The following is a 72,089-nucleotide window of genomic DNA, read 5'->3' on the forward strand; positions in this document are numbered from 1 at the left end:
GAAGGTTCAATCCTTTACGACTTGTCAGTTGGACCACCAAAGTTCAACCTTATCAACTTCTAATGGCTTCTTAATAGAAAAATAAAATATTGAATATTTTATTTAACGGATATGTGAGTAAAAATATCATGCACAAGAACTCCTAAAGACTCTTAAAGTCTACTGCTCAATCTAGGAAAATTTTCCAAAGACCTAGGAAAAAGTTCCAAAGACTCTTAAAGTCTACTGCTCAATCTAGGAAAATTTTCCAAAGAGAACTCCTAGCGTCTACTACTCAACATAGGAAAAGCTTCCAAAGAGAACTCCTAAAGTTCGTCGCTCGGTTTAGAGAGGAATGACAACTTAAAGCGCATCGAAAATAGACTCCCTAAAGACAACGTGAGCGACCTCTCTTAAGTTCATAATAATCCATGCGCACCTGTTTGTATAAAGAGCTTGCTTGGGCTTGGGGGACTTACGTACTATATGAATATACCGATCGGAGTTAACGGTCATTTATGGGTAGTTAACAAGTATATTAGCAGATATTAATGGGTCAGATTGCCTTATGCTTTACAAATATACGGTATTAATAATTAAATATTGGGTTTGATTGCCTAAAAATATACTGCGTTAATGGTTAATCAATGTGCTTGGCTGTCACAAGCCCTATAAATATACAATTGATGTTCAGGTAAATTAACATTGATTTATCCTAATAAAATAAAGACCTCTTTGAAAAAGATATCTTTCTTGAGCATTAGAGTGTGAGTAAAAATATCGTGCACAAGAAGGATTAATCCCTTACTGCTTGGTCACTTGGACTACCAACATTCAACCTTGTCAAGTTTTAATGGCTTCTCATTATAAAAATAAAATATTAAATATTTTATTTAACGCATATTTTTGTGAGTAAAAATATCCTGCACAGGAAGGTTCAATCCCTTACCGCTTGGTCAGTTGGACCACCAACGTGCAACCCTGTCAGGTTCTAATGACTTATCATTATAAACATAAAATATTGAATATTGTATTTAACGTATATTTTTGTGAGTAAGAGTATCCTGTATAGGTAGGTTCAATCCGTTATTGCTTGGTTAGTTGGACCAACAAGTTTCAACCTTGTCATATTCTAATGGCTTCTCATTACAAAAATAAATATTGAATATTTTTTTAACACATATTTTTGTGAGTGAAAATATTTTGCACAGGAAAAAAGTCCAAAGAGAACTCCTAGCTTCTACTGCGAAACCTATGAAAAAGTTCCAAAGAGAACTCCTAGCGTTTACCGCTTAACCTAGGAAAAAGTTCCAAAAAGAACTCCTAGTGCAACATCTACCACTCAACCTAGGAAAAAGTCCAAAGAGAACTCCTAACGTCTATTGCTCAATTAGGAAAAAGTTCCAAAGGGAACTCCTAGTGTCTACTACTCAACCAGGGGAAAAGTTCCAAAGAGAACTCCTAGCCTCTACTGCTCAATCTAGGAAAAAGTTCTAAATAGAACTCTTAGTGTCCACTGCCCAACCTAGGAAAAAGTTTCAAAGAGAACTCCTAGCGTCCACTGCTCAACCTAGGAAAAAGTTCCAAAGAGAACTCCTAACGTCCACTACTCAACCTAGGAAAAAGTTCCAAAGCGAACTCCTAACGTCTGCTGCTCAATCTTGGAAAAAGTTCCAAAGAGAACTCCTAGCGTATACTACTCAACCTAGGAAAAAGTTTCAAAGAGAACTCCTAGAGTCTGCCGCTTGGTGCACAGAGGAATGAAAACTTAAAGCACATCGAAACTAGACTCCCTAAATACAACGTAAGCGACCTCTCTAAACTCATAATTAATAATCCATGCGCACCTCTTTCAATAAAGAGCTTGCTTGGGCTTGGGGAACTTATGTACTATATGAAATATACCGATCGGAGTTAATGGTCATTTATGGGCAGTTAGTGGTATACCGATCGATTGCGTTAATGGTTAATCGATGTGCTTGGCTGCCACAAGCCCTATAAATATACTATTGATGTTTAGGTAAATTAAACCCTATCTATCCTAATAAAATAAAGACCTCTTTGAAAAAAATATTTGACTTGAGTGTCAGAGTGTGTTCTGTAGGTCAACAACCCATCGAACTGGATTCCATTCTCGGACCAATTCAACCGAAACAATAATGAAAACAATTTTACAAAAAAATAATTTTTAATTTGTAAAATTGTTTTTAACTTATTTAATATAATAATTAATTATTTTTTGTTTTTAAATTAAATTTTTATTTAATGATTTTCTTCTTGTGTTCACACATTAGAATTATAATTCCACACAACTCATACTTTGAAATAATATGCACTATGTGAACCAAGTGTAGTTTTCATTAAACTCCATAGTTTATACCTTCCAAAGTTAGAAAAATGAGAAAAGAACGACATCCATGTCCACATCAATGGTCCTTTTTGTTTTATATATTTGTTGCTGCGTATCAACATAATATTATGTATAGATGTATGAATATATATATATATATATATATATATATATATATATATATATATTAGACAGAACTATTTTATATAATGAAATGTTCGGAACATACTAAATGTGTTATGTATTTATTCTTATAGGATAAATTAAATTCAACATTTAGAAATTCATTGAGATTGGTCTTATATATTATATAATTTTAATATTTTATCTTTAAGTTGTTTTCTAAGTAAAATATATTTATTCATTTCTGATAATAAAATACTAAATTATATATTATTAGTATTTTTATATTATAATTTAGAGAAGAACCTGGATCACATTCTTTTTATTAAACATTCTTAATATTTTACGCTTCTTCGTTATGCACATAACTTCACACTAGGCAAAGAAATTATTTTTCAAAATTTCAAACTATATTCTTTTTATTATCTTTTTCTTTATTTGGTCTGTTTAATTACCATCTCTCTCAATCTACCTTCTTTAATTTATAATCTTATATTTGAAAAAAAAATGACAACTATTTGAATTAAATCTATATGACTATTTTAGATTGCTTGCTGTAAATCAATACTGATGAAGAATATTTTTCAATTGCAAATTTTTGGTACATAAAAATAAACAGTAATTTTATTAATGCGTATATATAGTTTTAATTTAAAATAAACAAACTATGTAAAGTATTATAAAGTAAGTTGGAAGGAGTCTACATTGTATGCTAAAAAAACAATTAGTTTTCAAATACGTGACTTATATTTCTTTATTATTATTTTTAGTTTTATGAAATCAACTTTTGAGAATATAAATGAAGCCAGGGAGAATTCTAAAATAAACATATAAGGAGAAAGAGAAGAACTGAATCATACTTTCTTTCTTGCAATATAATACCTCTGTTTACGTTCCTCTCTCTTATATTATTTAAAATAAACAAAACTATCATGATTTCTTATTTTCCCAAATCATTTTATGTCCTTCTGCTGCTTTCTTTGCTTGCCTCAGGAATTAGTGTGAAAATGAAGAACTCAAGTGAAAGTGGTGAAGCAAAGTGCATAGAGAGGGAGAGGCAAGCACTCCTTAGCTTCAAACAAGGCGTCATAGATGACTTTGGCATACTCTCCACTTGGACCAACCATCAGAATAATACAGATTGCTGCAAATGGAAACGCATTCAATGCAATAGTCATACTGGTCATGTGTAACTACTTGATCTCCATGGAAACTACCCATATACACCATATTTGAGAGGTGCAATCAATGTCACTTCATTGATTCACTTGCCATACATTCAACATCTTGATCTCAGCCGTAATTATTTTACACTGAGTTACATCCCAGAGTTCACGGACTCATTCACCAACTTAAGATATCTCGATCTCTCCAGTTCTTTATTCTCGGGGAGGATTCCTTCTACACTTGGAAATCTCTTACAACTACGTTATTTAGATCTTGGGGGAAATATTCTTTGGGGAAAAATTCCCATTGAGATAGGGAATCTGAAACACTTACAGTATCTCGATCTTGGACTATTCTATCTTTCCGGAAAAATCCCATCTCAAATTGGGAATCTTAGAAAGCTACAATATCTCAGTATAGGAAGTAATAATCCTGTGTATATAAGGAAAGAGCCAAAGTATATTTCAAAACCTCTTTCTGGAGTAATCCCTTTTCGCATAGGGCATCTTCCATTATTGCATACTCTCCGACTAGTTGGCAATTTTAATATACAAGCTAAAGATGCAAAATGGCTGTCTACTCTCCATTCCTTAACCATTCTTAGGCTGAGTTCATTGCACAGTCTTAAATCCTCTCACCAGTGGCTGCAAACTATCAGTAAAATCATTCCAAACTTAACAGAGTTGAGGCTAGTTGATTGTAATCTTCTGGAAAGTGATATTCAATCTTTGTTCCCTTCTCACTCTTCAAATAATTCCACCTCTCTTACCATACTAGATCTGACTTCTAATATGTTGTCATCATCAATACTTCAATTCTTGTTTAACTTTAGCCTTCATCTTCAAGAGCTTTATCTTTCTCATAATAATATAACTTTGTCACCTTCTCTGTGTTCAAATTTTCCATCTCTTAAGGTCCTCGATCTCTCTTACAATAATCTTGCATCATCAATGTTTCGACCTAATTTTAATATCAGCTCCAAACTAGAAGAGCTTTATCTTGAAAATTGCAGTCTTATGGATGGAAATTTCCTTCTTTCATCTACTTCTACAATGAATTCTTTGTCCTCACTTATGTCACTTGATCTCTCCAATAACTTGCTAAAATATTCTCCAATGTTTTACTGGCTTTTTAACTTCACCACCGATCTGGTTTCCATTGACCTTGATGGTAACTTGTTAGAAGGTCCAATTCCAGATGAATTTGGGAAAGCGATGAACTCTCTTGACTATCTTTCTCTCTCCGATAACAAACTCCAAGGCAAGGTTCCGTCTTTCTTTGGGAGGATGTGCAGATTACAAGTACTGGACCTCTCAAATAACAAGTTAAATGGTGAATTTCCGAGCTTCACAAAAAATTCTTCATGGTGCAGCAGACACATATTTCGGAGATTGAACTTATCTTATAATCAAATTACTGGTAGGATACCCGAGAGCATCAGACAGCTATCTCAGTTGGAAACTTTATCGTTGCGATGGAATTCTTTAGAGGGTGATGTCACTGAATCTCATCTTTCAAACTTTTCCAAATTATATCTCTTAGACTTGTCAAATAACTCATTGTCGGTAAAATTTGGCTCGAGCTGGGTTCCTCCTTTTCAATTAACGTTCTTGTTTCTTGCATCTTGCAAGGTAGGACCCAGTTTTCCTAGTTGGATCCAGACACAAAATTCCTTAATCCAACTAGATATATCTAATAATGGGTTGAATGATTTCGTACCAGAATGGTGTTGGAACAAGTTGCAAATGTTGTACACTGTGAATATGTCTCACAATAATCTCATTGGTTCAATCCCTAATATGCATTTGAAGCTTCTTTACAGGCCATCTATAATTTTAAATTCAAATAAATTTGAGGGAGAAGTTCCATTATTTTTACTAGAAGCTTCCGAGCTCTTACTCTCTGAAAATAAATTTTCAAATTTCTTATGTGGAAACATCACAGCATCAAACTTGGCCACTTTGGATTTATCATACAATCAAATAAAGGGGCAACTTCCAGATTGTTGGAAATCGGTAAACCAATTATTGTTTCTTGATATAAGTAGCAATGAATTGTCAGGGAAACTTCCTATGTCCATGGGAACCCTTGTTAAATTGGAAGCTTTGGTTTTACGAAACAATAGTCTAATGGGTGAATTGCCTTCCTCTTTGAAAAATTGCAATAATTTAATTATGCTGGATGTGAGTGAGAATATGTTGTCGGGTCCAATACCATCCTGGGTTGGAGAAAGTATGCAGCAATTGATAATCTTGATCATGCGAGGGAATCGCTTCTCTGGAAATCTTCCACTACATTTATGTTATTTGAAGCGTATTCAATTGTTGGATCTTTCCAAGAATAATTTATCAGAAGGAATTCCAACTTGCTTAAGCAATTTTACTGCATTGTCTCAAAACACCATAAACAAAATTGAAACTGAAAGTCGTGTTTATTGGTACAATAGCACTTACTCTGAAATTTATAATTTTTTCAGTGAGAGTTATTATTCGTTTCATATAACATGGATGTGGAAAGGTATGGAACACGGCTTCACACATCCGGAATTAACTCTTCAGAGCATTGATCTCTCGTGTAACAATTTAATTGGTGAAATTCCGAAGGAGATTACATACATGCTGGGGTTAGTTTCTTTGAATTTATCAAGAAACAATTTGAGGGGAGAAATTCCTTCCGATATTGGAAATTTAAGTTTACTTGAATCCCTTGACTTGTCAAGAAATAATTTCTATGGGAGAATTCCTTCTTCTCTTTCCCAAATTGATTTTCTCCAAATATTAGACTTGTCACACAATTCTCTTTCTGGAAGAATCCCATTGGGAAGACACATGGATACATTTGATGCCTCTAGTTTTGAAGGAAATGTTGATCTTTGTGGGAAACCACTTGAAGAAAGTTGTCCTGGAGATGAGACAGTGACAAAGTCTAAAGGAGAAGAAGTCGATGATGAAGATGATAATTCAGTTTTCAATGGAGCATTATACATGAGCTTGGGGATAGGATTCTTCACAGGCTTTTGGGGCTTATTAGGTCCATTACTACTTTGGAAACCATGGAGAATGACTTATCTGAGGTTCTTGAACAGACTAATAGACTATCTATTTGTAATGGTTGAAGTGAACTTAGCAAAGCGCCAAAGGTAGATCAAAGACTAACAGAGTGCAAAAGGTCGCTCAAAAACTGGCTGGTACATAACTCTAATAACTTCTTTCTTTGAATTTTATAGTCCTTATTTCTCCTTCAGATAAGTAAATCAGTAAGTAGGTTTTATATTGAAATCGATAATACCTTTCTAAAAAGAAATGTACAAGGATTGCCATGAATGTAAGTGTTAGAATTTGGTTCTTTCTTACAATATTGCACTAAACGTACTTTAATTAATTGTATGTCTCTCTAAGCTACATACTGATTTTCATCAACTTTATTAAACGTTGATTATACCCTACGCTTCTATTCATGGATTCACTATTGGTAGTTCCATTTTTTCTAGAAATAATTGTTTTGTTGGTGTAAAGGAATTATTGATAGTGTGCTCTGTTATGATAAGTTTTCATATTTTTCAAATGAATTCTGCTTAGGCCCTTTTAAAAATGCTTACATGTTATACACTTTTTTGTGTACTCTATTGAGTTTAAAGAATTTAGTTTTCAACTAAAATTTGATCTCCAAATTGTTTTCCATCATTACTGATATTGTTTGTCATCATTTAGTTTATAGCAATTCGCTTCATTTAGTTTATCATTAATATTTGGTTTCCAATTTTTTTTCCTTCATTACTAATTTTTGTCATATAAATTTTAGCACCAAATTTGCAGTTTATAATGATTTGCTTCAAGAGTTCATTATGAGATGAAAGCATTACATATTGTTGGCAGTGTGAGATCTGGAGGTTGAAGTTTCATGCAGCAATGATCTGATAGTGTGTGGCTGTATAATCTATAATGTAAATCTAATTTTAAGCCAAGAATTCGAGATATCCCAATTTGTATATGTAAGAATATGAGATATCTCAAAAATTTGTAATTCAGAATCCATTGAATCTCTTCTTTTAATTACTCTTTCATATATTCATATCCCAATGGCTGTGACATTACATCTAACTTCTTATCATGTGAAAGTATATTAATATTGTTGATGTTATTTTACATTCAAAAATTTTTTTAAAATAAAAAATTCGATAATTGTCGTTCAATTACGGTTATCAGATTCCAAATTTTATTATTGATAACATGCTATTTATGTTATCATTAATAAATTCTTTAAGCTTGGTCATCCAAGAATCTAACAACAATTAATAAATTCCTTAATTGATACCATTTGATTATTGCATAAAGATAAAGCATTCGAAATCTAAAGTCAAGATCATAGATTCCTCTAAACTTTGAAGCAATAAGCATTAAGTAAAAAAAGAGTTGGAAAGAACATATACCTAAAGATGTATGAATCAAGAAATTGTTTATATACTCAAAGCAAGTAACCTACATTTGATTGCTTCCGCTCATTGCTTCAACGATCCGCTCAGAGCGCCTAGAGCTACTTTTTGGGATGCTCTCTCTCCTCAATTTCCTCAGTTCCTAAGCTTAGCACATCTTTCCTGCAATGGTCAAATTTTATTTAGCGGATTGTTAAGTTTGAAATAATGTTCAAGTTTTTCTAGCACATTTACATTTGTTTGGGTTATTTTTAGTGTTTAATTCATAATTACTTTTTCAGTCTTATTCTCTAAGTGATTATTTTTAAATTTAATTTTTTTTAAATTTCTACAAAATAAATAAAAACTATTTACAATAAATTTTTAAAAATTTTTTATATTTAATTTTATAATCATAATAATAATTTTATTAATTTTTAATTAAACTTGCCATATTTGTGTTAGAAGTGGACTTTAAAAGTAACTCAACTCCACAAAATCAACCATGACTCTGATACATATTAGAAGTGGACTTTAAACCTAACTCAACCCCCACAAAACTCGCTTATAGGATGAGGTTTGCACCTACTTATAAACTATGAATTGACCTTACACTAGTAAAAAAAGGGGATTGGAAAGCGCTATATACGCTTCGGTTTAAGCAAACCCGAAGCGTATAAAAGCGTGGTGGCAGAATCGTAAATAAAGCTAACATATATGCCTCGGTTATGTAAGACCCGAGGCAGAATAGTGATATTGCACCGGTTAATCTAAGACCGAGGCCTATATCACTGCTACACCTACTACGTGCCTGTAACTTTACCTGCTACGCCAGACTTAAAGGCATCAGTTCATCAGGAACCGAAATCGTTGATGTTGTCCAGCACTTTATACCTCGGGCTAGCCTTTTAACCAGTGCCAAAGCAAAAGCTTTTACTGCCGCTGCCACTCTGCACTTAACCTATTTGCGTCAAAAAGCTTCTCCTTCCTCCTGCTCTCCATTCTTCCTCTGTGTCGCGGGTTCCTCCACCACTTTCACGGCTCGCTGCGCCACCCTTGTGCTGCCAATGCTCACCTCCGTTACTGCTGCCTCGGTCACTATTGCCTCCGACACTACTGCCTCTGTCGGAAATAGGGTTTCATCCACCGCTCCAGATCTCGAAGCCCTAAATCAAAAAATCCCAATTGGTCGTTGTTCAACCTCGCGAGTTCGTCTCCTCCGCCTCGGCCACCATCGCACGTTTCTCCCCCAACGACGAGTGGGTCGCCTCCGCCTCGGCCACCATCGTGGGTTTCTTCCCTAGCGGCGAGTGGGTCGCCTCCGCCTCAGCCACCATCGTGCGTTTCTCCCCCAACGGTGAGTGGGTCGCCTCCGCCTCGGCCACCATCGTGCGTTTCTCCCCTAACGGCGAGTGGGTTGCCTCTACCTCGGCCACCATCGCGCGTTTCTCCCCAACGACGAGTGGGTCGCCTCTGCCTCGGCTACCATCGCGCGTTTCTCCCCCAACAGCGTGGGTCGCCTCCACCTCGGCCACCATCGCGCGTTTCTCCCCAACGGGGAGTGGGTCGCCGCTGCCGATGCCTCCGGTACCGTCAGGATCTGGGGCACGCGAAGCGACTTCGTTTTGAAGGAGTTCAGAGTCCTCTCCGCGAAACGACCTTCAGTCCCGACGGCCTCCGAAGCTTCTCTTTTGTTGATGATGTCTTTTGTTGATGATGTCTTTTGTTGATGTTGTATACTGTGCAATGAAGGTGCGATGAAGCTTATGTGTGTGTTGTGTATTGCTTTGTTGTGTATGTAGGAATTTCTGATATGTTGTTGTTCTTGCTGTTAACCCCCAAATGGCTAAGGATGGCTGAGGATGGCTGAAAAATTAAAAAAAAAGTACGTTACTGCCTCGGTTACCTAAAAACCGAGACATAATCCTATTCTTTTTGACTCGGTCTGTAACCGAGGCATAAAACCTACCATTTTTTACCTCGTCTGTATATGCTTCGGTTGTAAAACCGGTGCCTATAAGCAAAAGTAACCGGTGTCATTTCCTCTTACTGCACTAATGTTTTCTCTAGTCGATGAGACTTCCAACCATATGAAATATTTTTTTGGGAAAATAAATAACAAAGCAAGACATAAAAAATTTTGTTGATTAGATTATCTTCATTGAAGATAGAAAGGTGGATTTAAACGAGGAAGTGAAGACAATATTGACATACTATAAGACTTTTAGTTAAAAACAGTAAATCAATTTTACCGATTGTGTTTGTTTATCCATTCATATTATATAACGACTATATTCTTATTAGATAACGACCATATACTTGTATATGTATATTTATCTTACCTGTCTTTCTATTGTTTTATTATTAAAGAATTAATTTACAAAATAATAAAAAGATCCTGTAAAAAAAATCTAATGTTAGCAAATACTTAACATAAAAAGACATATCCTTGTTTTTTCAATATCAAATATTTAGAAAAAAATTATATTTCAAATTAAAGTATAAAAAAAAATTTGTGGGAACAATGTTTATTAAATTTGTAAATATTAATAAAATAAAGTTGATAAAATTTAAAATATTTTAAAAAATTAGAAAAGGAAAACAAATATCCAAATCTAGAAATATTTTAATTGTCTTGTTACTCCAATTCTTTAAATTTAAATGAAATATTTTTTATAAAATAATGAAAACTATAATATACGGTTTGAATTAAGTCACAAAAAGATTAAACTAATAATAATTAAAATTTAGTATAAATCTTTCATATTTGGAACTTCAATATATGTTAAGATAGTAACAAAATAAGATTCATAACATTAATATTAAATTATTATATTAGTAAATAATTTTTTTATACAATTAGTGATAGAATTATACTTATATAATGTGTTAAAAAATAATTATACAAAAAATGTCAAAAATATATATATTATATGATGAAAATAGACAACAAATTATTAGTTTGTGTATGTTACATTATCTAATAAATTATTAGTATTTTAATAATTTAAATGAAAACAAAGATAAAAGTGAGAATGGTATCGAGTATTAACTATATCTATATCTAGTCAATAAAGAATTTTTTCTACAAACACTACAAAAATAAAAGATTTTACCAGGGTTTTTTCTTGCATTACCGGCGGTTTTAACCCCTGGTAAATTCATTTCCCGCCGTAATTTGTGGGGGTTTTGACAAAAACCGCCGGTAATTGCTGAGGTTGTAATAAACCGTCGGGATTTACGTGGGTTATCAAAAAACCGCCGATAATGAAAATAGTTTAATTTTTTTATTTTTCAAATGACTTGATTAATATGATTAATATAAAATATGTTTAATATTAAACCAGAATAATATAAAACCAAAAATAATTATTATTATATGAAATAAATTGTAAAATTAGAAATACAATTAACTTGTAAACTTAAGAAATAACAAATGTTTGTCCTAAAAATTAAAAATAAACTTCTACATAACAAATTAAAAAGTGTTCTCCAATAACAATTATCACTCTTGTTCTTCATTCTCTTCATGCTTCTTTATCATATACCTACAAACAAACAAATCTATGAGTGAACTAAGCATAGAATAATAAGCAAACAATAATATATATAACAAATGCCCAGAATTAAAGTTTAGTGAAGATTGATCACCAAAAATTAACATCAATAACCAAAACAGATTATTATATAGACACAAGCAGAATTTCTATATGATTTTTACCTTGAGTGTCTGGGCCAGGTTTAGTTTCTATTAACAAAACAACTATCAACAAACAAGACACTTCAGCCCATAAACATAGTGCATTCATACACTAATCAGATTTCAACCCCTTATCCAAGTCATATATAAATACCATTATTTTTACACATCATCAAACATTTATAAACAATCTCAACCATATATAATCATCACACATTAACCTTATATACTCATCATGCATATTCAGTTATATTCCCCAAACAATCTTAAACCCAAGCTAACCACCAAGAATTATTTCCTGTTAATAAACTCTAATAATCACTATTACATAAAAAAGTGAATCCCTTTACCAACTAGTTCATAAATAAATTATAACTCATCTTTTCAAATTCATTCTAACACATAACTTGATAATATAATACTATACTAATAAAAAACACACTAATATTATTATGACTTTTAGTGTCATAACTTAATAAAAAATTATACTATGGTGTTTTTAATGATTGAAAATGGTATAAAAGTTTATAAAATCTAAACTTTTTTATTTTTCTAATATATACGTGTGTTTTTGTGTAAGAATGAGAATGTGTATTGGAAAATTTGAATTGGATTCCAAAAATATTTTTTGTCCTGTCCAAATGTTCCTATAAATTTTTTCTTAGCCCATTTGAGCCATGAATAAAATACGTTTGAGGCATGAAGGAGATTGACGAGGGAAAAAGGCATAGTATATTTTGTTTTCATTTATATTACTGCTAAAAAAATCAATTAAGGATTTTTATAGAATAAGTTAACAATTTCAAAACTAAAAGGATAAGACATTTGTAGAAGTTGAACTACAACACCTTGACAAACCGGCATCCTCAAATTCCCAAACTTTTACAGTTCCATCCCTACCCTGGCTACACATATACAGAGTAATGAATATTGATAAAGCAAGAATATACTTGGATATTAAAACAGAACTGGAGGAGATCAAGTAGAAAAGGATGCACCTGGCAAATTTATTGGTTCCGAGGGAAGAAGCACAAGCAACAACAACAATACCATGTGCAACACTATGTAACCTGCAGTATAAAATTAATTTGTACAATGGATCATATTTCTGAAAATCAACGATATTCTTCACAAATATGAATGCCAAAAAAATTATAGAACTAAGCACCATGCAGATGACACAGTTCGATGTTGAAGGGTATCTCAAATTCAGACTTCACCATCAGCAGAACTGCAAGCAAGAAGAGGATGATGCAACTAATTATTAAGTGAAACTAATTGTATACGCAACCAACTAAATCAGGGAGTTCTTGTGTCACACCGATGGGTATGGCATCCAAGGCAACTCATCATTTATTGAACACAGATTTTACTTTTAGTGTTAAAAACTATTATAAAAGTAACTAGCAGCCAAAGAAATGCTTGATAGATATTGGATTCCAATGTCCCATACCCAGGGAAAAAATGTGTACCAGAGTAATGCCCATAAAACAAAAAACGACAAACAATTGCAATGAATACCCGGAGAATAATATCGACTTAAAGGGATGAAAAGAAATGTCTGTGACCGAAGCTCGATGACCTCTTAGCACTGTCAGGAGGTGGTCTTCTACTCATTCTTTGTTCTTCTTTATGATCCACTTGAACTGAACTGACAGTAGGCTATCCAGGTCACCTATATTGACTTGTCAAGTAAAAAAATTGAATTTCCTTAGCTGTCATCGAACAGGTTTTACGATGTTCTAATTTGAGATTTCTATCCTGTAAATCACTGAATCATAACCAATGTTTTAAACTCGGCACTTTCACACAAATTCAAAACATTTCACTTTCAAAGTTTTGTTTCTCAAGTTACTAGTAGCCAGCACATTCACAAGAGCAAAATACACATTATGAACGAAAGCTGGATTGATTTTTTCTCCATTGTCACAGCAGAAATCGCAAGGATGTCAAACCAGAGAATAATTTTTAATATAGAGAGTTTAGAGTTGCCACTATTCTAGAAACCTATAAAAAATTGTAAATATAAAACATGATGCAGTAGTACTTACATATTTCTTGTGTCCATAGCCCTCATCATCATCATCATCATCACGCTTCTCATAGCAAGGCTTTCGGTAGCCCTCCTCCTGAGGTGGATGCCCATAACCATTCTCAACACCTCCTTGGCTCCCATAGCTAGGTTTCTCATCATACTCACTCCTCCCTCCATAACCATACCCATTGTCCTGTTGCTGTTCTTCCCCATACCCACTACTCTTCCTTCGACCATACCCAGACCCATATTCACTCCCCTCCGTTTTTTCACTATACCCGAGTCCATATTCAGAACTTTGATAACAACACCTTGACTGCAATATGTACCTAAGGAATATCAAAGAAATGTATAGAGACCTCAGTTACAAGGATTAGAAGAGTATTCTATTTTCAATTCCCCAAACATACAATTATACTGGAATGAACATTAAAATAGGGGAAAAGCATATCGTACCACATACAAGCAATCAATCCCACTAAAATAGGGGAAAACCCCATTCAAATCCCTAAAAATAGAACTCGAATTCAAACCTTAAATAAATCGTGAATTCCATCCAAGTCTCTGTTGTCGCTAAAAAGAGAACGAGATCCTCGCGTCGTGAAAACGCCGCACCTGAGTCACCGGAAACTCGCCGTGAAGACACTGAAACACCATTGTCGCGAAAAAAGTTCCCCTACCACCACACCCACGGACAGAGGCCATCGCACCGCGGATTAGGTATGACTCTATCAACTTCTTCCGCAACGGGCTTCCTTGTTTCTCTTCTCGACAGATTTCTTTGCAAGTTTAATTGCCAAAGTGGAATCAAGCCCAAGAGCTCCGCACCTTGTTTGAAGATGAAGAAACAACTCCACACCTGGTTTGAAGACGAAGAAACGGCACGGGGAACAGATAGATTTTGGAGAAAATAAGACCAAGAGGCAGAAGCGGGAATGAAGGAGTGGAAAGGACACTAGGGTTAGGGAAAAATTATTCTAAAATAATAAATAACTAAATATTAGGGACGGTTTTGTTATAAATCGCCGGAAATTAGTTGAGGTTTTAAAAACCGCAGGAAAACAACCTCGCCTAAAATTAATTACTTTTGTAGTGAAAACAGAGATAGTTTAGATAATATTTATAAAGGAAATTTATTTGTCATTGCTAACCATTACGTCTCAAACTCCACGTATGCAAATGATATCTTTTTACTTTGAAGGTAGCATAACAATTAAGAGATCTATAGAATGACACAACCTTTTTCCCCCTAAGAACACGCATATTTCTTTAAACTGCCAAAAGTTTTTTCATAAACTCAACCGATAAATTCGATGTCCACACTTATATATTGAGATCACTACAAATATTCCTTAATTAATTAAGGAAGATGAAATATAAAACTTCCACATTAAGAGAAAAGATGAAAAAAAAGATAACTGATTGTGAGAGAATAAGAAACTTATAAAAAATTATGATAGACTATCAATCTTTTGTCCTCTCAAACGTGTGACCTGATTGTTAAGAAATGTATACAAGTATAACCTCAAAACTAGAGAGAATATTGAGAGTTTATAATTTTACTAAGATGAAGTGTTGTAAGTAATTAAATGTTTTAAGCCTATTTATAATTCTTTTTAGAAATACATTTTATTCTCTGTTTAATTTAAATGTTTTTTTCTATAAAATAAGTCTTTCATCTTCTATTCATGTTATTTTACATTTAATACATATCTCTACATCATGCAAAAAATTTAAAACATCATAACCAATCAATGAAAAGAAGGCACGAACGCTTTGATGCGCAAAAGGGACTCATTGATAGGATGTTTGCCTTTCTTCAATGAAACCAATGATGTGAGCTGAGAAGGACGCCGATAAGGAGGAATTGAAGCCAGGAAAGGAGAAGTTGATCCTGAGTTTTCATGGTGCTATATTCAGGATTTTCAATCCCTAAATCACGATTCCAAATAGAAAGAAATTTGGATGAATATGAGGGTTAACCAGAAAACGTTGTAGGTAATGGGCTTTGATCATATGTTCTACTTATAGTTGCTGGACAAAAAAACTAGTATCAGTGACTTTTTTTCGAAATGGAATACGAAACTGTCATCATCTTTGCATGAGATTTTTGTCTCGGTTCTAAAAATAACCGAGACCATATATATTGTTTTGGTTCCAAAACAATCGAGACCTGTTGTGAAAATTTCAAAAATATCAACACGTCATTTTATGTTTTAGTTTCTGGTGAATGGAGACCTAAGGGATGGGGGTAATATATCTTTTTTTACTAGTGTCTACTATTCTAAGTAGAGAAAAAAAAAAGTGACTGAAAAATGAAAATATTATTCACCTTAACATTATAACCCTTTAATACATGGTCTTATATAACAATATTTATGAATACTAAAAACCAAAAATGAAAACATAATACTGCTAACAACCAAAACAGAAAACAAAGAAGACAAATAAAATCATCAGATTCTAACATTAATTTCTATGCGTCCTAACACTCATAAATTTTGTATACCTTACAAACCATGACGGTGAAGAACCTCTACACGTAGTTATGGAAAAAAAAAATATTTCAATCTTCGTGTAAGAAAATTGTGTCTAACTCAATTTTATTATAAATGGTTTGACTTTTGTAGTGTAGAGATAAAATGACCGATGATTATTCGTTTCTTAACCTTAATTTGTTTTTATATCTTTATCTTTTGTGTAATCCCTCAATTCAAGTATAAAATGATTCAATTGAAATCTATTACTCAAATTGTTATAAATATAGTATAACGTGATTGTTTATATTTTATTTACTACTTAGTAAAATTTAAATTTAATTTAATTTTACAAAACTTTGTTTGTAACTTTTGAATTTAAGACCTAATTCCATCACTACAAATATATTTTACCACAAGTCAAATTCCTAATAAAAGAAATTAATCATAAAAAAAAGTTAAAAATTTCAAGCATATTTGAAGTCAAAAGATACATCATTATCAAATGAAGAAACGAGTTTCATTTGAAGAACAACCTTTTGCACCACATTATGAAAAAACATTTAAACCACAATTGACAGAAGTTCTAGTAAAGAGTCCCTTGCTTCAAATTTGAAAAAGGAAGAAAAATGTCAACAACTGGCCACCTGCAAAATTTAAATAAAATTGATTCATATAAATTAATAATAAAATACACGAGAGTAATTTATCATGTTTGTTTTAATAAATGATCAATTTGTTATTGCTACATAAATTTAAATTTTATTCTTAAGAGTTAAATATATTTTTAGTTTCTAAATTTTAATACAAAATTGAGATTTGTTTTTATCTGAAATTTAAATAAATTTTGTTTCTCAAATTTTAAAAGTGAATGAATATAGTCATTTTCACTCAATTAGTTAACTTTTTTGTACGTGTTTTCTATCTGACATTGAAACAAAAACATATCAAAAGATGTAAACAACTTAAATGCTGAAACATGTTTGTTACCTAAAAAAAAGTAATTTATTAAGTTAAAATAATTATATTCATTTTTTTTAAGTTTCAAACCAAAATATATCAAAGTTTCAAATAAAAACGAATTTCAATTTCAAATTATTTTGCATAATGTTCATTGCTATAAATGTTTACTGCTATCATCATGGTCAACGATTTAGTTGAGTAGTGTGCATTCAAGTTTGAAATATACATTTATTGATGAATCGAGGATGAATAGGTCAATATCTATCTAGTAAAGCATCCACTCATTCTTTCCTCCCAGATTACATTATAATTATGGCAATAACAATGAGATAGACTAACGCATGTTCACTAAAACATACCTGCTACCCAAGCTTTGAGCCATTGGCAGAAATTTTGCATATTCATCATAGCTGTATCTCAGTTGTCAATCTGTTCAAGAACCTTAGGTAACCAATTCTCCAAGGTTTCCAAATTAGAATTGGTCCTAATAAGCCCCAAAATCCTACAAAGAATCCTATACCCATGCTCATGTATAATGCTTCATAGAAATCAGAATCATCTGCATCCTTTTCTGTTGCTGCTTCTGGCTTTGCTGTTGAATAGTCTCCAGGACAACTTTTGTTGAGTTGTTCACCACAAAGATTGATATTTCCTTCAAAACTAGAGGCTTCAAAGGTCTGCAAATGTCTTCCCAATGGAATTCTTCCAGAAAGAGAGTTGTACGACAAGTACAATTTTCCTAAGAAATCAAGTTGAGAAATAGAAGAAGGAATTCTCCCATGCAAATGATTTCTTGACAAGTCAAGAGACTCAAGTGAACTTAAATTTCCAATCTCAGAAGGAATTTCTCCACTCAAATTATTTGATGATAAATTTAAAGAAACCATCCCAACCAAACACAACCTCTTTCGGTATTTCACCACTTAAATTATTACTTGAGAGATCAATACTCTTAAGATTCATTTGGGGATCTCTGAACACCTGTTCCACACCCACGTTATGTCAAGGCTGTAGCCAAAAGACATGAAGGGACCGTAGATTTCCCTATAAGTAATATTGTACCCATATATAAGGAGTTCAGTTTCAGTTCTGTTGATGCTCTTTTCAGACATGGCTGTAAAATTCCTTATACATGGAATCTTGCCTTGTAGTCTATTTCTGAGGTATAAGGTCTGCAATCTGCACATGTTCCCTAAGAAAGATGGAATCTTGCCTTGTAGTCTATTTCCGGAGCCATAGAAACGTTCAAGAGAGTTCAATACTTTTCCAAATCCATCTGGAATGGGACCTTCTAACAGGTTGTCATCAAGGTAAAGGGTTTGAAGATTCGTGGTACAATTCAGAAGCCAGTAAAACACAGTAGATGATTTCAATAGATTTGAGGAGAGATCAAGCATGACAAGAGAAGATGAAGAATTAATTGTGGAAGCAGAGGAAAGAAGAAAACTTTGATCGGTAAGACTGCAGTTATACAGACGAAGCTCCCGTAGATTGGAGCCAAAATTAAAATTGCCTTGAAATACTGATGATGTTAGATTATTAAAGGAGAGATCAAGTATATTAAGAGATGGAAAATTTAGAAAAAGAAAAGATGACAATCCAATGTCATTTTCCCTAAGATAAAAATCTTGTAGATGAAGGCTAAAATTGAATAACAGTTGAAATGTTGAGGAAGTTAGCACATTAGTAGACAAATCAAGGACAGTAAGAGAAGTTGAAAAGTTGGAATGAGAACGAAACAAAGATTGGATATTAGTATCTGAAAGAGAACAATCAAAAAGCCTCAACTCTACTAAGTTTGGAATGAGCTCACTGATAGCTTGTAGCCACTGGCGCGAGGAGTTGAGATTATGCAATGAGCTCAAGTGAAGACTTGTTAAAGAATGGAGATTAGATAACCACTGTGAATCCTCGGCTTCTATATAAAAATCACCACCTAGCCCAAGAGTTTGTAAGAGAGGAAGATTCCCATTCCGAAAAGGGATAGCTCCAGAAAGAGTGTTACTTGCAAGATTAAGATATTGTAGCCGCTTGAGATTCCTAAGTTGGAATGGGATTTCTCCTGATAAAGAATTCTCTCCAAGATCAAGATATTGCAGCCGGTTGAGATTCCCAAGTTGAAATGGGATTTCTCCTGATAGAAAATTCCCTCCAAGATCAAGATATTGTAACTGTCTAAGATTCCCAATCTGAAAAGGAACTGGTCCCTGAAGATTATTTGTTCGAAGGCCTAGATACCTTAGTAGTGAAAGATTTCCAAGTTGGACAGGAATCCTCCCACTAAATTCAGAAAATGAGAGGTTGAGATATTGTAAGTTGGTGAAAGAGCCAATGGCTTTTGGGATGTTATTAAACAGAAAATTATTATTGCTGAGGTCTAGATGTTGAATGTATTGCAAGTGAATCAATGAAGTGAGATTGGGTGCACCTCTCAAATATTGTGTATCCAGAGAACGAAGATCAAGTAGATGTACGTTACCAGTTTGATGGTTGCATTGAATGCCTTTCCAACTGCAGCAATCTGTATTATTTTGATGATGAGTCCATGTAGACAGTATGCCATAGTCATCTATGAGGCTTTGTTTGAAGTTGAGGAGTGTTTGTCTCTCATTCTCTCTGCAGTTGCTTTCATCACTTTTACGTGATTCCTTGAATCCAACTGAAAATCCAAAAGAATACAATAAAAGCAGATGAAATAGTGTTACAAAGTAAGGAGTCATCATAATTTTGCTGATAATTAGAACTGTCAAGTAAGCCCTTTTAATAAGATTTGGCCTAGTCCATGTGGGTTGGGGCCAAAAAAGCCCACAGGGCCAAAAACAATCATTCATTAAAAAAGTCCACAGGACTAAAAGCTCCTAAAACCCTATGGGTCAGGGCCAGTCCATGGGTTTTCCTTTTTACAAAATTTTATATACAGAAACATAAAATTATTGAAAGATACTGTGAAAGAATCTTCTAAAACAATCTCACCTATTTGAACCTATTTTAACATTAGATACTGTGAAAGAATTCATTGAAAAGTAACTTCCATTTTGAACCTCCTGGACACCATAATTGACAGGGAGAAGAATCACCAACCCAACAAAAGAACCCATTGAAAAAACCTTAATGCTGCAAACACAAAAATAATAGTAAATATAAACATAAGAATAAAATAGTAAAATTAAGCAAAATACAATAATGGCAGCGTTTTTATTACACTCCATCATCATGAATGTTAAACATTGGATAATGTACAAAACTACTTTAAGAAAATTAAGATAGTAATTTGTTATTCTATAAGATAAACCTTTGCCCAAAAGATAAAACCTGTTTTGACCAAAAGATAAAACTTTCACCTTTGCCTGATGTTTGTTCCACTCCATCACAGTTTTGCATGTATAGAAATGAAGCAAATCAAATCTATAATAAAACTTGCATGTAGATTTCGCTACAAGTAATCACAATAACCAAATCATGCAATAACAGATGAATTGTAGTTTATTAAAAATAGCTAATAGAAACTCAATCAATAAAGTACCATTAAGAAGTATGTGTACTGCAACGCCACAATAATATTCACATCCATGCAAGTAAACTTTCAATTTTATTCTTTTGCATTTTCAACTTCTTTAGAGATTTTTATGAGGGCATCATAAAATATAAATATTTGCATTAGCCATAGAATCTGAATAATACACCAAATGCTGGGATATCTTAGAGCCAAAACCCGCCCAAACCATTCTCACTTCGAAAACAATCAAACGCAGTTAATCATAGAGTGACCCATTGATTCTGGAAAGCCCAAAACAGTGACAATATGAAGAAAAGGAAATGAGTGAAAGGGAAGTACCTGAGACAAAGTCAAATGAAACATCCTTTATTCAATGTTGAAGACTTTCAACATCTTCTAAAAGTTTAGACTATCACTTCTCTCATGACCAAAAATATCTTCAACAATTTCATCTATCACAAGCAATTGAAATACAATCAAACAACTAGTCTATAATTAATAATTTAATGTAAAGTAATTTTAAAAATAATAACATATACACTCACCGCTAGGATTTTCAGAAAATCCATATAGCCAATTTTGAGTACAAATCAACATTTGCACGTGCCCAGGAAGAATGGAGCTTCTATATTTCGAAAGTACACGCCCACCTTTGCTAAAAGCTGACTCTGATGCCACTGTAGTAATGGGAATACTAAACACATCTCGAGCCATTATAGACAATATGACAATTTTTTTCTCATTAGTCTTCCAATATTTGAGCACATCAAAATCTTCACTGTCTTCATCATCATCTATTGTTGGTTCATCTAAATAAACATCTATCTCGTTCTTTCCAATGATAGATTTTGATTCATTTTGATACATTTTAAAATCCTACAATGCATTACATATTAATTATCAAAACAAAACTAGAAAAATTGGAAAAAAAAAATGAACACTAGGTATAAAATGCTTACCGAAATAATCCTTGATCTCTTAAACTTTTTCCCTTCAGTATTGGACTGAGACATCAAGATGGATTCAGTAAGTGATTGAGAAAGAGAAACACTAGAGGTAGAAAAATTCTTTACATATTCTTTAAATAACCTCTTGAACTTCTCTAACACTTTCTTTGTTTTCTCTGCATAGGTTAGAGGATCCAATTTTTTATAACAATATGTTATAAAATCAACCTTTAGTCGTGGATCAAGAATAGCTCCAAAAGCTAACCCAATACTATACTCCTTCCAATACTTTTGAAACTTTTCTTTCATATTCATAGCCATATCCTTTAAGATGACATCTTCATTCAACAAATTCTCTTCAATGATAAGCTGAATTTTCCAAATTTGCATAAAATACAAGTTTGAAATGGGATAAGATGAACCAGACATCATGTTTGTAATCTCATAAAATGGTTCTAAGAATTGACATATTTTCTCTCCCCTATTCCATTCCTCAGAAGATGGACAATTTTTATAATTTCTATCAACCACTTTGAGAATTTGAAAAGCTTCCTTATATTTGATTGCACTTTCAAGCATTAAATAGGTTGAATTCCATCTTGTAGTCACATCTAATCTCAAACCCATGCTCATATTTATGCCAACATCACTAACACATTCTTTGAATTTGAGAGTTCTTCCATCTGATGATTTAACATACTTAATACTCTCTCTAATATTATGGATTGCTTTGTCAATCACCTTTAAGCCATCTTGAACTATCAAATGAAGAGTATGAGCACAACATCGTACATGGAAAAACTCACCATCACATAATAAATTTCTATGAACACAAAGATGGCTTTTTAGAATGTCTTGCAAATTATTATTGGCAGAAGCATTGTCCAGGGTAATTGAGAAAATTTTCTTATCAATACCCCATTGCTTTAGGCAATCAAACACAACACTTTCTAGTTCAACACCTGTATGTGGTGGTTTCATTTGACAGAAGTTAAGAATCTTACTTGTTAATTTCCAATTTTCATCAACAAAGTGTGTAGTTAGGCAAATATATCCCTCAGAAGTAACTGCAGTCCAAACATCAGATGTTAAACAAATTCTATTAGGAATCCTAGACATCATTTCCTTAACTTTATCCTTCTGTTCAAGGTATTCCTTTTCCACATCTGAAACAGTAGTGTTCCTACATTTCATGTCAACATTAGGATTAATGTATTTTATCCATTCTCTAATTCCTTCATATTCGACAAAATTATAAGGAGGACTATGTTTAATTATGGCTCTTGCAAGTAACTTCCGATGAATTTTTTGATTGATTTTTCGGATCCCAAACTTTCCTTGTTGGTAAAGATCCACATCTAAGTTTGCAATACTTCTACATGCATTGACATGCCGACTTAAATGTGAAGTTCCATAATTGTTTTTAGTAACAGGATGTTTTCCAACTTTGTTGTTATTGCCACAATACTTACATGCAACCTTTTCAATGCCATCCTCATCTTTTCCTATTTTTGTGAAAAAATGCCAAACATTTGACACTTCTTTTTTATTGGTGGTAGCACTCTCAGATGGACCAGGAGTTTCAGATGCAAGATCATCAACCAAAGTTAAAGGATTACTCTTAAGGTGGTCCATATTTAAAAGCTATTGCACACAACTGCATAGATAAATGAAAATTATTTTTAAATAGGTCTTTCTTCTATAGAACTTTATGAAACATTAATGTAAGTCCTATAAAACTAAGAATAAATTTATAAATATATACAACTCATCTTTCAGCTAAACACACCAGGTGAGAAATGGATAATGATACTGCCTAATGGTTCATGTGTTAGTCTTTCTTACAGAAGATCGTACAAAAAATCAAAGTAATTTTGTACCCTTCCAATTAGATTAGCCAAAGATAAAGCTATATCATGTTAGTTTAGCATCTAATACTATTCGGAACTTTCAAAGAAGAAAACAGTAATGACCTTTGTAATTGAATAGCGACAGAATTATTGAAAGAAATAAGAATTTAGCACAAGAAAGTTTAATTAAAAATGATGATAGGGGAAATAAGATTTTGTATTCATACTTTCTGCTTCTGCGACCAAATTGGTCCTCTCACTTGACTAAATTGACCCTTCTTCAATCTGCACAATCTCCTTCTCTATTGTCACAAACCTATTTAGAACTTTTGGAGTGCTTATAAATCTAACAAACCTATTGAAAATGAACCAAAACAGACAAACAACATCGGTCTTATAAAATCATTCCACGTGATTATAACCTGCACACAAGTAATTAAAGAAGGCTAAACATTCTAATCCAATTTATCTTGGTCTGATCTAAAAACAGTTCATATTTATAAAAGAAAAGATGAAGTGAATCTCTTTCCATAAGAAACAATTCCTCAAATCTATGCAAGTCTGGAGAGTTGTAAATTCCTGTGCAGCACGATAATTTTTGTGGCACAAAACTCAAGTCTTTTTGTTTGCAGCATACTTTCTGAGAGTATCTTAGCTTTTGACACAACTTGGAAAATTCATCATTATGTGTGTTCAGATTACAAAAATAAAGGGTTAAAGAAAATAGGCTAAGCATGCACCTTGGATTAACTGACATGAACATTTTATCATAAAGCAAAACTAGAGCAAGTTTTATCACTTCTTATGTTTTGTTCTTTGTCTATGAAACTAATCAATCTCTTTTTAGTAGAACAGAGTCATTAATGAATTTTTATTGTAGCATGTAGAGAAAAAATTATTTTCATCATTGCTTTTTATCTTAATTTTCTTATCATGTGTCTATTTTTCATCATTAATCTATTTATAGAAGAAAAAAAGTCATCATATTTTTCTTATTTTTGTAAGTATAAAAGTTGTTGAATGTAGGATCTGCATAGATGAGCTGACTGACAGAAACAGTAGATGCTTGATCCTCTCTTAGTGCTACTTACTGGGATGACAAAGAAGTTTATTCAAATAATCTTGCAAACTTTCAATGACGTTTAACTCAAATTTAAAATAAAATTTCTACTCACGGTCAACAATAACTGGACAAGCAGTGTTCACAACATACATTTTATAGATACTTCAGAATTATAGTTAGTAATCATTCAATCCAACTCACTATCAAAATCAGAAATCACATTTCGTTCGAACATATTCTACATCTTCATACTAACATATTACAAATTCAACATTTAAAAGTTAAGCTAAAAAAAAATATATACTTACCTTCAATGGAGGGTCTAATTCAAAAGGGGTTTTGATTGGTGGAGATTGTTGCGAGAAGTTGGGGTTTTTTACAGTGATTGCTTGATTGTAGAAGGCAACGATTGGTCATGCTTGTTCAAGATGTTGGGATCATGGGGGAGTGTTCTCTGCATTTGAGCTTGGGATTTTAGAGATTGAAGTAGGTTTGTGCTTGTAAGAGAATGATCAGGGAAGAAAGTTCGTGAGAGATGTGAAGGAAATGATGCCAGAAGAAGGAGTTGTGAGAGTGCGTGAAAACTATTGTTTGGGGTGAAGGGGCTGACCCGACCCTAACCCAATATCAATCTCTTTCATAGGGCTTTTGGGGCCAGGGGCTGTGAAAAAGCCCCCTGAAACGTGGGCCAAGAAAATGGGGCTTATTTTAAAGAAGGGTCAGGGTTGGCCTTGGGGTTTCAAATTAAAATGACAGCTCTACTGATAATCTTAACCCTAGTGCAAATCAGAGATATGAAAACGGGTTATAGGTCTCGGTTTTAAGAAAACCGAGGCATATGTAGAGGCGGTGGCATTTTTGAAATTTTGACGAATTTATACGCCTCGGTTACAAAAGAATCGAAGCATAAAAGTAAAATTAACTCGGTTAAAAGCAAAACTGAGGCATATTCCTATAATTTATTCCTATATTTTTTTGAAATTGTCCAACTACCTCGGTCCTCTCACCAACCGAGGCATATTCCGAAATCAAAAGGGTAACCCTAATTTCGACTTAGGTCCATTCTTTTCTCTCCTTTACGAAACCCAGAAGCATCCTCTACGAAACCCAGAAGCAGCATCAAGCTTCTTCACTGTGGCAGACGAGTGCGGCGAGTACGGCGACTACGGCGAGTACGGCGAGTGCGGCGAGGCATTGCGAGGTGGCGGCGAGGTCGCAGCAAGGTCGCGGCATGGTCGTAGCGAGACCGCAGTGAGGCCGCGGCGAGGTGGCGGCGAGGTCGCAGCGAGGGGATCCTGGACCGATGGCGTTTCTGCAGCGGTGGGGTTTCTGAAAGGGTTTAAATTCCATCTTCTTTCTTCTCTCTTTCTTCACCACGACAGACTCAATGTTGGTGGCAAGCGCGACGAGGCACGACGAGGTGGCGGCGAGGTCGTGGCGAGGACGTCCTGCAGCGGTGGCGTTTCTACGAGAAGGGGAGGCATCAACCTTCAGGTGGTGCGACTGTTTGCCGGGGTTCGAACCGAGGTCCGAGAGGGAGTGGTTTCTTCGAGACGGGTCGGGTGGTTGCATGAGGAAGAGCGATTTGTCCAGGTGTGGAAGCAGAGAGGGGTTTGTGGAGGTGGCACATGTGAAGGTTCTGGACACTTTGAAGGTTCGTGTAGTGGCGATGATCGGAATGAGAGAGTGCAGAGAAGATGCTTGAATTGGGTATGCCGAGAAGATGCAGAGAAGGTGTGCGGCTTACACGAGTGCGAAGAGAGCTCGGAGAGTGGATGCTCTTGAATTGGGTATGTTAAAATCAGTTATCTGTTCAATTGGGGGTATGTTAATTTTGAATTGGGTATGTTCAAATCAGTTATCTGTTTTGGATTGCTCCTTATGATCTTGAATTGAATTGGGTATGTTAAAATTGCTCTTTCTGATGTTCAATTGGGTATGTTAATTTTGAAATCAGTTATCTGTTCTCTGTTCTGGATTGCTCCTGATCAATTACAAAAGAAGATGGAGCGGCTGGAAGAAGATGGAGCAGCTGGAAGAAGATGGAGCGGCTGGTTGATGATGTTTTTGAATGGTGATTGAAGAAGGGAGAGCAGCCGCCAACTTTGGAGAAGAAGAGTGTCCCGTGGAGAAGAAGAAGGAGTGTGGCGGCATGGTGGAAGTCAAGCACACTACACTTCACGCTCCAGCTCCAGCTCCGGCCAGCAAAGGATGGTGTCCAAAAAGAAATGAGTAGAATATCCAGCAGAAATGTGTGTACGTGATGGACAGCAGCAGCAAGTGCACATGGAAAATGACAAAAAGGAAATGTGCAGCACTAAAGTATGAGAAGATTAGAGTGGATGCTGGTGCACGTGAATGAGACCGTTGGAATAAAAAAAAAGAACATACGGCCTCGGTTATTTTTCAACCGAGTCAAAATTCTGTCTTTTTATGCCCCGGTCCAAGAACCGAGGCAAATAGGCTATCACTTTTTATCTCGCCTAGATATGCCTCGGTTCAGAAACCGTTGTCTATGGCCTAAAAGAACCGGTGCCGTTTCCCCTTTCTGCACTAGTGTAACTAAGAGAAGAGTGATGAAATAAGAGAATTTTGATTAAGTTCTCTCAGTTCTGAAGTTTAGAAAGCTAGATCGCATTATATAGTGACAATTGAAAACGAGTAATATACGTTTCTTGATGATGATATATCTTTTTGTAATAAAATATGTTTGTAGGAAAGAAAAAAAAATATTGACAACCGTGTTATATTATATTTGTAAATATTTGAATAAAATATTTCAAAGGAATCAATTTGAAAGAATAATTCTTCTTGTATGAAATTGATCTGTCCTACAAGTATGGTATTATTTCGTCAAGTCTGATATAATAAATCATGAGGAGCGATACTTGAAAGTACACCGATATTCATGTGAATGATAAGGAATATATAACTTTAATGACGATAGTAAAATTAAAATAACCTTTACCTTTTAGGAATGTTTAAAACCTTTTATAAATCTTTCAAGAAGTTTAAGTCTGACTTCTTTAAAGTGACAATATTTTCTTTCTTTTTTAAGATATAGAAGTTTCTTAAACAATTACAGCATATCTCTAATATTGTTTAGGGATGTTGAATGTGTACAGACAGCCCTTGTGTAATAACAAAGCTTCATATATGAAAATTCTGAATGACTTAGCCTAAGTCTTCTACATGGATACATGTCACCAACCTGGGTGAGATAGATACTTATAGGAAGATTGTGGTCTGTTACATATCTTTGTAAAGTTAGAATCTATTGTAAGTTGAGTACCCCTAGTGTTTCATATACATATATTAATATATATAAATATTTTGCCAATAAAAAAAATACATGTATATAATGTTGATTTTTTCTTCAATTAAAAATAAATTTCATTCACTGCGTTATTGAAGGAAAATATCATTATCAACAAAATCACTTGATCAATATTTTGGACATTTTTAAAGGGAATTTTTCTTCTACATCAAATGAATGGAAAATTTGTGTATGAATTTATATAAAGAATGTCAAATCAAAATATTAATATATTCATAATAGATGCATGTTTGAGGATTAAATGTTCACAGTTTTCTAACTTATAAAATGGATTCAATTAGGACAACCAATACCTTAAGGTAATTGAACCAGTTTCATTTTCTTCTTTGTTTTCTAACATGCTTAAATTTCTAACGCATAAAATGGAATACAATAGTCAATAGTCAATAGCTTATAAAGTCTTTATGGACCACTTTCATTTCTTCTTTTCCAATGTCTAACATCTGTAATTTTCTAACCAATAAAGTGTCTAGCATACTTAACTTTCCTAACCCATAAAATATTCTGATAGAACAATTGACAGCGTAAGAGTTTTAGACTAGCTACATTTTTCCTCTTTTAAGTATGTGCTAAAATTTCTAACTTATAAAATGGATTCAATTAGGGAAATTAATGAATTGATATTTTCGGACTAATTTCATTTCTCTTTTTCAACCATCATGTACGATAAATAGGTTGTTGCTTTCTTAGGAATACTTTTATTTTCTTTCTGTGTTATTTGTGAACTGATTTTCTATTTCAGAGCGGACTAAAACTGTCATTATATTTAGATATTTTGAACTAGTTTCATTATGTGTAAGAGAACAGAGAAAAGAGAAAGGAAGAACCAGAGAGCAGAGCGGAAAGAATTGTATTATGAAAAATTACAGACAAAAAACAACAAGGAAAAGAAATATATACAGAAAGAAAAGAAAACAAAAGAGACTTCCTAGACCGAACGTCCTAAAAAGGGAACGATCGGTAATAAGAAGACAAACAGAAACGAACGAGACGGAAACGAACGTCAGAGCAAAAGGCGAGCGTTCCTGTCGAGCAGTGTGGGCGACACGACAGGCACGAAGCGAGCGTTCCTGGACGATAGGCACGAAGCGAGCGTTCCTGTCGAGCAGTGTGAACGACAGGCACGATGACGATCGTTCTTGTCGAGCAATGTGAACGACAGGAACAAGGACGAACGTTCCTGTCGAGCAGGATGGACGACAGGCATGATGCGAGCGTTCCTGTCGAGCAATGTGAGCGACAGGAACAAAGACGAGCGTTCCTGTCGAGCAGGATGGACGACAGGCACGAAGACGAGCGGCAACAAACATATGAGGACGAACGACCAAAATAACGATCGGCAACAAACAGATAAGGACGAACGACCATAATAACTCTATCATCCCCCCTCAAGATGAACATGAATGTTATGCATGTTTAGCTTGGAAGTGACCATATTGAAAGGAGAAGGATAAAGAGATTTGGTAAAAACATCTGCAACTTGATGGGTAGAGGAAACATGCAGGAGTTTGATGAGACCATCTTGAAGCTTTTGTCGAGTGACATGACAGTCTATATCAATATGCTTAGTTCGTTCATGAAAAGTAGGATTCTTGGCAATGTGAATAGCAGAGTTGTTGTCACAGTAAACAGAATAAGGTGTCGGGCATGGTATATGCAAATCTTTTAAAAGATATTGCAGCCACTGTAATTCACAGGTTAAGGAAGCCAAAGACCTGTATTCGGCTTCAGAAGAAGATTTGGAAACGGTGGTTTGTTTCTTTGATTTCCAGGAGATAAGAGCAGTTCCAAGAAAAACGCAAAAACCAGAGATGGATCTTCTAGTGGTAGCACAAGTAGCCCAATCAGAGTCAGAATAAGCGTGAATGCGGAAAGAATTATTTGCAGCATATAATAGACCAGAACCAGGGGCATTCTTTAAGTATCTAATAATTCTCATGGCTTGTTGCATGTGAGGTTGGCGAGGAGTGGAGATAAACTGACTAAGTTGTTGAACAGCAAAAGTAATGTCGGGCCGTGTATGAGTGAGATAAAGAAGACGACCAATAAGACGCCGATAAGAATAAGGATCAGTGAGAAGAGGGCCCTCATCAGCATGAAGTTTGATAGAGGGATCAGCAGGAGTAGAAGCAGGTTTACAACCTAACATACCAGCTTCAGAGATTAACTCAAGACAATATTTTCTTTGATTAATACATATCCCAGCTTGAGATCTAGCAATTTCAAAACCCAGAAAAAATTTAAGATCTCCAAGATTTTTAATGTGAAATTTGTTGTGTAGGTGATCTTTGACAGTGGTGATTTCAGACAGGTTATTTCCAGAAAGAAGTATATCATCAACATATACCAGAATAACAGTGATAGCAGTAGGAGAGTGTTTGATAAAAAGAGAGTGGTCAGCAGTGCTTTGTTTAAAACCAAGAGAAACCAATTCAGATGTGAGTTTATGATTCCAGTTCCTGCTTGCTTGTTTTAAACCATAAAGAGACTTTTGAAGTTTGCAGACAAGATTGGGAGTAGATGATCGGAGACCGGGAGGAGGCCTCATGTATATATCTTCAGATAAATCACCATGGAGAAAAGCATTGTCGACATCCAATTGATGAAGAAACCATTTATTGATGGCAGCAAGAGCAAGAACGAGCCGAACTGTGGTGATTTTAACAACAGGTGAAAATGTTTCATAGTAATCCAATCCTTCAGTTTGAGTGAAGCCTCTTGCCACTAGACGAGCTTTATATCTATCTATAGAACCATCCGGTTTGTGTTTAATACGATATACCCAACGACAACTGATAGGTTTCTGTCCAATAGGAAGATTAACCAAAGTCCATGTGTGATTTCTTTCAAGAGCAGCAAGTTCAGAATTCATAGCCTGTTGCCAACATTCAAACTTGCTAGCTTCTTTAAAAGAGGAAGGTTCAACTTGAGCAGAAATATTATGACAAAAAGAAGTGTGGTTAGAGGAACAATTATTATAAGAAAGAAACAAATGCATGGGATATGGGGTAGTATGAGTTGATGAAATAGCAGAAGTAATACCACAGTAGTAATGATCTAGATATTTAGGTCGAGTTTTATTTCTAAGAGAAATTCGTTGTTCAACAGTAGAATTAAGGATATTATCAGTAGGATGAGAAATGTTACAAGGTGAGTGATTTGGAGTAGTGGAAAAAGGTAGAACAGTAGGAAAATCAAAGAGAATAACATCAGAATTATCATCATTTGTAGGAGAGGAAGGGGAAGTAGAACAATTTTTATAGGGAAAAATAGTTTCATGAAAAATGACATTTCGAGAAATGATAATAGAATGAGAATACAAGTCATACAGCACAAACCCTTTGGTTCCAGATTTATATCCAAGAAAAACACATTTAATGCTTCGGGAATCAAGTTTTGTACGTCCTGCAATGACAGAGCTAGAGTATGATAAGCATCCAAAAACTTTTAGATTTGAAAAATCAGGTTTGATGGAATAAACTAATTCATAAGGAGATTTATTGAAAAGAAAAGGTGTGGGAAGTCTATTAATAATGTGAATAGCAAGTTTGATAGCATAAGACCATAAAATGTTAGGAACTTTAGATTGAAAAAGGAGAGAACGACAAACATTAAGAATATGTTGATGCTTCCGTTCAACAATGCCATTTTGTTGGGGAGTAGCAACACAAGAGGTTTCATGAAAAATACCTTTAGTAGAGTAAAAGTCATTAAGGAAAAATTCTTTGCCATTATCAGACCTTAGAATTTTAAGCTTACAGGAAAACTGATTTTCAGTTAAGAGAATAAATTTTGGAAGTAAGTTTTTAACATCAGATTTTTGTTTTAAAAGAAGAATCCATGTAAAACGGCTATAGTCATCAACAATAGTTAAAAAATATTTGTATCCATCAATAGAAGAAATAGAAAGGGGGCCCCAAATATCAACATGAATTAGATGAAAGAAACAAGCAGATTTGGTTTTGCTAACAGAAAATTTTAGACGTTTTTGTTTAGCAAAAGCACAGGCGTCACAAGCATCAAAAGATTGAAAGAAAATATCACTATATTGAGAGGCTAAACTTTGAAGAACTTTATTTGAAGGATGTCCAAGTTTCATGTGCCACAAATTACAAGAATCATTAGTACTGTTATGAAGAGCTGAATGAGAAATATTCAATTCAGAAGTAGCAGTGACATTATTACTAAGAAGATAAAAAAGACCCTTGTATTTCTTAGCTACTCCAATCGTCTGGTAAGTATCCATCTGCACAATGAGACAGCTATTCTGATGAAAAACAATAAAGAAATGATTTGAATGTAACAATTTAGAAATAGAAATAAGATGAACAGAGAAATTGGGAACAAAAAGAGTATTATGTAGAATTAAATTGCCTAAAATGACAGTGCCAGAAAATTCAGCAGTAACAAAAGTGTGATTTGGTAAACGTATTGAAATGGGAGTGATGGGATGTAAAGAATGAAAAAGAAAATTAGAAGAACATATATGATCAGTAGCGCCACTGTCTATATATAATCCAAGGAGAAAGATTAAGTGAAGAAAAAGAACCTGATGACTGTGGAGTACATTGATTAACACTGGCCTCCCTAGTAGTAGGAGATTGAGATTGCTTCAATAAACCAAGAATGACGTTATACTGATCTTGAGAAAAAGTGTATTGAGGTTGAGTTTGATCAGCAGAAGAATCATCATTAGAAGTATCAGTGGAGGTGTGTGAATCACCATTGGTCATGTTGGCAGAAGAATTGGAGATAGCTAAATGAGGTTTGATGACAGGTTTATAACCTTGAGGAAGGCCATATTTGATCCAGCAATTATCAGAAGTATGATTAGTTCTTTTGCAATGATCACAATATTTAGAACGACCACCAAATTTAGTGATGCATCCTCGTCCACGACTAGAAAAAGTACCAGAACGATCGGTCTTATAAGGCTTGTGTTGAGGATCGTAAGAATTGAAATTGGCCATAGAATCTTGCGGATTTTGTGAGGACGAATTATGAAATTCACGTTCTTGTTGAAGGATCAAAGAAAAAGTTTTGGGAAGATTCGGCATGGGTTCCATTAGCATAATTTGGGAACGTACAGAAGAGAATTCATCGTTTAACCCACGGAGAAACTTGATTACAGAATCATCATTGCGGTCTTGTTGAATCTTGATTAATAATCCACAATTGCAAGGAGAAGGGCAGGTACATACAAGAATGGTCTGATATAGAGAAAGCTCTTTCCAAATTATTTGAAGGCGAGTATAATACTGAGATACAGTGGACTCACCTTGTTTGCAAGAATGAATGGCTTCTTGAAGATCAGCAATACGAAACTTATCACCATGAGAAAAACGTTGAAGAAGATCAATCCAAATGTCATAGGCAGATTCCATCCACATAACAGATTGTTTAATAGGAAGCGTCATGGATCGTGTCAGCCAGGAAATCACCATCTTGTTACAACGTTTCCAGGCTTCGTGAAGAATATCATCAGCAGGAGGACAAGGAATAGTGCCAAGAACGAATTTTTCTTTATTCTTGGTTTCCAGAGCAACGAGCATATCATGGCGCCATTGTTGATAGTTATTGTCAGAAAGAGGAGGAGTAACAAGAAGAAGAGCGGGATTCTCACCGGGATGCAGAAACAGAGGATTAGCAGGATTGCAAAGATAATCGGTGGTAGAATTGGAGAAAGCCATGAGAAAAAAAATTGTCTACTGATACCATGTAAGTGAACAGAGAAAAGAGAAAGGAAGAACCAGAGAGCAGAGCGGAAAGAATTGTATTATGAAAAATTATAGACAAAAAACAACAAGGAAAAGAAATATATACAGAAAGAAAAGAAAACAAAAGAGACTTCCTAGACCGAACGTCCTAAAAAGGGAACGATCGGTAATAAGAAGACAAACAGAAACGAACGAGACGAAAACGAACGTCAGAGCAAAAGGCGAGCGTTCCTGTCGAGCAATGTGGGCGACACGACAGGCACGAAGCGAGCGTTCCTGTCGAGCAGTGTGAACGACAGGCACGATGACGATCGTTCCTGTCGAGCAATGTGAACGACAGGAACAAGGACGAACGTTCCTGTCGAGCAGGATGGACGACAGGCATGATGCGAGCGTTCCTGTCGAGCAATGTGAGCGACAGGAACAAAGACGAGCGTTCCTGTCGAGCAGGATGGACGACAGGCACGAAGACGAGCGGCAACAAACATATGAGGACGAACGACCAAAATAACGATCGACAACAAACAGATAAGGACGAACGACCATAATAACTCTATCATTATGAGCGTGGTTAATTTCTTCAAACGTAGGTTTTAAAGTTTTAACTCATTATAACCCATTCATCCAGTCACATATCTTAAAGTTCTAATTCCACCCAACTCATGCTTTGAAATAATATACACATCATGTGAACTAAGTGTAGTTTTCATTCATCTTCATAGTTTTCTACCTTGCAAAGTAAGCTAGAAAAATGAGAAAACAATAACATCCATGTCCACATTGATCAATACATTATGTGCTATTTTTTGTTTTATATATTTGTTGTTGCCGACCAAACATAATACTCATCAATGCATGAATGAATTAATATATATATATATATATATATATATATATATATACTCTTAGAATTAAATTAAATCAAATCAATTTTAATGTAGATTTTGTTTTTCATTAACAATTTACAGATCATTATTTCATATAATTATCATGAAATAAATAAACTAAGATATGAACGCTCACATCAGTTTGTTTGATTGAAGATTTAAGATTGTTGTCAGATAAGTGGATAGGAGCTTTTGATGGATTTCCTTTATATGTTTGTGATATTAGTTTATACAATTGATGATTTTCGTGTATATAGAAACTTAATAAGTTATAGTTTGAAATGTCATGAAGAATGTTTTGTGTATGAAGGAAACACATCATATTTAATAGGAGTTCAATACAATGAAAAGAAGGAGAAATAGTTGATTCAATACAACAACTACTGACATATTTTTAGTACAATAAAAAAACAATTTTTCAATTCACTTGCCTGGAGCCAGTGATCTGAATGCAGCGCTCCTAATTGATTAAATTAGCGTATCACAAACTATTAGACATCGCTCACGTTTTCCTTGCACCAATTGATAGAATTCACGTGTTCTACAACTTCAACACCGAGTTTGAGCTATTTCACCAACTACATATACTTGGTGGAATGCTTTTAGAAATTTGTTAGAAATAAAGATTCTATTACGAAGATGCCGAATGAAAGTTATAATAATCAAAGGATAAGCACCTCATACAGAATTAGGAAAAAAAGAATTGTTTCTGATAATTTCTATTACATAATTAAGAAAAATAAGAAAAAATAATGTAATGTAAAAACATGGAAAAAATCTGAAAAAGGGAGGGGGGTTTGCGTAGAATCCTAAGACCTTTTTCACAACAAATAATAAAAAATAACACAACACAATTTTATACTTTATACTGATTCATCCAAATTTATGAACTATATGTCCTATTTTCTTTCAATATAAAACTTAAAAAGTTTTGCTAGTTGTAACATCCCAAAAATACAGCAATAAACTATATATATTAGAATAATCACATTAATAATAATCCAGAATCAATCTTACACTAGAGTCGAGCGTACGCTCATGGCCGAACGGCCTTACAAAAAGGATTACAAATTTAAGCCGTACAAGATAAGTAAACCTGACCAAACGGTTTACAAAATAAAAAATACCGAACGGTCATTCTTAACGAAAGGGAAGGTGATCGAACGACCACCTCATTAACTAGACAAAGGACCGAACGTTCTATTGTTCTATCTTTGCTTCAACTTCTTCCAAATTTTCTTCTTCCAGCCGCTTGTCTCCTTTTGCTCACATCCACACGGATGATCATTGCAATGACAAGGACGGACGTACAAAACCAGACACGACAGGAAACGCAGGGTAAGCTTATGTAATTTAATTCATGCATAAACATACATTTCAAATAATCCAACACCAAATAAATTTCAACGTACGTATCATACAAAGCCTATCACTAGACTGACTGTCCAGACTGTATGAAATCTGCGTAGCTACAGGCGTTCGTGCACCCGGGTGATGTAGTAACTGGAATACTCTCATCAGCTGCCACCCGAGGTTAGTCCTATTCATCCAAAGTACCCCTAAGGACGGGACCTCTTGCCGTTTCCACACATGACCTACCCTCCTCTACGTGAGGACGAGTACCCACGAAACATTAGGATGAACAGCCAGCATTAGCTTCCCACAGTCATACTTTACAAATTCCAACATTCATCCATGAGTCGTTCCTCCCTGGAACGCTCGTTCAACTTCACATCATTTCATTCATATCACATTCTCTTCTTATTTCATTCATAATCATTCTCAATTCCATCTTTCATTATCATGTTTCTCAAATTCATCTTTATTGCCAACAAGTTAAATTTCATCTTTGTTCAAAGGTTTATAAAGACACCAAATACCGAACGTTCTATCCTCACTCAGAACGAGGACGAACGCTTGGAACGAGACAGAGAGGTCTCTAGTTCCATAATAGAGTAAGACCGAGAGGTTTATTGTCGGTTTGAGAGAGAAACCGAGTGTAATAGATATAGCAAGGAACGAATGAACCGAACGTTCATTACAAAGTGAATCAATTATAGGAACTGACTCTTGATAACTCTGACCGAACGCTGAAAAGACCTCGCCAAAGGCTACGACTCTATGCTGGAACCAATCGATACAGACACTTCAAGATATTCCAATAATAATACTTAGAAGAATTCTCATGAAGAAACCGAACACTTATGGATATTTAATTTATTTGATTTTACATCAAGAAATCCGAATGCCAGTAAATGACCGAGCACGATAGAGAAGAAAATTCTATCGAAGTTAGACGAACACTATTTTCATCAAGATAGATTATACAAGAAACGAGTACGAGCGCTTGGTGTAAGACCGAGCACTACTCAGTACGAGCGCTTGGTGTAAGACCGAGCACTACTCAGTACGAGCGCTAGGTGTAAGACCGAGCACTACTCAATACGAGCGCTAGGTGTAAGACCGAGCACTACTAAACTTATAATAAAAGGCTTGATAAATATAATAAGATACTATCAAAGTAGTGTACGAACAACGGAAATATACCATTATGTATATATATATATATATATATATATATATATATATATAAATTGAGTTTATCATAGAATACCCAGATACAACTGTGCTTGGCCGAACGCTCAAGCATAGTATTACCACCCGAGGACGCTCGTCCTCAACTAGGATTCTCTCCAAATGAAAGAATCCTGTTTCAACTAGGTTCACCAGGAAAACGGAACGGTCAATGACTGTTCAGTAATGAACGTACACTTTTATATGAGAAATTTCATACCAGACTCATTTATTTTCAAACTCATTTCTTAACATATAGTTTCATAACTTTATACATTTATATCATAATCAACTTTCATATACTTCATACAATCCATATCATATAAGTTTCATATATTTCATATATTAGACGTGGCAACCGTCATATATCATATAGTCAATTATCACAATAATCATACTTCACTTTAATTCAGTAACTCAACGAACATTCATTCAACCCAATCACATTAGTCATCATGCATCAAAATCATTCAATCAACTAAACGAACGTTCAAACATTTCAACTGCATACAAATTAAATTAAATAAGCTTCCCTTATCTCTGAGCGTGACCGAACGTTCCCAGACGCAGAAATACAATTTCGCCACTACAGGTTCTTCTACCGTCAATGCTCGACAATTCAAACTACACCAAGTGACAACCCAACACTATTCAGAACTACTCATTTTAAGAATGGTGATCAACACACGAACCCAGAACTGGGTTTGCATGTTTAGGAAAACGAACGACAGAGCTAAGAGAAAGACTTACCAGCCCAGCTTCACAAACCGAACGGTTTATCTGGAAGCTCTTGAAGCCGAAAGTGCTTCTACGGTGCCGGAATAGTGATCGGAGGAGAGAAAGTGAGTGTTTTCTCAGAGAGAAGATGAAGAGGATGTAGAGAGAAGGAGGAGAGAATGGGATTCTTCAGAAGTCTGAAAAGAGGGTGCATGCAGAGAGTGGGGTAGATTTTTCTGAAAATTCAAGTTTTGCTCCACACGTCAGAACGAACGTCCCCTCTTCAGTCCACACCTGTTTTCCACTAACTGATTTTCGGATCCACTTCGTTTGACACCTGGCGTCCGTCATCTGAGTGTCGAACCTCCCTCTTGACACGTGAATTCCACGAAGCGATACGTGCGTGGATTTTACTGGTTCTGACACTAATCAAATAAATAACTACAACGAAAACAATAATTATTCCTGATCATAAACATGTATCCTGAAACAATCATAAGTAATAACTCAAGCTAATTATTATTATTCAACACTCAAATTAGATCAAAACTAGCATAAAAAGCGTGAATCACGTCATCCACAAAATCCAGTACTTCAAATACATATAAATACCAATTCAACTATACATGTTTAACATATTTCAATTATATATCAACCTAAACTAATTTATGTAAATTAGTACCTGTTACTTTAAAGGTAACATAACAATAAAGAAATATTTAGAATCAAAACCTTTTGCTCCCAAAAGAACACATTTTTCATAGAACTTCCAAAAGTCATTTTAAAATTTTAAACTATATAAATTCAACACCGATATAAAGTTTAAAAAAATTAATTATTTCTGGATTTTATAACAAAATGATCACATTCAAAAGTGAAAACTTTGATTTCCAATTTTATTATTGATAGATTCATTACCCATATAAATATTTATTATTAATAAAAAAACTAATTATCAACATATTTTACCAATAAAATTTATTGGCAAATAAATTATGAAGGCAAATATTAATCTGTATTAAAAATTGACAAAAATATTTGTGAGTATTAAAATATTTAAAATTGTCGATCAAATCTGTTTTACAGACTATTTTTTTCATTGGTAAATTTCATCAATAATAAGGCAATTTCTTGTTGTGAATATAAGTGACATTGAATCTTAATCACATACCATTCATTTAAATCTCACGAAAAAATCTCCATCTACATATAATTTAAATTCAAACCTTATCAACATAGAGTCAAACATAAAATGAAACCATGACTAACATTTACACTACATTAATAAATGAGAGAAGAAAGGAAAGAAGAAAGACATAACAGTGTCAATGAAAAAAATAAAAAAATAAAAAGGATGAAGATGAAAAAAAATGATAAAAAATGAAGGAGGAGAAGAATAGGTAAAGGAAGAAATAACAACAATCTGTACATTTTACTTTAAGTTTAAAGAAGAAAAAAAGGGGAAAAGAAGAAAATAAATGTATTTTACTAAAATTTAGAAAGAAGGAAGAAAAAAAGGCTGCCATTTCAAGAAGAACTTTAAGAAGACGAATAAGTAATCAACTCTTTTATGATATTGACCAATCTCGTGATGAAAATACTTCTTCTAGCCATTTATCTCTTATTGATGATGAGGAACATACAGAGAATAAATTTCGTTCTCTTAGACGATCCACTAGAATAAAAAAAACCCCTGCATATCTAAAAGATTTTTAAATATCTTCTTATAACATAACCATTTGATAGATTATATCCTCGTATAAAACTTTAATTTCTTCTATAGACAACGTTGTTGATCCAAAGGACTATATGGAAGCTTTACAACATGAACATTGGTGCTATGAAAGAAGAGAGTGTTGTTCTTGAGGAGAATCATACACAGACCATAGCTAACTTGTCTTACTTTTCGGGTTTTGAGATAGCACGAAGCACTGAATGTATCCATTTATCCAGCACAATTATGCTTTGGACCTTTTCAATGAATTTTTTCACCAAAGTTTTCTCTAAGGTGATCCAATTGATGATCCTGCTATTTTGCTATTTTTCGAAGATTGATAGGAGGCTCATCTACTTCACCAACACATGCTCGCGACATCACTTATATCGTTCCTCGCTTGAACAAACTCCCAGTCAAGGTATTGTTCTAAAAGCCACCAGCGGCATCAATTTGAAGGCTTACATGATTCTGAGAGGGCTGGTTGCACGGACTCTCGCAAGTCCACCACTGTATACATTGTTTAGTTGGGTGACATACCAATCACGTACAAATTCAAAAAGAAAACCATTGTCTCAACATAGCTCCTCCGAAGTTGAGTATTGCACTCTCGTTCAAACTATTTATGAAATTCAATGGCTAAATAATCTAATCCATGATATGCATTTCCCATTTTCACAACCTCCTACCATCTTCTACGACGACATCTTTGCAACCAAAATCACTACCAACCAAGTCTTCCACGAAAGAACAAAGCATATAAAGAAAGAACAAAGCGTATAGAAATCAACTATCACCCCATTAGGAAAAATGTTTAGCAAGGCCTTGTCCAACTTCTCTCCATTCACTCAGTTATATATAATTCTAAATTCAAATAATTTGAGGGTGCACTTCCGTCATTTTTCCTACAAGCTTCAAGGCTCATACTATATATATGGAAATAAATTTTCAAATTTCTATTCTTTCTTATGTAACCAGATCATTACTCCAAATTGGGCAAAAATTATCAAACTATCAAATAAAGGGAGAAATTCTTTATTATTGACAATCTTTAGACAAATTACTATTTCTTGATTTCAGCAACAATAAGTTGTCTGAGAATAGTCCCATCTCCATGGGAAACCTTGTTAACTTAGAAGCATTGGTCTTACGAAAGAATAATTTAACTGCAGCAATGGAGAATCTTGAACAGGCAAGGGAATCATGTAAGAACCTGGAAAATAGAGTTATAGAGTAGATAAGTGGATTAAAATAATAAGACGAGCTTTTTAGTTTTAAAATAATCGTATAATATATATATATATATATATATATATATATATATATATATATATATATATATATATATACTTTACTAAAGCTCAGTTCATCATCTAAATCACTTCATCTCTCTAAAACCTCCGTTCTCTACTCTTTCTCTGCCTTCTCTCAAGAATTTCTTCTCACTGAGCTGTCGGATTGATGATCAGGAGGTGCCCAAACATTCACGACGTTGAAGGCTTCGTAATTGACCGATCAATTTCTCGATTCTAGTGGGTAAGTTGTTCTTCTCTTTTCTCCGCTGTCTTGAACCTAAACCATGCAATCTCTGCTGGTTGCATGTGTTTTGTGTGTTCTCTTGTTCATTCTCTGTCCAATTCTAGCTCTAAGAGCTGTTCTTGATCACCAATTGGTGATTTGTAGGGTCCTGTTGAGTTTCCTTGCGGTGTAAGGTACTGTAGAGGTAATCCGAAGAATTGGACTGTGAATCTCTGAGGTAAAGGGACTTAGATTTCTAATTGAATTGATGGCTTGATAGGCGTGTGTATTGATTTCTGCATATAGTTGTTGTTTGAGCTGAAATGTAGTTTTTGGTGTAAGTGAATTATGTATGCTTTGAATGTCAAATGATGAAACTGTGAAATGTGATTCGGGGGCTGGTTTAGATGTGAGGTAAATCTGTAATTGAGTAAGTTAGAGGTTTGTATTCTATTGTAGTAGCTGCTGGATAGAAAGTTAGGAAATTGGAAGTGTTTTATGGTATTCTAGAGGAAGTGAGATGGTGAATTTGGGAATTAGAGGTCAGTGACTCTTTTGATCTCTTTAAGCATTATAGGTAAGTCATTTGTGACTTGTAGGAGTCTTTTAAATGGTCAGAAACATGTGCAAAGTATTAGATTTTGATTTGGGTCCTTAACTGGTGAAATTGAGTGTTTTAGAATGGGAATTGGGTCATAATCACTTTAGATTAGTGGTAGGCATGTTTAGAATCACTTAGACAAGTCTAATTAGGTGTATAATACAATCTAGGAGTGTTAGAAGTTGAAGAAAATAGTTAGAATTGGTATGTTGTGGTTGAGTTGCATAAATCTGCAGAATTTCGTTCTACAGATTATGCAGACTCGTTGTGCGAATAGTTTTGCATAGCTAGTCGCTATGACGAGGTGCTCTCTGCCAAGGGCATTCGCACAATGAGTTGGTGCGCTGTGCGGATGACATGAGAGGTTGCTCTCTGTTTAGTTTATTCGAATAGCGAATTGGGCGTTGTGCGAATGGTTGGAGTGGGTTGCTCTCTGTCCAGTGATTCGCATGGCGAATCAAGGCGTTATGCGCCTGCTAGTGGTCTGAGGTTAATTCTAATTTTATTCGAATAGCGAAAAGGTCAGCATAGCGAGTGGTTTGGGAGAGTTGGTCTCTGTTTAGGGTCTGGTATGCGAGAGGTTGAGGTCTGGTACCTCTGCGAGTTAATTCGCATAGCGAGACAAATCGCTATGCGAGTGACTCCTGGTTTTGCCTTGCGAATTGGGTGCGCAAAGCGAATGATGGTGAACATATTTCTCTCTTCTGGTTATTTAATGGGATGGAATTATATTAAATGTTGATATATCTGGTGAAGTGTGTTTAAGGTGTATGGTAGTCTATAAATATGTATGATTATGATTGAAATTACAAGTAAAAGTATGTGATTCAAGGGGATGATTGTAAGATCAGTATAGAATCTCTTGGTGAGATTCCAGGTTGTTTAGAGTAATTATAGGGAGCTCAGTCTTAGGGGTTTTCCTGAAACTCCAATGGTCTTTCATTCTCAAGTAGAGAAGATTGAACCATGTGGTGAGGAGTAGCAGGAGGTCTTAGTCTTGAGGGGTTCTAGTATGTCTCAAGGCCCGGAACAGACTAACCTCGTGAGGGTGACAGGGTGAAACCCTTTCGCAATGGCTTTGCAAAGTAGTAGAGGCCACCACGAGTGCATAACCCGCCATAGCTCGACAATTATTTTATGTTCGGATGAGTCAAGTTTAGAAGTTAACATGTTAGGATGTGTGATCAGTATGATGTGTTTGATTGAGCTCTACATGTCTTATGTTATTATAATTATATGATCTTTGTTTACCTAGCTCACCCTTACTCTTGTGTTTGTATGTTGTATGTGTGATGTTTTCCTTTTGCAATGATCATCCATTTGGATGTGAGCAGAGGTGGATGAGGTTCCTCTGGAGCAGGCACTGGAGGGTGATGACGCTGCTGTATAGTATTTAGATTCTATCTTTTAGTTGCCTGTTATCTTTTTGAAATACTCTTTTGTAGATAAAGTTTTAAATTTCATAGTCATTTTGGATGAGTATAAGATTAACTCCTTATCTGCAAGTCTTTAAATTGTTCTATCATATTATGATGTTGACTACTATTTATATAATTTTTACTATATATTTTGGGTTGTTACAAATCACTTCTTTCAAAATTTTCCAATTCAACTTTGTTATTTAAGGCATATTTAATTCTTGAAAAACTCCAGGAATAAATTATCAAAAGCAATTCCAATCATGCTTAAAGAATTTTAATATCATGTCTAAAAAAGATCAACAGAAACTCAGGACCTTATATATTGGTACAATGCTACTATTATAAAAATCTACATTCGCTCGGTGAATTTTGACTAAAGGCTTGACATAACATGTGTGTGGAAAGGTGTGGAACAACTGCTCATAGATCCCCAATTGAACCTTAAGATTATTGATCTCTCGACACATGAAATACCAGAAGAGGTTGTGTATGGGTTGGGAGGGTTTCTTTAAATTTATCAAGAAACAATTCGAGTAGAGAAATTCCGTCTGAGATTGAAAATTTAAGCTCACTTGAATCTCTTGACTTGTCCAGAAATCATTTGTATGGGAGAATTCCTTCTTCTCTTTCTCAACTTGATTTCTTAGCAAAATTAATATCTTTCCGGAAGAATTCCATTTAATTTAGAAAGCTTTTTGAAACCTTTGAAAACTCAAGTTTTGTAGGAAATATTGATCCCTGTGGTGAACAAATAAACAAAACTTGTCTTGGAGACCATACACTAGCAAAGCCAGGAGAAGCAGTAGAAGAGGACAGATGATTATGATTTTTTTTTAAAAAAAAACTTGTATTAAAAGTTAATATAATTATTATATTTAAATGAATAATTTATTTATATAATTATGTTTAAATATTGTAATTATATATAATTATAAATATAATATTTAAATAAAAATTTTGATAATATAAAAAATTATTAATCAATTATAATTAGACTTGTGAATATTAAAATTTATAATAATAACTAAATTGATGTATATTCATAAATTTATGTAATATTTTTTATAATTTTGAAATAAATGGCTAAATATAATAAATATTTATTTTCATTAGAAATTAAACACTTTTGAAATATAGTAATTATTATATGTTAGGTATATTATTCCTGGTTATTTGATTAAAATTTATAATTAAATTTTGTTGATTTTTTTATTCTTTTCGTTGTTTTAATTGTTCGTTTTCTTTTCAATTATATTATTCTTTTATTGTTTGTTGTGTTTACTTGTGCCAGGTTGAAAAAGTAGCTATATTTGTTCGTTTTGGATTTGTATATAATATTGATATGCCTTAACTTATAATTATTGTCGTAATTTTACTGTAAGGTGAGAGGAGTAAAAGAATGAATGTTTGTTGTTAAAACTTATTGCCATAATTTATTGTAAACAAAAAACGAATAAAAATAAAAAATAAAAAATAAAAAATAAAAAATAAAAACAATCATAATTATTAATAAGAATGAACGTTTATTGTTAAAAGCTTGTTTTATATTTTCCTTATGAGAAAATTTGCTTCATGTAAATAGCAACATATATTTTACATTCATTATTTATTTCTTTATGAAATCTTGATTCTTGACTAGACAATGACCTGTTCATCCCCAATTTATAAATTAATGTATATTTCAAGCTTAAATGCACACCACTCAACTAAAATCGTTAAATAAAAGTAAACAGTATGTGTAATAAGATTTGCTAGGATAACACTAAGAATAAATTTCAATGACTGTGAAGTAAGTATCAACAAATTATTTCTTTATTGAAAGAAAAATGTTAAATTACTATTTGTTTCGGATGTGAGGTCGAGTCCTTAACATATGCACAATTTCTCTGGGGTGCGGTCTAGTCCCGGTTCTTCTTGTCTTTCTCTTCGATCCACCGTTCGGAGGTGTACCTGCCAAATGTTCTCCGATGCTTAAGTCAGTTGACTGTCTGTACGGGAGTTTAATGTAACAGTAATAAATGTGCAGTAAATTCGAACACCTACCTCTTACCTTTGACCCCTATTTATAGTTTCGGCATGAGCTTGAGATTAGTGAAATCTTAATCACGACCTAATCTCAGCCCAATACCTTTAATTACCAATTACCTTAATCTTTGTAGGGAAACTTGATTATTGATTTAGATCGGATGTCCGACCCTTTATCACCCGAAATCAATTGTTGATTCTGCCATGTTCAATGTTTAGTCGTGTCCTACTCTCCAAGGTCGTCCGTCTGATTTTGTTATGGAACGATTGTATGGTCGTTCGTGCCATACGGTACACAGGCCCCCGAAGACCTAGGCAATGTAATTGGCCTAGGATTTGTGATTCGGTTGGGTCCGGTTTGTGAGACGTCAAGTGAGGCCCAGTCGATGCATCCTTTCTTTCTCGAAAATGTGGTTTTAGCGGGAAAACACGTGACACAAGCTCGTGCATCGTTCTCCTCGGGTAGTGGTAACATCGTGCGATCTGGACCATTGATCGTGGCTAATTTCAACGGTGACAATGGCATGGCGTTTTAAAAAATTTCTATAAATAGGAGGAGGGTAACAATGGCGTGGCATAACATTGTATTGTTGTCCATGGTTAGTAGTGGAATCAGTTGAAAAATTTGCATTGGAGTAGGTTGAGCTTGTTCAAGGAGGAGTAAGAGGATAGAAACGGCAGAACAAAGAAAATGTTAGAGCTTTCATTATTGTAGTCAAGAGAAACGAAAACGATTATTTTCGCCTATAGACAACAATTTCGCAACCGAGATATATATTGGCAAGGTAAAAAGTCTACCCATTTTGCCTCAGTTTTGAATCGAGGCAAAAAGGTGTATACTTTTGCCTTGGTTCAAATACAACCGAGGCAGTAAAGGGTGTTCCTTTATTACTCTCTTTTTTCGCAAGACTTTTGGCCTCAGTTGCTGGTGACCGAGGTAGTAGAGAGGTCTTGCCTCGGTTTATAGTTGAACCGAGGTAGTAGAAGGGTTTATTTATTTTATTTTTCCTCAACCTTTCTGCAACAGAGGTTGCAACAAAGGGAGTCTAAGACCTAATTAATCACAGAAATTATAACATTTTTGTATCCAAACAAATCATTAAAAGAATTTTTTATTAATCACTTAGACAAAAGAATAATGATTACTCTAACAAGGATTTATTATTATGAGCCACTTAACAATATCTTCTTTAAGTTTTTTTTAATAGACAAAGATAAGATATTCTTCTAACATGTATTATTTCTAATAAGCAGTCATTTGGGCAAAACTCCAAAGCATTGAAACCAAAAATTGTAAACAAGAAATGATGAGCTATTTTTGAAGTATACCAATTTCATTAACAAAATATACAAGTGTGACATTGCCTTCAACCTTTGAGCATTTGCTCTCACACACACATAATTTGCATTCAACGCTATGTAAGGTCAAGATGAATTTATATGGTTGATTCTTAATACACTCCTCTTTTTCTCACTAAAAATATTCCATTCAGAACTTATATATAATGTTAACTATAAGTTTGTTTCCTAAACCACCTGAGATGAAAAATTTGACGTCAAGACTGTTCCACGAAATCCTATCTCTGTATGCTTCGTTTCCATTACCTCATTACAAAGTTCTTCTGCAAAATACGAATATGACAGTGTTTATACGTTAAGAACCCAAAATCACTAATAACAAAAAATATAGAATGACAAAACCAAAGAAAAAGATGAAATTATCATCGAAAGATGCAGGAAAATACAGTAGCAAGCACACTACTGTCCAAGAGTAAGGGTCCTAAAGAGAAAATGCATCCTCTCCCTAACAAACTTGATCCTCTCTACTATGGTCCCTTCTAGCTACTTCCACTATTTTTCATTCACTCTCTGCCAGCTCAACATTTCCCCCCATTCCCTTCCTAATCTTTCTTCTCGTACTTTCCAAACCCAAGGCCCGGTAGCTAACTTTTGGTCCAAATTTCTCCCGCATTCCTCCAGCCTATTCGAGACTATAATAAGAGTATATGAAAGTAACAGATAATCAAGTACAAGTATCAAATAACATACCTGCAATATCTCGATTTTCATGGATTTGAGAGTCCCTCACAATAATCTGATCTAAGAGTACCTCTTTAGCTTTTGTAAGAATCAAAGGCTTTTGGGTTTAGATGCAATGAACGTTGCGGAGGTTGTCATCTCCAACTCTGAGATGCCAATAGGAACCCAATCCCAACGCAGATGCAACCAAGCTCTCAAAGAAACCCAAATGCAGATAAAAAAAATCCCATACCCAAATTCAAAAAATGGAAAATATCACCTTCTTAAATCGCAAAAATATAACAAGATAAGAACTCTTGATGGCATACCCCTTGCCATGACCTAGCACATTCATGAAGTGTTGGAGACATCTATGGAAGATGGACCTAGACTCTTTCTCTTGGACCATCTTAAGTCATCATGAAAATTTATAAGAGTAAGAATAATTTTGGGCCTTGTATTTTGGGTCAAGTAATCTAGACTTTATTTGGGCTTTGTATTTTGGGCCAAGTAGTCTAGATTTTATTTGGGCTTTGTATTATTGGCCTAGTAGTGTAGGATTTCAATTGGGCCTTGTATTTTAGGCCAAGTAGAATCAGATTTTGACCAAACAAGTCAACAAAGGGTCAAGGCCCAAAGTTAACTAAACTTGGACATCCAAAATGGGTGTGTTGACCAAGGGGTCAACATTTTTGCTAAGCTTGGAGAACAAGGGAGAAGAATTTCGTTTTAGAGATGTGGAAGCTTCCCATTGGAGAGTTTTCCTCCTAGTTAGTGGCCATGTGTCACTCTAGGAATGGATAGTTTTTCCATATGTAGTAGCCACATGTCACTCTCTCATTTGAGAGGATTTTTGCCACTTGTCTCCCTCTTATTTGAGAGGATTTTTGCCACTTGTCTCCATCATGTAATCACCTTGGAATATATAGTAAAGTTATGCTGCCATTTTGTGCACACAACCTCTTCTAAGGTCACCCTAGGCTAGAGCAACCCAAGTGGCCTCCTCTAGCCACCTTCCTCCAAGAGTTGACCCAACCTCTCTTAGAGAACCCTAAACACTTCATCCTTCACCATTCAACACACCAAAACTGTGAGCCTTCTATCTTCATCCACCACCATTCCGCAAATTATCATCAACACCATGAGCATCTTGAGTACATGGCTTACTTGCTTCTAGATTTGGCTTGTCCTTGCTAGAGCATTACCATCAACTATAATTTCATTATTTTGCAATTTCGGATACACAAGAGCATTCCTAATTAAGAACGCAATGCACCGCCGCTAAACTCCAACAGACCGAGACATTCTCCGTCGTAGAGACGCCAGCAAACGAATCCACGCGTCGTGGAGATGGGTTGCGCCGTAATTTCGAACTCGCATTCCCTCCTTGCGAGAAAGAACCAGAACCGAGAACGATTTGTGGAAGAAGGGAGGCTCCTACAAGGCCAAACCAGAATAGAGAGAAGAAAAGATGAAGGTTTATGCCTCCCCTTCTTGTGAAGTTGGGACAAAGAAGAGAGAAGAAAGAAGTTAGAGTTTGAACCCTCGCAGAAATGCCACCGCTGCACGACACCCTCGCCGCGACCTCGTCTTGCCTCGCCGTGCTCGCCGCCAACATTGAGTCTACCGCGGTGAAGAAAAAGTGCATAAGCTTCTGGATTTCACATGATCAAGAGAAAAAAAAATGAAAGATACCCAAGGCTCGCGAGGAAGGATACCTAAGGCCAAGGGTTTTCAAAAATAAAACTGATTAGGGTAAATCACCACTTTCGAACATAACCTTTCGGACAAATAGATAATATTGGAAACAAAATGAAAGTTTTGGATGTTAATATTCAATAGTAAAATAGATTATCGAGCGTTGTCCAACTAGATATTTTCTTTCTTTTTTAAGATATAAATGTTTCTTAAATAATTACAGCATATCTCTAATATTGTTTAGGGATGTTGAATGTGTACAGACAATCCTTGTGTAATCACAAAGCTTCATATATGCAAATTCTGAATGACTTAGCCTAAGTCTTCTACATGGATACATGTCACCAACCTGGGTGAGATAGACACTTATAGGAAGATTGTGGTCTATTACATATCTTTGTAAAGTTAGAATCTATTGTGTGTTGAGTACTCCTAGTGTTTCATATGCATATGTAAATATATATAAATATTTTTCCTATAAAAAAATACATGGATATATGTTAGCCAAAAACTTGTTGGGCTCGATTTCGGCAAGTGTACCGAATCGTTCAAGTAATAAACCGGTAAGACCGAGTATCGTTTTCCCAAGAGACTAGTAATACTAGAGAATTGTGCGATTAACAACTCATATAGACTCAAGAACATAACATCAATTTACAGAACAAGTGCAGAAACATAAATTCATACATAATTACAAAGTTGGACTTTGGTATTGAAGGCACTTGGAAATGGAAAAGACTAGAAATGGTATGAAATGACATTGTTAAGGTTATTTTTCACCAATGCACTCTTGTGTATAACCAATTTCATCTCCTCTCTATCAATTTACTAAAGTCAATCCACTAAAACACTCTAGCCCTAATCCCTTAGGTGAAAGAGCCTAGGTTTTCCTTATCAAACTCCAATCCCTTGGACAATCTAACAAGCAAAACCCGCATTAAGAAGTAGGATCTAAGACAACATGTGAATCATCTTCCATCCCTAGAATCAATGAACCACAAGGACTCCTATTTCAGTTCTGGGTTCCATCTTACGTCCCCATAATCAAAGAACACTCGTGCTTCCACTCTGGACGAGCGTGCACTTATCCTGGGCGAGCATCCTTGCGCTGCTGACAAGCGTTTCTGCATGTGCTTGCTTTGGTTCATCTCTATAATTTGTTGGAGACTCTTCCAAGCTCATTTTTAGCTACAAAATAAGGGATTATTGATGAAAGTTCATCAAAGTAGCCAAAAACACAATTATTTAGAAAACAAGACAAAAGAAGAGGATTTAACAAGTTATAAGTTAGAAAGGAGTTGATTTTGCTACTAAAATGATGCTTAAATAATGGTAAAATTTAACATTATCAATATAATATTGAATTTTTCTTCAATTAACAATAATTCATTCACTGCGTTATTGAAGGAAAATATTCATTATCAACAAAATCACTTGATGAATATTTTGGACATTTTTTAAAGGAATTTCTCTTCTAAATCAAATGAATGAAAAATTTGTATATGAATTTATATAAATAATGTCAAATCAAAAGATTAATATATTCAATAGTAGATGTATATTTGAGGATTAAATATTCACAGTTTTCTAACTTATAAAATGGATTCGATGAGGAAAACCAATACCTTAAGGTAATTGAACTGGTTTCATTTTCTTCTTTGTTTTCTAACATGCTTAATTTTCTAACGCATAAGATGAATTCAAATATATAGGACAAATCAATAGTTTAAAGTTTTTGGACCATTTTCATTTGTTTTATATGAAGTGTCTAACATGCTTAAATTTTCAAAGGAATTAAATAAAACGATTTTGGACCAATTTCGTTTTCTTCACTTCAAGTGTCTTTATACTTTTTTTAACACGTTAAATGAATTGCAATACAATAGTCAATAGCTTATAAGGTCTTTATGGACCACTTTCATTCTTCTTTTCCAATGTCTAACATCTGCAATTTTCTAACCCATAAAATAAACTCAAACAGAACAGCCAAGAGGCTTTTGGACCATTTTCATTTTTTAAAGTGTCGCATACTTAACTTTCCTAACCCCGTTAGTACAAAACAGTGTATAACGTCACAGATTCAGCTATCAACCACTGAATAACCAACGTTAAAAATGATTGGTGACATTTTTATAAATAAATATAATTATTAGACGTTGCTTAGCACTGTGTCCTACTGGCTAAATTTTGTAAAATTGTTTGGCATGAAGATGAAAATGTACTTACTTATTACGTCGAATGTCCTAAAATTAGACGTCAAAAGGTTATAAAATGTCGAATTTCCTAGAGTTAAACGTCAAAAGGTTAGTGAATTCAATAAAAATTTGAGCAAGAGGTTAAAAATTCATTCACTTTATCTTAGCGCGAGATTCTCTTCTCTACTCAAACTTTTCTCGAATGAAGTTTGACGACCACCAAATGTAATATTTTTTTCATTTGATACAAATGCATATTGATTAACTACTTTAGGTATGATTTTCGTTTGTTTTGACTGATTGTTTTTGTGTTCTTCTTCTTTATAGGTGCATTCTGTTTTCTCTCTCATTGGTGGCAACATTTTATTTCGACGAACCCACCTTTTGAAGATTAGCTTTCGTTTTCGTTTTGAAGAACTTGTTTGTTGAACTTGTGTGTTGTTGTTGTTTGTTGTTGTTGTTATTTGTTGTTGATACTACATTACACATTATACATCTAAGGTTTAGAGTAGAACTAAGAGTATATTGAAAACAACTCCAAATGACCTAAAATTTGTCATAGTTTTTGTCCTTTTACATTTGTTGGTTTTCTCCTTTTCAAAAATGACCTAAAAATTTTTCATAGTTTTTGTCTTTTTACATTTGTTGTTTTTCTACTTTTCAGGTAGAGTTCTAAAAAAGGATCACAAAGGATCAAAATTAATTAAAAAAAGAAAATTTTTTATTAATTGTCACACATTAGCAAATTTGACGTTCGACATAAAGCATTTTGGACGTTGAATTGTTCAACGTCCAACATCAATTAACAATTAACGTAAATTAACGTCGAATATTTTAAATTCGACTTCAATTTAACATCTTCCGATATGATGTCGGTTTCAGATTTGACGTGAAAGGTCAAAAGACACCGACGTTATACGATTCTTTTGCACTAGTGCCCATAAAATACTATGAGAGAACCATAGCTTTAGAGTTTTAGACTGGCTACATTTTTCCTCTTTTAAATTTGTGATAAATTTTCTAACTTATAAAATGGATTCAATTGGGGAAATTAATGAATTGATATTTTCGGACTAATTTCCTTTTTTTCTCTTTTTCAACCATCATGTACGATAAATAGGTTGTTGCTTTCTTAGGAATACTTTTATTTTTTCTTCTGTGTTATTTGTGAACTGGTTTTCTATTTCAGAGCAGACTAAGACTGTCATTATTTTTTCTTCTGTGTTATAACCCATACATCCAGTCACACATCTTAAAGTTCTAATTCCACGCAACTCATGCTTTGAAATAATATACACATCATGTGAACTAAGTGTAGTTTTCATTCATCTTCATAGTTTTCTACCTTGCAAAGTAAGCTAGAAAAATGAGAAAACAATAACATCCATGTCCACATTGATCAATACATTTGATGGATTTCCTTTATATGTTTGTCATATTAGTTTATACAATTAATGATTTTTTATAAGTGTGAAAAAGAGTTGTTTTTACACTTATAAATGATCTCAATCTTCTAATTATTCATGTTATTACTCAGTGAAATGTTGTAATAGGAAGTAGATTGTTTTTGTAAATTATTGTACAAGAAAGGATGTATAATTGGGAGTCTGCCAGCCAATTCTCGCATAGCGCAAGCCAAAACTCGCACTGCCAAGAAACGGAAATTCGCATAGCACACCATTACTTGTGCGCTGTGCGAATAACATCAGTTGAGAGGCAGCAGTTACACGAAATTCGCATAGCGCACACACACCTGTGCGCTGAGGGAATTAATGAAGTTATGTGGTTTTAAAAGACGTGACAGAAAGGCAGAAACCATCTTCTGACACACGAAAATAGCCAGAAAAATACTGGAGAATTCAGAAGACGATCAGGAGACCTTTCAAGACATCAAGACTTCACTTTCTGCAAGGAATTGCTCTAAAGAGTATGTTTGAGATGTCTAGGATAGGCTAAATTTTCTGTTCATTGGAATTGGTTGTATGACGAGACATTAATGTAAATTTCCTGTGCAATATATGTTTTTGTTCATGTTCTTTTCTTGACTTGCTTTTGATTATACGGAAGTATTAATCTCTTTAAAAGTTCTTTTGTACTGGAAAGTATTTTTAGAACCATAAACGTAAGAAAAGAAACTAAAAGTAAATTACGCTAGGAATAGCTTCTGTGCTTTTGGTCATTCTCACATCTGAACTTAATGCAAAATTATCTGATGAATTGATTAAGGAATTAATAATTCAATATATAATTTTAGAACTTGTTTTAAGGAATTGAACCAAGATACTCTCATGTGAATGCTTGAACAGAGAATATATGTTCTCTAGGATCTTACTATAATGTTAGTCAAAGACCAATTCCAGTGATCTTTTATCGCATTTTTCAATCTTATTTTTTTTTACATTGTTAATTTCATGCTTAAATCCAAATTGAAATCACAAATATCATTAGTAATTGATCTTGATAAATAATTCAAATTGATTAACGTAACTCAAATTCGCTTGGGAGAACGATACATTTTTACTTATCAACTATATTACTAGGAACGATTTGGTATACTTGCCAAAAAGTTATCAAGTTTTTGGTGCCGTTGCCGGGGAATTTGATTGTTATTGTTATTTCAGTCATTCATTGTTTATCAATTTCAATTTTGTTCCATTATCTATAAATCCATTGTTTTTAATTTTTGTTTATCTGTATATATACATTGTGTTTTGTTTCTGTTGTTATTTCTTTGGGTTGATATCTTGAGATTTTTGTTCTCTGAATGAGTAGGAGAACAAAATCTAAAAATTTATTGTTTGATTCTGAGATTGAGAGAACAGCCCGTAGACGTAGGAGATAAAATAGAAAAAAAGAAGCTAGAGAAGCTAGCTTGTCTGCTATCTTCAACACTTTTTCTTCATTTGATCAAAAGGATAAGGATATGGAGGGAAATAATGAGGAGGAATGAGTTAGGCGTACGTTGGAAGATTATGCTTCTGTGTCTATAACTTCATCTTTCAACAGTATAGCCCGACCTGTGGTAAATGCTACTCATATGGAAATGAAACCTGCACTGATTCACCTTGTTCAAAGTAATCAGTTTATAGGAATGTCACACAAAAATCCCTATGATCATCTGACAACTTTTAATGAGATTTGTAACACTGTAAAAATTTTACATGTGCCAAATGAAGCAATTAGATTGAGTTTATTTCCCTTTTCTTTGGCGGGAAATGCAAAACTTTGGCTAAATTCTTTTCCTGAAGGGAGTCTGACTGCTTGCGATGACGTAGTGGCAAAATTTTTGACTAAATATTTCCCCCAATCCAAGATCAATAAAGGTAAACATGAAATATCCTCCTTTCAACAAGAGCATGAAGAGTCGTTGAGTCAAACATGGGAGAGGTTCAAGGGGTTGCTAAGAAAAACTCCAATTCATGGATTTGACATTCCCACTCAATTAAACCTGTTCTTAGGAGGTTTAAAATCTCACACAAAGTTTATGCTAGATGCCTCTGTTGGAGGTAACATTAGGTGGAAGACACCTGATGAGGCACAAGAAATAATTGAAAATATGGCATCTAGTGATAATGATGTCCAAAGTGAGAGAGTGCCAACGCAAAAGAAAGGCATGTTTGAATTGCAATCCCAAGATGCCTTATTAGCCCAAAATAAAATCATGACTCAACAACTTGAATCAGTAATGAAAAAGTTGTCACAACTACCAAAGGAACTCCAAACTGTATCACAGGAACAACATAATCAAACTGTATCACAGGAACAACATAATCAAACTGTGCAAGGTTGTGAACTTTGTGGTGGAGAGCACCAAAATGGACAGTGTGTTATTCAGTCCAATGTTAAGGAAGAGGTAAATTATATGGGAAATCAAGGTCGTTCGGGAAACTATGGAAATTATAATCAAGGATGGAGACCTCATCCTAGCATGGGTCAAGCTAGTTTTAGTAGACCACCACAACAATAGTTTCAACAACAACCTACTCTTTCTGATAGGACATCCAAACTTGAAGAAACGTTGCAACAATTCACGCAAATGTCCATATCAAATCAAAAGAGCACAAAATCTTCTATAAGGAATTTAGAAGTTCAAATTGGTCAGTTGGCCAAGAAATTAGAAGACAAGCCTGCAAATACATTTGGAGCTAACACGAAAACAAATCCAAAAGAGCATTGTAAAGCTATTACTACAAGGAGTGGTAAAGTGTTAGAAAGTGTAGTTGTGAGAAAAGAGGATGAAAAAGAAAAATCCAGTGAAGAACAGGAAGAGAAAGAAGAGAAAGTTAATGAAGAAGAAGATAAAAAGAAGGCAGTGGAAGAGAGTCATAAAGGAAAACAAGTTTTGAATCCTTTACCGTATCCAAAGACTTATTCTAGAAAAGAAAAGGAAAGTCAATTTTCTAGATTCATGGCTCTCTTCAAAAAGCTAGAAATCACAATTCCCTTTTCAGAAGCACTTCAACAAATGCCCTCTTATGCTAGATTTATGAAAGATTTGTTGACAAAGAAGAGAAAGTATATTGAGGAAGAAACAATTGAGGTGCAAGGGAATTGTAGTGCAATCATCCAAAAACTTCTACCACCAAAATTTAAAGATCCTGGTAGTTTTACGATTCCATGCACAATCGGAAAACTCCCCATTGAAAAAGCATTGATAGACTTAGGTGCAAGCATCAATTTAATGACTTTGTCTATGTTGAAGAAAATAGGGGACATGGAAGTAAAACCAACAAGCATGACACTTCAACTAGCAGATAGGTCTATCAAGTACCCATATGGAGTCATTGAAGATGTTTTAGTGAAAGTTGACAAATTCACTTTTCCAGTGGATTTTGTTATTCTTGACATGGAGAAGGATACTGAAGTCCCCCTTATACATGGAAGACCTTTTATGAAGACTGCTAGGGTGATAATTGATGTTGATGATGGTCATCTGAAGGTGAGGTTACATGATGAAACATTTACCTTTAATGTAGTAGAAGTTATGCAACACCCTAAAGATAGAGGAAACTGTTTCAAAGTTGAAGTTTTGGATGATGTTGTTGAAAAAGTGAGAAGTTAGATGTTTGTGAAATCTCCCTTAGAGCGTGTCTTGATAAATTCATGTGAGGAACTTACTTTAGAAGAAGAATCTGAAGTAGAGGAGATTTCACAACATCTGGAAAAATTGAAAGAAGAGAAATCCACTGATGTGAAAGTGGAAAAATTAGAAAAGGCTCAATTAGATGATCAGAAAAAGATGGAATTAAAAATGTTTTCTGATCATCTTAAGTATGTGTTTTTAGAGGAAAATGCCAAGAAGCCTGTGATAATAAGCAATTCTTTGTCAAAGAATGATGAAGCAAAATTGGTTGAAATCTTAAAAGAAAATAAAAAGGCAATAGGTTGGCACATCTCTGATCTGAAAGGTATAAGTCTAATGTATTTCATGCATAAGATTATGATGGAAGAGGACTACAAACCCATAGCACAACCACAGAGGAGATTGAATCCAAATTTGAAAGAGGTGGTGAGAAAGGAAGTACTTAAATTGCTTGAAGCAGGAATGATATATCCTATCTCTGATAGTGCTTGGGTGAGTCCTATACATGTTGTTCCTAAGAAAGGGGGTATGACTGTTGTTCAGAATGATAAGAATGAATTAATTCCTACAAGAACAGTCACAGGGTAGAGAATGTGTATTGATTACAGAAAACTAAATCAATCCATCAGGAAAGACCATTTTCCTCTCCCTTTTATGGATCAAATGTTGGAAAGGCTGGCAGGGCAAGCCTATTATTGTTTCTTGGATGGCTATTCCGGGTACAATCAAATAGTAGTAAATCCTGAGGACCAAGAAAAGACTGCTTTCACTTGTCCCTTTGGTGTGTTTGCATACCGAAGGATGCCATTTGGTCTATGTAATGCTTCTGCCACATTCCAACGTTGCATCTTAGCCATTTTTGCTTATCTTGTTGAGAATTGCATAGAAGTTTTCATGGATGATTTCTCAGTCTTTGGCAAATCATATGATTTATGCTTGCAGAACTTGGATGTAGTCTTGAAAAGATGCATTACCACGAACCTTGTGTTGAATTGGGAAAAATGTCATTTTATGGTTCGTGAGGGGATTGTCTTAGGACATAAGATCTCATCCAGGGGGATAGGTGTAGATCAAGCTAAGGTTGATGTGATTGAAAAGCTACCACCTCCTACAAATGTCAAAGGGGTAAGAAGCTTTCTTGGACATGTTGGATTCTACAGAAGATTCATAAAATATTTTTCCAAGATTGCTAAACCCCTTTGCAATTTGCTTGTGAAAGACACTCAGTTTGAGTTTGATGATGAGTGTTTGAAAGCTTTTGAGATATTGAAAGAGAAGCTAGTCACAGCCTCTGTTGTAGTTGCACCAAATTGGACTCAAGATTTTGAGTTAATGTGCGATGCTAGTGACTATGCCATTGGGGCTGTATTGGGACAGAGACGTGGCAAAGTTTTTCATGTTATTCATTATGGCAGTAAAGTTTTGAATGGTGCACAATTGAATTATGCCACAACTGAAAAAGAATTTTTTCCAATTGTGTATGCTCTTGAAAAGTTTAGACCTTATTTGATAGGATCTAAAGTTATCATTTACACTGACCATTCAACCATAAAATACTTACTGGCAAAGTCTGATTCAAAACCACGTCTCATAAGATGGGTTTTACTGTTACAGGAATTCGATCTTGAGATAAAAGACAAAAGGGGAGCGAGAATGTCATTGCTGATCATTTGTCGCGCCTTCTTAACACTGAGGTGACTGAGAAAGAAGGAGAAATTAAGGGAGAATTTATTGATGAGCGTCTGATGCTCATACAACAGAGGCCATGATTTGCAGATATGGCTAATTTTAGGACTGCAGGAATTCTCCCTGATGATTTGACTTGGCAGCAAAAGAAGAAGTTTCTACATGATTCCAAAGAATATCTTTGGGATGATCCTTATCTCTTCAAGTTGGGTGCTGACCACTTACTGAGGCGGTGTGTCACAGCAGAGGAAGCTGCTGGTATCCTATGACATTGTCATAACTCGCCATATGGAGGACACTATAATGGAGAAAGGACAACTGCTAAAGTGCTTCAATCTGGGTTCTTTTGGCCAACCTTATTCAAAGACACACATGTTCATGCAAAAGGTTGTGACAAATGCCAAAGAACTGGAAGCATTTCAAAAAGACATGAGATGCTACTGTAGGATATTTTAGAAGTTGAAGTGTTTGATTGTTGGGGAATGGATTTTATGGGACCATTACCTTCTTCCTACAACAATGAATACATCTTAGTAGCAGTGGATTATGTCAGTAAGTGGGTGGAAGCAGCAGCATGCCAAAAGAATGATGCTAAGACTGTGCTCAAATTTCTCAAAAGACAAATCTTCTCAAGATTTGGAGTGCCTAGGATCCTCATAAGTGATGGAGGATCACATTTCTGTAACGCTCAATTGGCTAAGGTCTTGACACACTATGATGTGAGGCATAAGATTGCCTCACCTTATCATCCTCAGACCAATGGCCAAGCTGAAGTTTCTAACAGGGAAATCAAAAGAATCCTTGAAAAGACTGTTTCATCATCAAGAAAGGATTGGGCTGCCAAATTAGATGATGTCCTTTGGGCATATAGGACTGCCTTAAAGACTCCTGTGGGGCTAACACTCTTCCAGTTAGTCTATGGCAAGTCATCTCATCTCTTAGTTGAGATGGAACATAAAGCATATTGGGCACTAAAATTCCTTAACTTTGATTCTTCTCTTTGTGCAGGTAAAAGAAAGCTTCAGTTGCAAGAGTTGGAGGAAATGAGGATGACTGTTTATGATTCTTCAAGAAAATATAAAGAAAGGGTCAAGATGTACCATGATAAGAAGCTGATAAAGAGAAAGTTCCAACCTGGACAACAGGTATTGTTGTTCAATTCCAGATTCAAATTGTTTCCAGGTAAGTTGAAATCTAAATGGTCTGGTCCTTTTGTGATAAAGGGAGTCAAGCCTTATGGTGCTATTGAATTGATGGATCAAAATTCTGAGGATTCAAATAGAAGCTGGATTGTAAATGCTCAAAGATTGAAACATTATTTGGGTGGAGAGGTTGAACGCCTCACCACAATTATTCATTTATCTGAACCATGAAATGTTTGGGTCAAGCTAGTGACGTTAAAGAAGCGCTTGCTAGGAGGCACCCTAGCACATGTTTGTATATATCTATGCTTTTTGATTTTGTTTGTGTAATTGTTAAGTTTGAGAGTGGAGAGGAAGTGTTAAGGAAGCTTGAGGAATAATTTCTAACGCTCTAGTCGCACAGCGCACAGTTGAGGTGCACTATGCGACTAGATGATTTTATGAAGCAGTGAATTATTCGCACAACGAATTTCACGCGCTATGCGAGAGAGAAAAAGAAATTGTTTTGAGATTGTAGTTCGCATAGCGCATTACATGCGCTTTGCGATTAAAAAAATTGAATTTTCTCTCTGCAAAAGGATTCGCATAGCGCATTGGATAACAAGGCGAATAAAATCACTAGAGCAATTTAGGAGAAAGTGAGCATTAATTCGCATAGCGCACACTTTGCGCTATGCTACCAAAAGTTTAAGGGAGAGCTCTGTCAAAATATTCGCAAGGCAAAATTTTGCGCAGAGCAAATTAAATGTGAGAGGGAATTTTTATTTTAATTCGCATAGCTGAAGTGCGCTCTTGGAATGTTTTTCTAAAAAAATGTTAGAAAAAAAAATAAAAACAAAAAAAAATTTAGTCGCACAACGAACAGCTGCGGTGCGCTATGGGACTGAACACCAAAATTCAAAAAAATAATAAATTATGCAAATGTGCAGAAAACGAGAGAGATTCGCACAGTGCACAGCTGAGGTGCACTATGCGATTAAACTCTCAGTGAATGACATTTATTACGAGCTTATTCGCACAACGCACAGCTGTGATGCGCTATGCAAATTTACTCGTTCAGTTTTTTTTTTTTAAATCTTACTCCATTCCCTACTCATTTTACCACTCTTCATTTTACCTTAGCCACCATTCTTCCTACCTCTCCGCACGGCGAACGCACCCTCCTTCTCTGCCAAATTCTCCAATTTCTCTCCATTGCCACTATTTCACATTCTTGACTCTGCTTCTGCTTTGCTTCAAGTGCATCTTCACTCTCTGATCTTGGTCACTCTCCACAGGTTTCACTCCTACTCCATTTTCTTCTTTGATTCTTAGTGTTCATGGGACTATAATAGAGTTTCTTGTCTATTTGGCTTGATTTGTTTGAACCAAATCGTGCATATAAATTTTCAAGCCAAAATTGTTGTTGATATATGATAAACATGCATTTGCACTGTCAATTGATCTTTGCTGGATATCCTCTACATTGTCTCTCGCTAGGCGACACATTCGCATAGCGAATTATAGGTCTGGTTTTCTGATATGAAATTCGCTTATCGAGAAATTTGCACAGCGAATTACATGTTTGCTTTTTGATAAGAAATTCGCACAGCGACTCTTGTCGCATAGCGAATGGTTCCTGAGCGAAGACACTTATTTTTCATTTTCGCACAGTGACTCGTGTCGCATAGCGAATTGATCTTGACAGCAGGCATTGAAAGTGCAAATTCGCATACCGCACGTTGGCGCATAGCGAATTCCATCTGCCAGCATTTGTGTTTTGAGTCATTCACTTGCTCTGACCCATCTTCCACAATTGTTTGCCCTGTCTATTATTTCTTACAGATGGCACCTCCCAAGAGCACAAAAGAAAAGAAGAGGAAGACCACCCGAGGGTCTTCTTCTAGATCCCAACCTACAGAAGCCCAAGAGGAGAACCTTGTCTTGAACTATGATCAGGACCGTTTTATTTCAGAGGCCAATTCTGATAGGTTCCATCAGAATATTATGAGCAGGGCATTATTACCTGAGAGGAGGATTGAATTGAAACCTGGAGAATATGACCATATCCAAGAAGAACTAGAGAAGCGGAAATGGAATCTTGTATTGGCCAATCTCCCTGATGAGATTGATGAAGTATTGGTCAAGGAATTTTATGCAAATGCCTGGGAACCTGACCACTCTCAGCCTCACTCCAGAGTTTCCAAAGTGCGAGGCAAGCTAGTACGCTATGACCGCAGATCATTGAACAAAATTCTGAATACACTGATGTTTCAACCGTGCCCTCTAGGCATTTTCATGTCCAGCTATCCTGACCATGACCTTATTGCGTCCACTTTATGCCTCCCAAGATATGGCTATCAGCTTGGAACTAGTGGGACACCAGTGAGAATATTAAGGAAACATTTGAATTCACTGGCCACTATCTGGAGTCTCTTCACGTTCACCAACATCTGTCCCAATTCTCATACTTCCGACATCAATCTGGAAAGGTGGTATATGGTATATGGTATTATGACAGGGATTGATATGGATGTGGGAGCTTATATCTCTCAAGAGATGGCATTGATTGCTGATAATGAGATATGTAAGCTTAGATTTCTTGCTCTAGTAACAGCCTTGTGCAAGGCAAGTGGAGTCGCTGGAGTTTCTGATATCAATTTGAAACTTCAATCCCCTCTCAACAAGAAATTCTTTAATAGGAATTGCACTAACAGGGGAGAGTTTTCTGCTATGAATGCCCCTCCTCCAATTCCCCCTCCACGCAGGAATGTTAGAGCTGCCATACCACCCATAACGCCGTCCGTTCCTTCCCCTGATCTTTTCACTTGCTACATGCAGTAGAGTCTGGCTCGCCAGGACGACATCCGTGACTGGTGCACTAGTATGCGCGGTAGGGTCAGGTGTCCTTACATGATAACATGTATAACTTGTCCCTGGGCATCCCTGATTTTCCTCCTGATTCACTGATGACTGGAGCCTAGTTTGCAGCGTAGATTCCATGGCCTGAGGGCAGGCCTAAGTCCAGGTGGGGGAGTGCTTATCTAGGAGCACCAGAGCCAGAGTTAGATGAGCAGGAGGACATGATGGCAGGCGATGGTGATGAGGAGGAAGAGGAGCTAGATCCCAGATAGACACAACAGAGTTATCATTCACAAGAGAGCCAGTGGAGATCGAGATCTGATGGGTCGTGGTAGAGCGACTCCTATTGTTTATGTTGATTGTCATTTTGTATTTGAGTTCAGTTGTTCGTATGTGGAACCTTGTTTAGTTGATTTATGTTTGTGGTTGTAAAGACAATTGTGTTTTGATTTAATGATTTGGCATTGTCTAATTAAGTTATGTTGATTCTTGTGGTTGCAATGTGCTTAACAAATTTTTATCTGTGTGTATGAATATGACCAGATCTGTGAGTGTTGAGAGCATATATATTGATTGAGAGATATTGAGTTTTCTAGATATGGAATTGGCTTTTGCATGATTTTGATTCTACGTATATGCACACACTTTTTGGTTAAGGATGAAAAAGGCCCTGTTTATTATTGATTATATAGCTACTTGGCCAGATAGCCTACCTTTAGATAGTGTGATACATTTGTGAACCCTTTTGAGCCTTGAAATTTTTTTTTCTTCCACCTTGAGCCTATTGTGTGATCCTAGCTTACACCTTAGAAGAGAACATGTATAATGCTTTCAATGAGGTTACGATTGAATTCAAGTTTGGGGGAAGAAAAGAAAAAAAAATATAAAAAAAATAAAATAAATGAAAATGATAAAAATGATGCTCAAAATGGAAAAGAAGGTTGAGCTGTGAAAGAAAATGGTATGTAATGTATGATATATTTTGGGATTTGAGTACTGGATTGGGAATTGAAGTTGTTCTCTTCTTAATAGGTGTCTTTGTATTCAAGAAAAACAATGATTCTTTTTCTAGCCAAGCCAAGCCTTAACCTGAAAAGACCTTTGGACTTAACCAGTAGTGTGTGAAGTGTGTGAATCAAATGAAATGCAAAAGCTGATGAAGTTCTACGTCAATTCTACTGTCATGTGAGGACACACACTTGAGTCTGGAGTAATGATAAATGTTGATCTGGTTGTTCATATTTTATGTACAGATGATTTTGTGAGTGATGCACCATGTCATACTTGTTGAAATCTTTGGGAATACATGTGATTTTTTTCTGATGTGCGAAGTCATTCTATCAAAATGTCAAATGTCTTTTGTGTTGTGTTGTTCAGTTTCTTTCTGTGATTTCCTGAGGGCATGAAATAGTTCAAGTTTGGGGGAGTTGATAAGTGTGAAAAAGAGTTGTTTTTACACTTATAAATGATCTCAATCTTCTAATTATTCATGTTATTACTTAGTGAAATGTTGTAATAGGAAGTAGATTGTTTTTGTAAATTATTGTATAGGAAAGGATGTATAATTGGGAGTCTGCCAGCCAATTCTCGCATAGCGCAAGCCAAAACTCGCACTGCCAGGAAACGGAAATTCGCATAGCGCACCATTACTTGTGCGTTGTGCGAATAACATCAGTTGAGAGGCAGCAGTTACACGAAATTCGTATAGCGCACACACACCTGTGCGTTGAGGGAATTAATGAAGTTATGTGGTTTTAAAAGACGTGACAGAAAGGCAGAAACCATCTTCTGACACACGAAAATAGCCAGAAAAATACTGGAGAATTCAGAAGACGATCAGGAGACCTTTCAAGACATCAAGACTTCACTTTCTGCAAGGAATTGCTCTAAAGAGTATGTTTGAGATGTCTAGGATAGGCTAAATTTTCTGTTCATTGGAATTGGTTGTATGACGAAACATTAATGTAAATTTCCTGTGCAATATATGTTTTTGTTCATGTTCTTTTCTTGACTTGCTTTTGATTATACGAAAGTATTAATCTCTTTAAAAGTTCTTTTGTACTGGAAAGTATTTTTAGAACCATAAACGTAAGAAAAGAAACTAAAAGTAAATTACGCTAGGAATAACTTCTGTGCTTTTGGTCATTCTCACATCTGAACTTAATGCAAAATTATCTGATGAATTAATTAAGAAATTAATAATTCAATATATAATTTTAGAACTTGTTTTAAGGAATTGAACCAAGATACTCTCATGTGAATGCTTGAACAAAGAATATATGTTGTCCAGGATCTTACTGTAATGTTAGTCAAAGACCAATTCCAGTGATCTTTTATCGCATTTTTCAATCTTATTCTTTTTTACGTTGTTAATTTCATGCTTAAATCCAAATTGAAATCACAAATACCATCAGTAATTGATCTTGATAAATAATTCAAATTGATTAACGTAACTCAAATTCCCTTGGGAGAACGATACATTTTTACTTATCCACTGTATTACTTGGAAGGATTTGGTATACTTGCCAAAAAGTTATCAATTTTCATGTATATAGAAACTTAATAAGTTATAGTTTGAAATGTCATGAAGAATGTTTTTGTATGAAGGAAACATATCATAATTAATAGGAGTTAAATACAAAATTATAGTTTTACATTTATTATTTGACGCTCTTTATTTTCTTTCTACTCTTTTTTTGTCATAAAAATACAAAATTTCAATCTTTTATCATCATTTTACTCTTTTGATTTTACTCTTGATACGTATTAAATGAATATAAAGGTTTGTCATCCTATCATTACATTACATCTTCCATTCACCTTATTGTGCATTTCATACCATATCTCCACAACATTGAAAAAATATAAAACATCTTAAACTGTTTTTCTTTTATCTTTCACTTTATTTTGGTATTCTCAATCATTGGTTAGTTTCAATTTACAAATAATCTTTAGTTCCCAATTATAAATTTTGATATTATAAAAACATTAAATTGTTTGAAATAATTTTATATTATAACTTAAATTATTTATTTAAAATCTATACAAGTAAATTATTTATTTATAATAAGTACTATTTTATAGATTCAATATTTCATTAATAATTGATAAAATACTATAAGGTATCGGACATGGACAGCGTCAAACATGGACAACATAGACGCATGATCCAAATTAATCAAGTATAAGTACATAAGGCATACATTACAATTTAAGTTTAATTAATAAAAACAGCTATCATGTATCTAATGTTTGCCAAAGAACGATGGAACTCTTGTATGCTAAAATAACAACAAATAATTTCCATATTTATGAATTCTGTTTTTTTTTATATATTTATATTTAGTATTATTAAATGAGGGAAAAACCAACCAGCCGACCAATTGTCAACATAAATGTTGCCAAATAGTTTTTTGAACTTTGCAAGTTAGTAATTGTGTTTCTGAATTATTTATTCCTTTTGTTTTAATTTACTTTTTGTGCAATTTGAATGTTTCATTCTATTTCCTTTTCTCGTAAAGTGTTTAATTTGCTAATAGTAAAATAGATTTGAATAGTAGAATCCTCAAGTTCTTTGGACCAATTTCGTCTTCTTCGTTTCAAGTGTCTAAGATACATGCTTAATTTTTTTTCAAACCCATAGAATAGATTCAAATATGACAATAATGGTTTAAGGACTTCCTGGGCTAGTCTCATTTTCATCTTTTGAAAATGTCTAGCGTGCTTATCTTTTCTAAGACCTTGTTCTTTTGAATGGATTTGAGAGGATTTAAAGATAAACTTTTTTGTTGTTTATTTGAGTGAATTTGGAGGTAAATAAGAGTGAATCTGGAAATAATTTTTTTTAATTTGTCACGTTAATACAATTCTATACTAATTCTCACAAATTTTATTTCCAAATTCACTCTCATTTACCTCCAAATTCACTCAAATAAACGAAAAAAAAAAATTATCTTCAAATCATCTCAAATCCCCTCAAATCCACTCAAAAGAACAAGGCCTAACACTTCAAATGGATTTATATACAACAATTAGTCGTTTAAGGTCTTTTTTTTTGGACTAGTTCAATGTTTTCTCTTTTCGGTGTGTTTCAAATTTATAAGCTATTGATAAGGAAATCAATAACTTGAGATTTTTGGACCAATCTTATTTTTTATCATATAATTAATTTTTAACCAACAAAAAAAAAGAGTAAGAACAATCAACATCTTGTTTTTTCTAAGTTTTATTTTTCCTTTGCGTTATTGGTGCACTAATTTTCTAACTCGGTGGGCCTAATGGTAAGAATTTTCTGAATTAGTTTCAATTTTCCTCATTATGTGATTATTCGTGTGGTTAATTTTCCTATCCTTAGATTGGCAATGAGAAGATAATAATGATCTAACACCATACAAATTCAATCATCTTCCTCGTTCCGGAGAAAACCAAATTAAAAAAAAAAATTAGGCATATTATAGAGTTTTGGAAACACGCAACTGGTCCTTACAATTATGAATATAAATGAATCATAGTTTGTTTCTCTCAATATACTACTCTTGTTTACTCTTTCCTCAGTTCAGATTATTTGATATCAGAAAAACTACAATGACTGCTTATTTTCTGAAAACAGTTTACGTTCTTCTTCTTCTTTCTTTGCTTGCCTCAGGAATTATTGCCACATTGAAAACAGTTTACATTCCAGAGTTCATGGTCTCTTTCACCAACTTAAGACATCTTGATGTCTCCCATTCTTATTTTGCGGGTACAATTCCTTCTACACTTGGAAATCTCTTACAACTACGTTATTTAGATCTTGGGGAAAATGTTCTTTGGGGAGAAATTCCAATTCAGATTGGGAATCTGAAACACTTACAGTATCTCGATCTTGGACTATTTTATCTTTCAGGAAAAATCCCATCTCAAATTGGCAATCTCAGAAAGTTACAATATCTCAGTCTTGGATGTAACACTCCTCTATATACAACCAAAACGTCAAAATATATTTCAAATTCCCTTTCTGGAGAAATCCCTTTCCGAGCAGGGAATCTTCCATTGTTGCATACTCTCCGACTAGTTGGCAATTTTGATATAAAACCTAAGGATGCAAAATGGTTGTCTACTCTCCATTCTTTAACCATTCTTGAGCTGAGTTCATTGCATAATGTTAACCAAATAAATATGGGGGAGAAGTTCCATTATTTTTACTAGAAGCTTCCGAGCTCTTACTCTCTGAAAATAAATTTTCAAATTTCTTATGTGGAAACATCACAGCATCAAACTTGGCCACTTTGGATTTATCATACAATCAAATAAAGGGGCAACTTCCAGATTGTTGGAAATCGGTAAACCAATTATTGTTTCTTGATATAAGTAGCAATGAATTGTCAGGGAAACTTCCTATGTCCATGGGAACCCTTGTTAAATTGGAAGCTTTGGTTTTACGAAACAATAGTCTAATGGGTGAATTGCCTTCCTCTTTGAAGAATTGCAATAATTTAATTATGCTGGATGTGAGTGAGAATATGTTGTCGGGTCCAATACCATCCTGGGTTGGAGAAAGCATGCAGCAATTGATAATCTTTATCATGCGAGGGAATCGCTTCTCTGGAAATCTTCCATTACATTTATGTTATTTGAAGCGTATTTAATTGTTGGATCTTTCCAAGAATAATTTATCAGAAAGAATTCCAACTTGCTTAAGCAATTTTACTGCATTGTCTCAAAACACCATAAACAAAATTGAAACTGAAAATCGTGTTTATTGGTACAATAGTACTTACTCTGAAATTTATAATTTTTTCAGTGAGAGTTATTATTCGTTTCATATAACATGGATGTGGAAAGGTATGGAACACGGCTTCACACATCCGGAATTAACTCTTCAGAGCATTGATCTCTCGTGTAACAATTTAATTGGTGAAATACCGGAAGAGATTACATACATGCTCGGGTTAGTTTCTTTGAATTTATCAAGAAACAATTTGAGTGGAGAAATTCCTTCGGATATTGGAAATTTAAGTTCACTTGAATCCCTTGACTTGTCAAGAAATAAATTCTATGGGAGAATTCCTTCTTCTCTTTCCCAAATGGAATTTCTCCAAAAAATAGACTTGGCATACAATTCTCTTTCTGGAAGAATCCCAGTAGGAAGACACATGGATACATTTGATGTTTCTAGTTTTGAAGGAAATGTTGACCTTTGTGGTGAACAACTTAACAAGAGTTGTGCAGGGGATCAGACATTAGTAAAGCCTAAAAAAGCAGCAGTCAATGGAGAATATTATATTTTCTATGAAGCATTCTACAGGAGCTTGGGGATAGGATTCTTCACAGGCTTTTGGGGCTTATTAGGTCCATTACTACTTTGGCAACCATGGAGAATGGCTTATCTGACGTAATTGAACAGACTGATAGACTATCTACTTGTAATGATTGAACTGAACTTAGCAAAGTGCCGAAGGTATATCAAAGACTAACAGAAGGCGTGGTTCAGAAACTAGGCAGGTACATAATTCTAATAACTTCTTTCTTAATAGGTTTTATAATGAAATGGAGAATGCCTTTCTAAAAAGAAATGTACAAGGCTTGTCATGAATGTAAGTGTTAAAATTTGATTCTTCCTTACAATATAGCACTAAACGTACTTTAATTAATTGTATGTCTCTCTTAGCTACATACTGATTTTCAACAATTTTATTAAACATTGATTATATCCTACGCTCGTATTCATGGCTTTACTTATTGGTACTTCTTTTTTCCAAAATAATTGTTTTTATTGGTGCAAAGGAATTATTGATAGTGTGCTTTGTTATGAGAAGTTTTCATTTTTTTTTTCAAATGAATTATGCTTAGGCCCTTTTAAAAATGCTTACATGTTATACACCTTTTTGAGTACTCTATTGAGTTTAAATAATTTAGTTTTCATTTAGTTTACAACTAAAATTTGATCTACGAATTGTTTTTCCATCATTACTGATATTGTTTGCCATCATACACTAGTAAAAAATTTGGATTTTGATGCCCATTATACGTCTCGGTTATACGAAAACCGAAGCGTAACATGTTATATACATCGGTCATTAATCAACCCGTTTTGGAACAGAGATACTGCCTCGGTTCCGACACAACCGTGGCCTATACAACCCTGCTGTTCAGCTGAAAATCAGACAACAGGCTACTGCCTCGGTTCACTGCCAAACCGAGGCCTATACGCCTGCTAATGCTCAGTCTGGTAAGACTGAAAAGTCTGACCACGAGCTACTGCCTCGGTTCGCTCAGAACCCGAAGCCTAAAAGACATGCTACTGCCTCGGTTGCCCAGGAACCGATGCCTAAACACCACCCAATTGCTTCGGTCAGCTAGAAACCGGTGCCTAAACCATTTGCAACTACCTATCCAATGTTGAACGCGCCTGTTGAGTTGCCTCTAGGGCTTCGGTTGAGAAACAACCGGTGCCTAAATAGTAGCTTATTACTTCGGCTGGCCTACAAACCGAGGCCAAAACTGCATGCGCCAACTGCTACTACGCGCCTGTTCAACTGTTGGAACTCGTAGGGCCTCGGTTAGTCCGTGAACCGAGGTCGATTCTTCACATGTTCTACACCGTTGATGCTTTTAACCGAGGCAATATGGTGATATGACTTCGGTTGTATCGGTAACCGAGGTCGTATCTCAATTTCATATTTTCGAATCGCGACAGCTTCTTCTTCTTCCTCGTACCTGTTTTTTCTTCACTTTCCTCCTCGCCGCAGAACCTCCATTGCTCCCCTTGACTCGCCTCTCTTCGCCTTGGTGCCTCGCCGGTGTACCTCCGCCACTACTGCTGCCAGTGCTCGCGCATTCAGGCCTCGTTGTTGGCCGCGCCTCCGCCCTTCACCTACGCGTCACCGTTGGCCTGCCGGTGTTTCCTCCGCCACTGCTGCTGTCATTGGTACGTCGCCGGTCTCCGCCACTGCTTCTGCCAGTGCTCTCGCCTGCCGGTGCTTCCTCCGCCACTGCTGCCTCCGCGGGTACTGCCTCCAACGCTGTTTCATTCTTCCTATCTACATTGAGGTTAGTTGATTGTATTTTTGCTGATAATAATTGTTGTTTCTTGCTGATAATAATTGTTGTTTCTGGAAGAGAATCAAATTGTATGTATTGGTTGAGTTGATTTTTTTAATTTTGTTGGAAGTGACAGACTAACCATGCAATAGTTAATTCCCCCCTCCACAAGAAAAAAGCAGTTCAAAGTTTAACATACTTGAAACATAAGCTATATTGCAGTTCACAGCTTTAAGAAAAGACAACCTTCCTTCTAAAATCATCTAATTATTTTGGAACAGACGGATATACAAATTCTAGATCTAGATTGCTGTCAATTCATTTCTCAAGCTCAAGCCAAAGAAGCACAAAACAATTGTGAAATTAGTAAACAAACTGACTTTCCTTTCTAAATGTAAAGACATGAAACTTCACTCACACGGGGAAAAGCTAGAAATGTAAATAATAACAATGTCAAGGCTGATAGCACAACTCATTCCAACTGTATAGGCACACAAAATCGACATTGGAACTTTCCCATTCACACACAGAACAATATCTTCATTGTCCCATTCACACATAGAACTTCAATTCTGAGTTACCAATTTTCCAATTCAAGTTTTGCCTTCTGCAGAACTTCCTGAGCTGCAATTTGGTAAGCTGAACTAGGAACTGCAGAGTTTAGACCATACTTAACAGGGTAGGAAGCCTCCATTGCAATTCCACACTTCCCTGTGAAGCTTAATCCCAAATTTTGATACAGATTTATTTTAAAAATGCAGTAGGCATGGACTGTCGGTGTAGAATTTTCACACTTTGAACAAATGAAAAACATTATTAGTTTAATGAGAATTTGAAGACTCCGGTGGTCAACTCTGTTAGATAAGTATCGTAGACACCATGTCTAATCTCTATCTCTTTTGATTTATTCGGAAAAAAAGGTTCCAAGCTTTGGAAACGTAAATCATATTATATTTAACAGAACACAATTTGAAGACATGGGTTGTCAACTAGATCAGATCTAATACAAAGAGACATAAATTCTTGACTCTTTCATTGGTATTGTTAGTATTTTAAGGTTGTGAAAGGAGTAGTTGATGGGATAGAGAAAATGTAGAGATAGTTGAATGTAGAAGTAGTAGTTGGAAGAAGTGTTGTAGTTGTCTTTAGTTGTAGTAGATGTTGGTTCATACAAATGATAGATGTTGGCTACATACATCAAATGGTAGAGTTCATGGGTATTTATAGACCCATAGATTATTCTAGAACATACTAGCCACAACTTATGTGGAATGTTCTAGATTTTTACCTATGTAGAATATTCTTGATTTTTCTTCCTATCTTAGGTTTTTCTATAATATTCTAGAACTTGTATTACATGTCAATTCTTCTATCTAAGGAGCTTCTACATTCTTCTAGAATTTGCATTACACTTTAATACTCCTCCTTAATGCAAATTCGGTAACTCCAAGCATTGTGCGCAGTAGTTCAAATCTTGGTCTTGGTAATGCCTTCGTAAATATATTTGCAATTTGGTCTTCTGTTGGACAGTACTCGAGTCGTATTTGTTTAGTTGTCTCTTCATCTCGAATGAAGTGATATTTAATGGCTATGTGTTTAGAATATATTTGGAAGTAGTAGAATGAGTTATAGTTTTGGTTGAGGTAGTTGAAAATTTTATCTACACCCAGTAGATGACCGAACGTAGCTCTGGTACCACTGTTAGTATTTTAAGGTTGTGAAAGGAGTAGTTGATGGGATAGAGAAAATGTAGAGATAGTTGAATGTAGAAGTAGTAGTTGGAAGAAGTGTTGTAGTTGTCTTTAGTTGTAGTAGATGTTGGTTCATACAAATGATAGATGTTGGCTACATACATCAAATGGTAGAGTTCATGGGTATTTATAGACCCATAGATTATTCTAGAACATACTAGCCACAACTTATGTGGAATGTTCTAGATTTTTACCTATGTAGAATATTCTTGATTTTTCTTCCTATCTTAGGTTTTTCTATAATATTCTAGAACTTGTATTACATGTCAATTCTTCTATCTAAGGAGCTTCTACATTCTTCTAGAATTTGCATTACACTTTAATAGGTATGACAATATCTCTCGGTTGATCCTTCCCTAACTTGAAGCTCACCAATTCTATAGGTATATCATGGTAACAACAAAGATAATATATGGTGAAAGGCATACTTCCAAGAAAGTTGGTGCTTCAGATATGTTGCATTTCTTTGAAACTTTCTCGTACGTAACTCCAAGGCTCTCCGGCAAGCCTGCAACAATATACAAAAGTTAACTCCCTAAAAAGCATTATACAAGAACGTCACCTCATAAATTGTCTGCAT

The 72,089-nt window shown here is 34.8% G+C and overlaps 4 protein-coding genes, 1 non-coding gene and 2 pseudogenes across 7 annotated transcripts; 3 read left to right on the forward strand and 4 right to left on the reverse strand.

The window, feature by feature from the left end:
- The first annotated feature begins 3,301 nt into the window (after positions 1–3,301).
- On the forward strand, positions 3,302–7,684 carry LOC148197265 (receptor-like protein EIX2). Its single transcript, XM_088092277.1, has 2 exons — positions 3,302–6,806; positions 7,421–7,684. The coding sequence occupies exon 1, from the start codon at positions 4,411–4,413 to the stop codon at positions 6,760–6,762; it is 2,352 nt and encodes a 783-aa protein (XP_087948403.1). The 5' UTR covers positions 3,302–4,410; the 3' UTR covers positions 6,763–6,806; positions 7,421–7,684.
- Positions 7,685–11,384: 3,700 nt separating this feature from the next.
- LOC148197266 (uncharacterized) lies at positions 11,385–14,690 on the reverse strand. 3 transcript variants are annotated; one of them, XM_088093280.1, is made up of 7 exons: positions 14,299–14,690; positions 13,782–14,094; positions 13,252–13,414; positions 12,899–12,961; positions 12,729–12,800; positions 12,579–12,631; positions 11,385–11,578 (listed from the first exon to the last, which is right to left on the reverse strand). In XM_088093280.1, the coding sequence occupies exons 1-3, from the start codon at positions 14,319–14,321 to the stop codon at positions 13,406–13,408; spliced, it is 345 nt and encodes a 114-aa protein (XP_087949406.1). In that variant the 5' UTR covers positions 14,322–14,690; the 3' UTR covers positions 11,385–11,578; positions 12,579–12,631; positions 12,729–12,800; positions 12,899–12,961; positions 13,252–13,405. The 3 variants fall into 3 exon arrangements, with proteins under 3 accessions (XP_087949406.1, XP_087949405.1, XP_087949404.1); XM_088093279.1 differs by having other exon boundaries at positions 12,579–12,635; XM_088093278.1 differs by lacking the exon at positions 12,579–12,631.
- Positions 14,691–18,164: 3,474 nt separating this feature from the next.
- On the reverse strand, positions 18,165–19,925 carry LOC148197267 (uncharacterized). The gene has a single exon (XM_088093652.1). It carries the CDS (start codon positions 19,923–19,925, stop codon positions 18,165–18,167), a length of 1,761 nt encoding a protein of 586 aa, XP_087949778.1.
- Positions 19,926–32,388: 12,463 nt separating this feature from the next.
- On the reverse strand, positions 32,389–33,588 carry LOC148197268 (uncharacterized). The gene has a single exon (XM_088093653.1). The coding sequence runs from the start codon at positions 33,586–33,588 to the stop codon at positions 32,389–32,391; it is 1,200 nt and encodes a 399-aa protein (XP_087949779.1).
- A 20,715-nt stretch (positions 33,589–54,303) lies between these two features.
- LOC148197269 (small nucleolar RNA R71) lies at positions 54,304–54,410 on the reverse strand. The gene has a single exon (XR_015780532.1). It is a non-coding gene; the product is annotated as a small nucleolar RNA R71 (small nucleolar RNA).
- Positions 54,411–55,719: 1,309 nt separating this feature from the next.
- Positions 55,720–59,126, forward strand: LOC124824936 (uncharacterized; annotated as a pseudogene).
- Positions 59,127–66,400: 7,274 nt separating this feature from the next.
- Positions 66,401–68,374, forward strand: LOC148197270 (receptor-like protein EIX2; annotated as a pseudogene).
- The last annotated feature ends 3,715 nt before the right edge of the window (positions 68,375–72,089 follow it).

This window comes from Vigna umbellata, chromosome 6 (genome assembly GCF_029865625.1).
Source record: "Vigna umbellata cultivar VRB3 chromosome 6, Vumbellata_1.0, whole genome shotgun sequence".
Lineage (NCBI taxonomy): Eukaryota > Viridiplantae > Streptophyta > Magnoliopsida > Fabales > Fabaceae > Vigna > Vigna umbellata.

What these genes read in the sequence shown, in the direction of transcription:
- LOC148197265 (XM_088092277.1), top strand. Translation starts at nt 4,411, where the DNA reads ATGTTGTCATCATCAATACTTCAATTCTTGTTTAACTTTAGCCTTCAT.
- LOC148197266 (XM_088093278.1), bottom strand. Translation starts at nt 14,321, where the DNA reads ATGGAATTCACGATTTATTTAAG. An exon ending in GAATTCACGATTTATTTAAG is followed by an intron (nt 14,095 to 14,298) that starts GTTTGAATTCGA and finishes GATATTCCTTAG; the next exon opens with GTACATATTGCAGTCAAGGT.
- LOC148197267 (XM_088093652.1), bottom strand. Translation starts at nt 19,925, where the DNA reads ATGACTCCTTACTTTGTAACACTATTTCATCTGCTTTTATTGTATTCT.
- LOC148197268 (XM_088093653.1), bottom strand. Translation starts at nt 33,588, where the DNA reads ATGGCTTTCTCCAATTCTACCACCGATTATCTTTGCAATCCTGCTAAT.